We start from the raw sequence: 71,392 nt of genomic DNA, 5'->3' as shown, positions 1-71,392 counted from the left end.
CGAGACAGCAGCCAGATACAAGGAAGCTCTCCGCGCACCAGCGACTGCAGGAAGCAACAGACAACCTGAAATGGATTTCATTCCTGTCCTCTCTCTGTCTCTCTCTTTCTCGCTCTCTCTCTCGCTCTCTCTCTCACTCGCTCTCTCGCTCGCTCTCTCGCTCGCTCTCTCGCTGTCCCCATCCCAGCTCAGGTGACCTCTGCTCCCCACTTGGCACGATTAAACTCATCATGTATTGACATGGTCAAAGATAAATTTAGCAAAATGATCTCAGAGTCAATGCTGGCCCAAGGTTCAAGCTGCCTCTGTGTGCTGATTCCTACATGCTTTACAGTAACTTAGTTTAAAAAATGTAACATATAATCCACTTATACAGCTGGGCTTTACCGTGGCAATGAAGATTAAGTACCTTGCCCAAGGCTACAACAGCAGTGCCCCACTTGGGAACCGAACCAGAAAACTTTGGGTTATGAGCTCTGCTCCTTAACACTATGCCACTTCGCTACCCATTGGGACAGCTGTTGGGACAAACCAGTGTAAACGGTGGACCTGATGTGGCGGAAACAAGCGCGAATGAGCTGATAAGTTAGGAGACCCGCGATCATTGACCAACCTTTCTTCCTCCTTACGGAGGGAGGTAAGGCACCTTGTACACACAGAATGGAAAACAGTGGACACACAGACAGCTGGCTGCCCCACTTCACACCCAGAAACCCCTGCCCATGCAAACGATCCCCCGGGGACAGTGCGTTTTAAACCCAGTGCATGTCCTTTGGGACCTTTTGATAGCATGACACTTTATTTTGGGTCCTGAGGGAAGTCTGAAGTGAATTTCAAGCCCGTGTTGCGGCTCACTGCGCTCTTTATGAAATCCAGGCAAGGACTTTAAACATCGGCTCTATCTTAAGTTTTTTTTTTTTTTGAGGCGAAAGGAAAACAAAGTCAAAGCAGAGCCGAGCCCTTCTGATGGGGTCTTCTGCAAGCCCCCCATGAAACAGAGGGTTAACCTTAACCCCGGGATTCCAAGAGCCTGCACTGTGTCTCCGCACTAACCAAACAACACCCATCTCTCCCGGCTTTCGTTTTCTAAATGGCACGGATTAAAAGGGAAAAAAACTGAACCCCAGGCTCTCTCTCTCTCTCCTTCTGTCTCTGCCTCTCCCTCACTCTCTCTCTCTCTGTCTGTCTCTGTCCCTCCTCTCTCTCTCCCTCTCTCCCTCTGCCTTTGTCTCTCTCTCCCTCTGTCTGTCTCTCTCTCTCTCTGGGTGAACATCTCTGCAGTGACTCAGAGAGGATCTTCCGCATTTCGAATACCCCCCTCCTCTCTCGGTCGGACATGGAGGGACGGTCCTGCCAGCTCGCCTCCCCAGCCAGGCCCGTCTTCTCGTAAATACCGCCTGCGTGGTTGCAGACAGCCTCCATATTAGGGCAGAGCGCGGAGCCAGAGGCCTCTGGCCCAGACCGGGCCCCGTCCCGGGCCGCCCGCTCCCCCGTCCCCACCGCCACACTCCCCGGCCTGCTGTCCTTGGCCGCCCTCCCAAAACCACTTCAGTTGCGAGTCTTTGGAAACCAAACAGTCTGAGGGGGTCTCTCTCTCTCTCTCTCTCTCTCCCCCTTTCTCTCCAGCCGACTCCAGATGTTCGGAACACTGTTGTATCTACGCTCACCAGTAACGGAAACACAACTGTGAGCAGAACTGCAACCCACAAGCCGTGATTAGGCCTAGCTCTGCGGGCTGCAGGACTCTGGTACCCACCGCCATGTCGGCGACTTGAAGCAGCCTCTTATTTCTGTAATTGCCCTCAGAGGCCTGAAAAACTCCCCCTCTTCCCCTCTCTCCAAGATTAGCTCAACAGTGCTTCAGCCCATACGCTCTTGCATGAACCAAGAACGCTTATTCTGTAAGCGTCCACACGGAGGCGCTGTAGCTTCCCGGGTGCCATGCGGAGCGTATTTAATGACAGCGCGGCAAACCGCTCGGTTTCTCCCTCTCCGCAGTGCTGCAACCCTGGGAGCTCGCTTCCTGTGTCCCTGGCTGAACTCCAGCGCCGTCACACCTGCCTTCAGAGGGCCACCGACCGTAGAGGCCTCTTCAGAGATAAGGCAGAGGGGAGAGCGAGAGAGAGAGAGAGATGTGCGTCATGCCTCGTGTGAGCCTGAGTGTGTGTGTTTGTGTGTGTGTGAGAGAAAGAGAGAGAGAGAGAGAGAGAGAGAGAGAGAGAGAGACAGAGTGTGTGTGCGTGCATGTTAGAGAGAGTGTATATGTTAGAGAGAGAGAGGGGGAGAGCAAGAGTGAGCCGTGCGTCACGCCTCACGTGTGTGCGTGTGTGCGTGTGTGTGTGTGTGTGTGTGTGTGAGAGTGGGGGCCAGTGCAAGCAGATCACTTCATCACAGCGGCAGACTGCAGCCCCTCTCTCCTCTCTCCTCTCCCCTCTCCCCTCTCCCCCTGTGTATTACTAACAAAGCCACGGAACACACGGTCCACACAGAAGCCACTCTGATTGGCCGTCACAGGGACAGCCTTTCTGTGCTGGCACGCGACTGCCGGCTTCATTTCCTGTCTTAAAGAGGGCGGCCGGCCGCCGCCTGTCCGCAGGCCATTCACAGAGCACAAGCTCGCCTCGCTGGCCAGAGCACACAGCCCTGGCGCATCAATACAGCAGAAATATCACAGGGACTGAGAGAGCTTCCGCTTGTCATTCTCTCAGAGGCTGAAGGACAGGCGGGAGAGATGGGGGGAAAAAAAGACAGAGAGAGAACGAGAGAGAGCGGGAGGGGTGGGCCATGTTTGGGCAGGCCCCTCCGCATCCACCCTCCACGTACACACACCCCCCTGCCCCCGCCCTCGATCCCTGACCCCACCTTCACCCCAGTGCTGCCTCCACTGCGGGAAATCCTTGGGAAACAGGCTGTAAAATATGAAGTGCCGGGCAGCTGGACAGGAGCCAGGCAGCAGCAGCCACCCAAGGGACATGGGACACAGGAGAGGAAAGGAGCACAACCAGCTGGTGGCCTCCATCTCTGCTGCTGTACGTGACGCCCTGTCTGTCTCTCTAGCTGTATGTGACGCCCTGTCTGTCTGTCTAGCTGTGCGTGACGCCCTGTCTGTCTGTCTAGCTGTATGTGACACCCTGTCTCTCTAGCTGTACGTGACACCCTGTCTCTCTAGCTGTACGTGACGCCCTGTCTCTCTAGCTGTACGTGACGCCCTGTCTCTCTAGCTGTATGTGACGCCCTGTCTGTCTCTCTAGCTGTATGTGACACCCTGTCTGTCTCTCTAGCTGTGCGTGACGCCCTGTCTCTCTAGCTGTATGTGACGCCCTGTCTGTCTGTCTAGCTGTACGTGACGCCCTGTCTGTCTCTCTAGCTGTACGTGACGCCCTGTCTGTGTATCTGTACGTGACGCCCCGTCTGTCTAGCTGTTCGTGACGCCCTGTCTGTCTGTCTAGCTGTTCGTGACGCCCTGTCTGTCTCTCTAGCTGTACGTGACGCCCTGTCTGTCTCTCTAGCTGTACGTGACGCCCTGTCTGTCTAGCTGTACGTGATGCCCCGTCTGTCTAGCTGTTCGTGACAACCTGTCTGTGTATCTGTACGTGACGCCCTGTCTGTCTTTCCCTCACTGTATTGGCCCTGTCTGTCTCTCTCTATGCAAGGCCATCAATGGGCATCTGGAGTTCACAACGCTCATATATTAAGCGTGTGTGTGTGTCTATACCAAAATGAATATTTACATACATATGGTCCAACTGGTTTTTGTGCCAGGAGAAGAATGTGGTCAATGTTTTAGGTACACTTGGGGGTTGGAGGTCTTTTAGTATGATGACAGAAGGTCTACTACGAATTTCATAATTAATGAGTTAACCAACACAACCCAACCTGCAGTCTGTATCAGGCCTGGAAAGATGTGGGAACTTCATCATGTCTACACACAACAAGCCTGCTTCTTTCATACAGCAGGACTGCTTTGATAATTACAAAAGCAACACCAAACGTACCAGTAATGCGTGCTGCATCTTTATGCAACACACTAAGGCTCATATTTACAAAGCTTTTGTTGTACTGTGCTTTTTTTTGTCAGATTTTCAGCCACTAACCGCACATTAGAGGCAGTCTGAGGAGTATTGTGCTACTTTCTCTGCTTGAGTACTGTGTTGGTGCATATGGTACGGTATGCTATGGTACGGTATGACGGTATAGGACAATCAATGTTGATTCAAATTGACTGTAGAGTCAAAAAAGGGGAGATAACACAGGCAGACAAAAATTAAAATATATGGGCATAAATTTAATTGAATAAAAATGTATTTGTTTTTTTATTATTATTTGTTTATGATTTTTAATTCCAAGCCCAACTTTGTGTGCTATAAATCTTTCTTCTAAAGCCTAAAAACCTCAACAGAAGGCTTTTGCATTTTGATGAACCCATGATAAACTTGAGTCACCGTCCTGTGTTAACTTCAAAGGCAAGCACACCAACTGCTATTTTCAACCAGGAACAGAAGCGCATCCACATCTGTTGGTTTGAGACAAGGCCCTCGGTTTGCTGACACACTGCCCTGCCTTAGCGAATGCTTTCTGATGTTGTCAGATCGCTTAAAAACCTCGGGTGGGCAAGCCCTGTGAAGCAAGAAGTGATTTCACGTCCGGTGTCACAGGCCTGGGAGCTGATGCATTTCTGTGGCGCGGGGGTCTGCCAAAGCCACCACGGTCCCAAAGTCACTGTCATTTCCCTACCCTTTCCAGTCACGGCCACAATCACAGGAAGCCCGCAAGCTGCTCTGAACATGGCTAAATTTACTGCCCTCTGGCTGGGACCACGATAGCATCCAGGCACGGAATGCTGGCGCTCAGTGCAATGTGGAGCAGGGCTCAGGGGAGCAGTGTGGCGTAGTGGTAAAGAGCTCAACTTGTAACAGAAAGGTTGCGGGTTCGACTCCCAGCTGGGCCAGCGCTGTTGTACCCTTGGGCAAAGTACAATTGCCTCTGTAAATATCCAGCTATATGAATGGACAACATGTAAAAAATTGCAAACTGTGTAAGTCATGCTGGATAAAAGCAACTGCTAGATGAAAATAATGTAATGCAATGCAACTGTGACGAGCGCGTATTGAGGTGAGCGAAACATTTCACCCCTGTAACGCAGAAACGTTAGCTTGCTTTCTCTGGGAATATTTCCAGTTCTGTTGGTTGGACCATACCCTTCCACAGTCATGTGCTCCGCAGCACTGTTGGTTGCAGGTTCGAAGGAGAATGTGACATCATTAGCATGCGCAAGCTCAGGTGTGATGTCATGTATGCTAGCGTGGGTAAACAGTCCTCATCAGCAGGGGACTGTTCTCTATCCGTTTTCTCAGTTTCTCAGACACCCTTAACCACACTTACAGCTCCACATCTCACATGCTGCCCACTCCCCTTTACACAGTCTGCATGACACTACATTTCATTACATTACTGGCATTTGGTAGACACTCTTATCCAGAGCAGCGTACATAGTTTAGAGTTTTTACGTGTGTCAGATTATCCGGATATCCATTTATACATATATATTGGGCGGCAGTGTAGCATAGTGGTTAAGGAGCAGGACTCGTAACCGAAAGGTTGCCGGTTCGATCCCCGCTGGGACACTGCTGCTGTACCCTTGGGCAAGGTACTTAACCCGCAATTGCCTCAGTAAATACCCAGCTGTATAAATGGATAACATTGTAAAGAACTGTAACCTATGTAAGTCGCTTTGGATAAAAGCATCTGCTAAATGAATAAATGTAAATATAAATACAGCCGGACACTTACTGAGGCAACTGTGGGTCAAGTACCTTTCCCAAGGGTGCAGTAGCACTGCCCCAGCTGGGAATCAAACCAGCAGCCCCTAGGAGCCCTGCTCCCTGCCACTGTGCTACACTGCTCCAGAGCACAGCAGCCCTCGGCAGGAAGTGTGCCCCCTCAGGCCCTTGGCCCCCTGGCCCAGCAGCCCCCATCCTCCCCCCCCACCCCCCAGTCCTCTCCCCCCCCGCTCTCCGCCCGTCCCGCCAGATGGCTCTGCGCTGATCCTCATGGATATTTCAGCAGGTTTGGCGGGGTGCTGCCACCCCCTGTGGCGTTCTCCATGCCTAATGCATGCAGCCATTTAGCTGCACAACTGCCTCACTGTGCAGCCTTCACGCTAACGAGCAGCTCCAACACGCTCCGCGTTCTCCAACGTGTGTGTGTGTGTGTGTGTGTGAGAGAGTGAGTGAGAGAGAGAGAGAGAACGGACTTTTCTGAGATTCTGTGTGTGTGTGTGTGTGTGTGTGTGTGTGTGCGCGTGCGTGTACACTTGCATTTACCTCTATGTGTCTGTGAGTATTTGAATTTCGGTGTGTGTGAGAGAGAGTGTGTGCATGTGTCCGAGATTCTGTGTGTGTGTGTTTTTCTGCCTGTCCTCATGTGAGCCCACAGCCTGACACTGCAGTCAAAGCAGTAAAATAAAAAAAAAATAAAAGAGGGAAACCTACAACTGCAGACACTGCTTTTTCCCCTGCCTACCATACAAACACACCTCGGACCCAAGACCCAGCTGGGCCCAGCCCCCGCCCCCCTGGCCCGCCACCCCGCCCGGTTTCCTGGTGACCCCCCCCACAGCGCCCCCCCCCCCCCCCCCCGGGACTCTCTCACGGCGGGACGGGTTGTCTCCCTGCCGCTCTCGCATGGGAAATCTCCCAGCGCGGTTCACTGGGGCTGGCAGCCCCAACTCGCTGCCAGCTGTGTCAACAGAGAGGGCTTGTGAAAGGACCTTTAGGAGCTCTCCCGGGCAGGAAGTGATGCCGCGTCCACAGGAAGTGATGTAGCGAAGGGGGGGATTGTTTTCAGCACAGCTGTGGCCTTAAAAATAGCAGCCAGCAGCCCAGATGCAGTAACGGTGTACATGCCCCTGCGTTGCCTCTTTCTCCAAAACAAGACCTTTCAAAGATGACTGGGCTGCAAGTTAGAGAGTAACATTTCTGAGGCTAACAGCTCCAATAATAGTCCGCACCTGCGACTCTTCAACATGCACAGTTTTATAACGTATACTTATGTATATTATAATGTAACATATAATGTATGAGGGTGTGTGTATGTGTGGATGAGTCTGCGATGTATCTGTGTCTGTGTCTTTGAGTGTGCGCGAATGTGTGCGTTTTTATAAACCGCAATAGCGTGGAACCAGAGACCCATGAAATCTAATCTGCGGTGATGCCTCCACTGGGAGTCAGGAAGCAGAGAGGACAGACTATCACATTAGTCATTAGCGACAGAATAAGAAATTGAACATCCCTCTGAGACAATAAGCAACAACAGGCCCCCGGTTTAAAGCCTCTGTGTCTCAGCATTTAAAAAGCACCCTGAGGAAGGGAGGATACAGCGTTCCACAATGCTGCCTCAGCGCTGGTTACTGTGTGACCTCACATAATCCCGCGATCCCACCCCTGACCTGACCGCACCCCACTTCACGCAACGCACACAGGTTGCTCTCGACCCTGTCCGCATTGCGGCGGGCAGCGAACCCAACCAAGCCTGAACCAGGCCTCATGAAGGTGTTTAACCCGAACGGATTCAACTCAACAAAACCTCCGGCAGTGGAGATGGAAACTTACAGCATGCGAGCCGCTATGCCAAGCAGATAAATAAGCAGCGCATAATAGCATTAGTAACGCCGCTGCTTAACAACATCTAACAGATAAGATTTACAGAGCAGATAGATTTATAGATCAGCCAGTCATGCAGTGCTGCATAATATTTATTGCGCAGGCACTGTAACCTGTCCAACACCTTAAAGGGGAAGTGGTTCTTTGGGATCCTTTCAGTGCCGACACAGGACCCACGTCACCCTGAGAGACCCTCCCCAAACGGAACACAGTTCCCCCGTTTGAACGGCAGCGCACAGCGAAGGCAGAGGAACAGGTGGCGGACCTGACGAGGAGGTCACGGTGTCACGCCGCGAGTCGGAACACATGCAGCGCTCTCCGTCCTTGCGGTCCCTGACGGGAGCCGAAGGGCACCAGCAAACGAGTCAGGAGGAAATCAGAGGCTTTCGTGTTTGTAGTGCTAACATTGACCAGTTTCAGGGAACAATACCCAGAAGGTTTCCTCCTACCCCCACCAACAACTGGCACAGTCAACAGTGCTGCCCGTAACAGTGGGGTAACGCGACAACATTGCTACAACATTACTACAGCGTTACAACAACGCGGGCGGCAGGAGGGTCACGGCCGGATATTTCTCATCACCAGTCCCTCTATACTCCCACTGATGGGGCACTATGAACAGTAAAGTGTAAAGCAAAAAGAGCAGACTATGAAATCGTATAGACTGTAAAGCATGCAGTGTAAAGTGTAGAATGTAAAGTGTAAATCCTACACTGTACAGTGTAAGCAGTCACGTGTGGCATCTGAAGTGCAGGACGCTGGGGTGTGGAGAGCTGGCCCTGTTAGCTGTCAACTCGTGAAGAGACTCCGGACGCTAATCCTCACCTACTCGATGTTAACAGGTCACTTATCAGCGCGGTCATGAGCGCGCGAAGTCACCGCTGCAGCGGCGGGCTTTACAACTGATCTGGGGCCAGTCTGCATGCATGCGGCTTTCCACGGCTGCAGTCGTTAAGCAGCAATTAAGCGGCCCTCTGCCGTAAATTCAGCCTCTCCGTAAAAATCAGCGCTGCAGTGATTTACTCTCACGTTGGATCCGAGCTCGGTCTTACGGTGAAGTCAGAGTGAGTCGTCTGCGATTATGTGCAGCGGAAAAAAAAAACGGAAGATTTTATATGCAAACAGAGAGATGCACAGGCGTATTCTCTGAGGAAAAACTGTTAAACTGTTCTGCAAATAACTACAATCATAAATCATAATCATAGTCACAATGGTAAAGCCTCCCTGACACAGACTATAGCCTGAGAATATATATATTTGCTTTGCATATACACAACACACGTGCATGCACACACATACACACACGCACGCGCCCGCGCACGCACGCACACACGCACGCAGGGGCACTTGAGGCCCAAGGACACAGACTCTCGTGCATCTGGGAGGGATTTCCTGGTGAAGGATTCACCTTTGTTCTTGTTAGTGTCCTTATTTGTCCTTATTATAGCATGAACACGTCCCGCACACACACATGCTGTTCATGCCTTTGGATTCGAACTAATCAGTCATGTCTATTCAATTATTCCTACATAATTGATATTCGTAAGAATACTCATAAATATATTTATATGCTGAAATATTAACAACCAGAAAGAGAGGGAGACAGAGAGAGAGAGAGAGAGAGAGAGAGAGAAAGACAGAGAGAGAAAGAGAGGGAGACAGAGAGAGAAAGAGAGAGACAGAGAGAGAGAGAGAGAGAGAGAGAGAAAGAGAGGGAGGGAGAGAGAGAGAGAGAGAGAGAGAGAGAGAGAGAGAGAGAGAGAAAGAGAGAGAGAGAGAGAGAGAGAGAGAGAGAAAGAGAGAAAGAGAGAGAGAGAGAGAGAGAGAGAGAGAGAGAGAGAGAGAGAGAGAGAGAGAGAGAGAGAGAGAGAGAGAGAGAGAGGGGGGGGGGAGCGGTGAAAGACGCAGAATCATGCAGGCACAGACCTGCAGCAGGAGGGGTGGCGGTGCCCGCAGAGAGAGGGGCGCAGCTGGTTCCTCCTGCCCGGCGGCCGTCCCCGCTCGCCCCCACCGCCCGCTGCTGCCATCCTGTCCTGTCAAACTCACGCCCAGCGCGTCTGACCCCTGCCCCGGTCAGCGGCGTCCCTGCCAAGCGCGGCCGGGGCTCGCAGCAAACACTTACTAATTCCTCTCCCCTTTCCAGCTGGCTCAATTACCGGCCAATGACTCGGGCGTCCCGAGACCTGCACAGACTGTTTTTTGTTTCAGGAGATGCATTACTAATCCCTGGTAACAGGTTTCCTCTGTTCGGTGGGCGTTGCTTGATCCCGTAAAGCAGCTCCAAACGGTTTCGCCAGCGCTCATGGCTAACCAGGCACCATTTTATGCGGGGCTGCGGAACGCTGTTAACCAGTGACTCATACGCACCAACCAAATGACCTCCACATTGAAGCGCTATGATTGGTCATCTGTGATCGAGTCACAGGTAAGACATGATGGCTCCATCCATTTTGGAGTTTGTGAAGCCTCAAAGCCTCATTTTCCATTTACTGATTTATAAAAAAAAAACTTACCAAGTGAGACAACATGAGACTCTCCCTAATATGAAAGACAGATTGGCAGTTAGTAGAATTCAGTACAGAGTGATAAACTCCAGAGGAAGCTGTCTTAAACTAATATTCTCATCAATGCCGAATGTTATGCAGATAACACAATATATCAATACCGCTTCCCCAAGGGTCTTCTCCCTCAATCAATGCCAAGAACTGCGCCACGGCATACCAAGGAGTACTGCCGACTTGGATACTTTTCAATACTGCAGAATACTCTGCAATGACACAGCTGAAAACTCTGAAGAACAAGGGTCTATTACACAGCTGCTGAAGCTGCAGAATCCTGTACTATGACAGTGCTAACATTACTGGAGAATAAAGTTTCTACGATATAGCTGCCAGTGGTGTAGAATCCTGCACAATAACAGTGCTAACATTACTGGAGAACAAAGCTCTATATAGCTGCCAGTGCTGTTGTGACACAGCTAATTAGCAGCAGTGCCAGAGTGTGTTATTCTGATCTGTCAGGGCAGGGCGTCGGTCTCACTGTGTGCACTGCAGCGGTCACCTCACTGCCTCGGCACACCTCGTAGTTTACGCTTAGAAACGAACCCATTAGCTGCCATCACAGACAAAATTCTCTCTCTCTTGCTTTCTTTCAGCCCATTGTTTTCTCTCGATTCGTTCCCCTTTTTCCTTCGCCCCACACTAGCTTCATTGGTGGGACAAAGTAACCATTTGCGGTTCCACAGCTCTTGGAATCACAGAAAACCCCTTGCACATAAACTAGTGAGGTGATAAGATATTTACAGCGAGCTCTAGGAGAGAACCTTATGAGAATGTAAAGTTATCCTCAAAAACTGTCAAAACTAAAAATAAATGAATAAATACTATTTCTGTCTTCAGCAGTGTCTCTGTCAAGATTTTTTAAATAGTGCAATACTTACACGGACATGCAGACACACATGCATGTGCACACGCAAACGCACACGCATATATGTACAGACACAGAGAAAAGTCACATCCATTGGGCTGGACAGGGTCTATCTGTACAGGACTGTATCTCTCAATCTTTCACCCCCCCCTTCTCTGGACAACCTCGGCTGGCATCATTTCTCTTGCTGAAGGTCACCACTGTCCGCATTATTAGCTTTCACCATAAAGAGCACCGCCTGAATCACAAACAGGCAGGGCAGATTACATAAGCCCCGGCTCAACCAAGCTGCGGGGTGTGGGTGTCTGCATTCTAAAACTTCCCTGGGAATTCATCCGCTCCCAAACTCTTACTGACGGCTGGCCGGTCATTAGGGAAGGGGGGGGGGGCACAGGCCATGGATATGCAGAGAGCCACTCCTGTGTCAGGGGGGGAGAGTCACACACTGAGGAGGAGAGCGGGTGAGGTGCACAAGGCCCGGGCATTCCAGTTGTATCCATATAGTGATATAACCTTAAATGTGTAGGAGGTGACATGAGCATTATATATATTAGTTGGGAGCACCACAGGTTCATTACAGCACCATTATCCCATATAATGAGGCCAAATGAGGACAGCAGAGAAGCGTTAGGAACTGCACAGTGGTAAACACTCTGGAATACAGCACCAAGCAGCGAAGGCCCAGGTTGGAGACTATGGGGGCAGATTCACAACAGGATGCTACATTTATGAAAGGACAAATTAGCCAAGCCGAAACAGGAACTCGAGAGCTGCACAGCTCCACAAACAGCCACGAGGGAAAGGTTTTAGGATTTCCAGTTCCGCCGCTAAAAGGCAACTCTTTCATCTTTCAGTCAACTCCACCGCTGTGATTCTTTCCACAAAGGCGTAAGGGCAGAAGGAAAAAGCTACGTTCAGTTCAGATGTCATTTTTTGGATCACGGGGGTCACAGGCCACCCGTTACAGCAGTGCGAGGAGCAGACTGAAGATAAACTCCACGAAGGGTTGTGAGGGGATTTTGGAACGTTGGAAGGTTGGACAGAAGAAACACCAAAAGTTAAATAACAGCCACTTAACATCCTAAAGTCCTGTTTAATGGCAGTCTAACGGCAGGGCAATTATCGCTAAGTGATTTCTTTTCCGATAAACAACGCATTGCTGAATGCTGCAGTAGTCCCTTGGAACAGAGACGCTCCAAGTGCTTTTATTTTTAGGAGAGTGTTGACAAAAATGTCTCTCAGCTATGTAATCAATGAGAACTTGGAGGGGGAAAAAAAAAACAGGTACAAACAAGTCTTGACAAATCTTTGAATGAACTGTTTAAGTTGACTTGATAAAATCACCCAGTCCGTACTAATAACACAATTCTCTGTAGACAACCGGCAGGACAGTGGTGCCAGGGTGGACAGGCAGCCCGTCGGTCGGTCAGTATGTCCAGTAGGATGCAAGGAGTCCATGGCTACACCCTGAATAAATGTGGCTTGCCTTGGCACAGTCACAAAGACACGCTATCCTTGACTGGCTGTACAGAGAGAAGCCCCAAAGGAACAGCCATACAGCAGGAGCTCACAAAGTCTTGTGTGTGCATTCACTGAGCTGCATACCAGCTTAGCCCCGGTTTTAACAATCGACTTCCGTCAGTCCGTAACACAAAAAAAAAAAAAAAAAAAAAAAAAAAAAACATTCGGAGCCGAGTGAATGATTAGCTTATTTAAGTGAGCAAGAGTCAAGGTCGACAAGACAGTCTGCAAGAACATTAGGACACCGCCTCTCAGCCTGCAAGAACATTAGGGCACCTGCACTCACCCCCCCCCATCCCTCCACCGCCTCCCCAGCACATCCCCCACCCACCCCACCCCCGTCCTGCCAATGTGCTGGATGTAGAGTTCTCCTGGAGGTGCCTGCAGTCTGAATGCAGACCAAAGCCAGGCTGCCAGGTACTTTCCCAGGGGGAAAAAAAGCCGAAGACTGGAGTGTAAACAAACAGCATCGAAAACGCAGGCCACCTCACACAGACAAGGACCTGCAGGGCGAGGGGGGGCGAGGCAGTCCCGAGGGGGGCGTGGCCGGCCGCTAGGATCCACACGCACTGAGCAGAGGCAAATGGTCTCACTAAAAGGTCCTCTAATCAAGACATTTAACTCTGCCCCCCCCCGATCGACTGCAGACTCAGCCCACCCACATTCATTAGCGTTTTACCTTTAGTATATCTGTGTGTATGTGCAGAAAAGCAGTTAAAATGTGTTGATCACCAAGGCAGAAGGGACCGGTTAAAATGTATCTCAGCATAACAAAATGTGAAGAAAAATAGAAAACGATCTTTTAATACAGCTCAACTCCGCAGCAAACATTTGCACATGGTCTTAGACCTGGTGCAGATACCAGGGCACACCTCTATATCTAATCTCAAATTTATATGCATTTCAACTACATGAGCCCAGAAGGCCCACCTCTCTTTCCCAAAACTACAACTTAACATGAAAAAACACTCTTCCACACACCAGGGTGTTCAGGCAGCGTGATTAGCCTCTAGGTTAAACGGTGATTTACGGTCACAGGGGAGGAGGGGCAGTTGGCAGGGTGGGGGACGTCCGGCCTCAGTGCTATATTCAGGGCCACCATGGGAGACTTTTCCAGCAGCCAGGACACGGCTCTCTCCTGACAGCCACTCCCGCCGGGACAGTAAATCCAGGAAATAAACTCCAGGACACACCGCATGCTACCAGTCATGTGACCTGAGAGTGGGGCGGGGGGGGGGGGGTGGGTGATAACCATGAGCAGGCAGTGGGTCAGAGAGAGAGACAGAGAGGCAGCAAGAGGGAAACCCACATCCATCCAGCACAAAGCGAGAGTGAGGACAGGAGGCTTGTGAATCTCACAGCAGGGAGGAAAAAAATCACGGCCACTAAATCACGCCTCTGGCCGCTGCTCGGGAGGGAAACAGGACTTCCACGGTCTCTGGTACGTCTCACCATCGGACAGGCTGCTAAAGGGATACGAGCCAGGAGGGGGGAGAAAAAAAAAAAAAAAAAAAAAACACCCTTCCTGGGCCTCTACACCAAACGGACTGCAGCAGGGTTTATAAACGATTACAAACAGAAGCATTTTATTCCTGCCAGTGCAGATTTCTACACCAGCAGCCCAGCCTCACGCAGAGCCACCACCCCACTTTGTGCCTGTGAGGTGATCACCCTGCCTGGGCTCACCCCTGCCATGCAGCCTGCTGTCTTCTACCCTATTAGGCCAGCTATCTATCCACACTCATGGGGCTGACTCATCCGAACCCAACCCCAGGGCCTTGCCCCAAAAGCACTTCCATAATGTGACTCTGGTGCGGGGCACGCGGGGAGAGGACCCACAGAGGCCCCATCCCGTCCTGAGCGAACGCCGATTACGGGGGCGTGTTAAACTCCCAGAGATGCCGCGGGGGAGCCGCTTCAGTCAGTCCGGCACACGGGCAGCCGGGACGCAGAGCGGAAGGTTAAGTCTCACTGAGCAACCTTGCGCTGCCCTCTGTGTAATATGAGTCATTGTAAGAAAGCACTCTGGGAGGACGAACGCGCCCACACACACACACACACACGCAGCATGAGGCTGGCAGAGCACTGCATCAAGGCCGAGCCTCTCTCCCTTGTTAAAGAGATGCAGGATTGGAGTGGGGGGGGGGGGCTCTCTGCCTGTTAAAGAGACCCTGTAGTGAAGCTGGAGGGGGTGCCTTCCATTTTAAAGCGATCCAGAATTGGAGCTGGGGGGGGAGATCTCTGCCTGTTAAAGAATGCAGGTGTGGGAATAGGGGGAGCTTTTCCCTGTAAAAATGACACAGGAGAAGGGCAGGTGAAGGGGGGGGCTTTTTCTCTAGAAATGATGCAGGAGGCTTCGGGGGGTTCCCTTTTAAAGAGACACAGGGGTGGGGGGGGTTAGCTCAGTGTAGCCACACCATTGCTGGTTCATTACCCACTGGGGCGCTCAGTAAATATCCAGCTATATAAATGGATAACATGAAAATTGTACCCTATGTAAGCTGCTCAGGGTAAGAGCGTCTGTTAAATGACAATGATGTAATGTAATCTAAAGGCTGCTGGGAGAAGGTTAGCCACAAGTCATCACTGCCATTTTAAAACTGGTCACTATTTTTAGAGCAAGTACAAAATCTCACCAAGGCTGCAATACAACATCTGCATTTCTTTTCTTATGTCCAGGGTTTTCTTAGTTGAAGTAAAAAAAAAACAAAAACTTAAACATGAGACATAATAAGCGATCACTTCATCCAGTTGCTTCTAGGTAATCATAAAACAAAAACCTCTCACAACAGGCCTCATGACAGGCTTAAAGACAAGTGGACTATGCTGTCACAGTGATAAACCTCTTGGCAGATTTCAGTTGTTACAAAAGCAGTGTGACAACACCAGCCATTCAGAGAAATGAGAGGTGTGGTCTCACGCAGGACAGCTGGGAGCCCACGTATTAACCAGACAGGGACTTCACACGTGTGTTACCCTCTGTGTAGCCATCATACAAACCCACACACCACAAGAGATGCATTCATCACTAAAGCCAGGCCTACAAAAGCACGATATAAGCTCTGATTTAAGCAGCCATTCAGTGCTCTTTGGACAAAACTTCCCATCAGCCACCGTGCTAAACGCAGTTTGTCTGCGTGTCTCCTGCTGACCTCTGACCCCGGCTCCACCGAACTGCTCCTTGCTGCTGCTGACACTTGTAGACTCACTCCACCCACCAGCGCCACCAGCATCCCCACAGCTTGCTCCGCCTCTGCTCAGAGTCTGTGTATATCAGCGCTTATCTAAGCACTACAAACATGAACGAACTCTAACTACACACTTAATACAAACACAAAGGCTTAAGCACAGCAGGGCTAATGCTTACTCCCTGACCTGCTCCTGGCTGTGCTCTGCCAGCACTGAGCCAGAAGCATTAATATGTGAGAATGTGCTACATTTATATCATCCTTCCTGCTGTGACTCGCGGCGAAGTCCACCCACGAGCTTCCTGGAGGAAACCGCACGCGCCCACTCGCCCTCCCCCCGCCCCGCCACCCCCGTCACATGACCCGGTGCCTTACCTTTCAGCTGCTCCGCCACCACGCTCTGGCCGACCCGCTCGGTGACGCGGCCGTCCTCACGCTGGTAGCGGTCGTCCAGGAAGCCGGCGGTGGCCTCGGAGAGGTGCACCTTGCCGGCCACGCCCAGCTGCTCCATGAGGTTGGCCAGGTTGACGTCGTTGGACCAGACGTCGAACTTGAAGCGGCGCATGCCGAGGATTCCACAGAGCACGGTGCCCGTGTGCACGCCCACGCGCATGTTGACCATCTCACGCTTCTCCTGGCAGAACTGCTCGATGGCCTGGATCATGCCCAGCCCCATCTCCACGCAGCAGTAGGCGTGGTCGGGGCGGGGCTCCGGGCAGCCCGCCACGCAGTAGTAGCAGTCACCCAGCGTGCTGATCTTCTCACAGCACGTCAGCTCACACAGGCGGTCGAAGCGGCCGAACAGGTCGTTCAGCAGCCCCACCAGCGCGTGGGCCGACTTGTTGGCGCTCATCTTGGTGAAGCCCACGATGTCTGCGAACAGGATGCTGACGGGCTCCATGCGCTTCATGTTGAAGGGCCGGAAGATGATCTGGCCTCGCGGGATGGACGTCTTCTTCCGCTTGTTGCCCTTGGGAGAGGAGGAGGAGGAGGCGCCTGCCCCTCCCGGGCCGACACCCCCCCCGGCCCCGCCGCCAACGCCGCCCGACGCCACCGTGGAGTAGCGCTTGACGGAGTTCTCGCTCTCCTCGTCGCCCTGCTTCATCAGCTCGTCCGCCACCCGCCGCGGCATGACCGAGTGGATCATGCGCTCCTTCAGAGCCTTCTCCACCTCCAGGTCCTTGCCGTGCATGATGGCCTGGCCCACCTTCAGGAAGGTGCTGCGGGACCGCACCTCTGACATGATGAACAGGTGGATGCCGATGGCGTGGGCGCACAGGTGCAGCAGGGCCCGGGCCGGCGCCAGCCAGGTGAGTGCCTCCCAGTCCGAGTCTAGGGCCCGCGGGCCGCCCCGGGCCAGGTGGATCCAGCCCAGGGCCTCGAAGGAGGTGGAGTAGAGGAGGCCCAGCAGCACGGAGGCGTAGAGGCGGACGTGCAGCACACTATAGAGCAGGAGCAGCACCTCCATGCACAGGGAGAAAGTGCCCACGGGGGAGATGCAGGGAGCCCAGGAGCTCGCTGGGGAGGCGCGGCGAAGGCTGAGGTTCCCGCTCTCCGCGGCAATGACGTCGTCGAAGCCGTCGTCCTCCACGGGGACCCCCTCCGGGTCCCTGAAGCCGGCGGTCTGTATCTGCGGCGCCAGCGTGAGGGCGAAGGTGGCCACGATGAGCAGCAGCGAGGCCTGGTTGTAGAAGCGGACGTAGAGGCGGGTGAAGGTGAAGAGGAAGAGGAGGAGGCAGAAGAGCAGGAAGGAGGCGGTGGGCGCCAGGAAGGCGGCCGCGTCGCAGCGGGCGGGGTTGGCGGCGAAGTACACACCCCACAGCAGCCCGGCGGCGGACAGGTAGAAGAGCACGTAGCGGAACCGCCGCTGCGCCTGTGGGAAGCACCTCTCCCGGCACGCCTCCTCCAGGATGGGCGAGTCGAACCCAGGGTCCCAGAACTGCGCAGTTGACCTCTCGAACAGCTGGGGCATCCTTCGCTGGCTCCGGAACCCCTTCACCGCCGGCCTCCGCAGCCCGGACTCCCCCGAGCTGCAGCTGGAGGAGATGCTGTACTTGCAGTGCTTGGAGGCCCCCGCGCTGCCGCTGCCGCCCCCGCCGCCCGCGCACAGGCTCCCTGGGCCGTGGTGCTGCGGCTGTTTGTGCGGCTTGACGCCGCTGATGCGCACCGACACCGCGCCGTCGCCGCTGGAGTCGCAGCTCACCTCCGTGTTGCGCAGGAGCTGCTGATGCTGCGGCGAGGCCATGGTCGCTTTGCGTGACCTGACGCGACGCAGACAAACGCCGGCCGTCAGCGCAGAGGTAAGTCCCAACAGTATATTTTTTTTCCCTCCGCGTCTAAAAGAGGCAGAAAGAGACGAGGGACTTCAAAATGAATGAGAGGAAAAGGTCAGGGAAAGAAAAAAAAAAACGAAAAAAAAAGTTTATCCAAAGGGGAAAAAACGTCTGCAACGCAAAACGGTGCACTCATGCTCGAGGACCGTTCCAAAGGCTTGAACAGTTCATTATTCCATCTCGTATGACGTCAATGCTCACATTCCTCTGTCTTCTTCTGTTTTGAAGCACTTAAGTCGTCAAGTGCTCGTGTGTTGCCTGCACCCAGCGTTACTATAATTCAAGTCCAGCTTTCCGCTTTCGATTTTCCCCTACCCCGCCCCCCGGGGACCTAACATGTTTTTTTCACTGGCCTTTCTCGCGTTTAAAGATCTGAAAAGTTAACACGAATTAACAATAACACACAAAAATAATATCAATGTCAGCACCGCCGACCACTCTAACCAAGCTTTAGTTATACTGCCGACCCCGGTGACAGTTTGGGGAGTTAGCTACGTCCCCCCGAAACCCTCTCCCTTCCTCTTCGCGACTCTAACCAACGTTTGTTTTCGAAACTTACTGAAATCAAAATTATACACGGTGTACCTAAGTATCATATTTCCCCGATCCCGAAATTTCAGGCTTATGCTTTTCAGTCTGAGCACTTAGTCCTCTCCGACTACCCCTTATTTATGTGCCAGAGAGAATACAAAAATGGCCAATAAAGTTGGGGTATACACGGAAAGTTTTATATATTCGTCTCAGTTGTGATCTAGCACACATTCTCGCAGAAAATAATTCCCTTAAATTTCCACGAAAAAAATGATTCAGTACTAATGTCGCATCGGATTTAAACTCTGTTTAGACACAAAACAAAACAAAAAAAAAAACTTAACGCATTTTTACTCCCGCTCTGTCTTGGTGGCAACGGCGGAGAGCGAGCTGAAAAGTCTCAGCGGACGACACCTTTAAACCTGGCATCTAATTCAAGTGAAAACAGTAAGGCATCGTTGCGGTATTTTGAAGAAACTGAAATGTGCAGCTGGCGCCCTTCACCCTTACCGCACATACCCGTCCTAATTCAACGAGAGGGCCTATTCGGAAGTGTTTCCATGGACGGAGCCCCGTCCTTTCCTGAGCTCCCTCTCCGGATCTCCACTGCTGGTAACCCCAGTTCCTAAAGAGGCAGGGTTTCCAAACTGAAGAACAAAAAAGTATGATGTAGCACTCAGTCTAGAGTTGCGCCAAATCAAAGGAAAAACGACAGTGATATCGTCATTTTACTCAGTCAAACGCGCACGCTTACCAAAAAAGAGCAATACCAACAGTTGAAATAAAGGTTGCTATTTAAAACAACGATCAAAACGTTACCATAAATAATATGAATATCTCCGATCACGAAAACGTCCCCGTGTTGTTCACTTTTGTCAATATTTGTATCTGTTGTTTTCAGCAAATCCCGTTTAAAAAATAAAATAAGGCTGGGAAATGGTCGGCAAACTTCTACATGGTATCCAAATGAAAATGTAGAAAACAGTTAATGATATGTAGGTGCTCCTTCATGATTCCAGCTTGCATCGAAAGTTTTTTTCCAGGCCACAATTGGACAGCAGACTGTAAACGCGTGAGAAGTCAGAGCTAATTGCCAGCCCTCCCCTCCCCTTCACGTTCCCACCGGACCCGGAGTCTCGTGGAAAAGTGTCTCCTCGGTCCTGCGACTTTAATTCAACCGCACAGAGTGAAAACGAGGGGCGACGGTCTCTGTGTTTATAATTCCCTTAGTCCCGTAACGTTACAGGTCCGGTGACCGCTGTTGGTATTCCCTTGCCGGTTAATACGGCTGCGTTTCTTCCCCTTCCCTTTTGGATTAAGCTTCCTCCTGTTGCCCGGCAGTAGGCTAGCTAAGTCATTCTGTCCGAGGAATACAGGAATGACTAGCCGAGTAGATTCATCTATCCATGCGCAGACGACAACGCCGTCGCTGCCACCATCTTCTCAGTCTCCGAGAATTCACAACCCAACAGTCTGTCTGTGTGTGTGTATCCGTGTGTGTGTGTGTGTTCAGGGAGGGAGAGCTACAGTAATATAATAGAGGGGAGGGGGTGAAGTAGGGATGCGCGCACGCACATCGGAGCTAAAGGGAGGGGTGGCGAGCACGCATTCAAGGGGAGGTGGGGTGTCTCTTTTTTTTTTTTTCTTTAACCGCAATGAGCGCGTCCGAGCGCGCCCCCTCCTTCAGTCTCCCTTCCTCCAGACGCTCATTACTGCCACCCTCTTTTTTTCAACGATAAATCAACAGGGGGTCCCGAATTCCTGGTGACGTGCTCAGCATGCGCGTTCATATTGTGGGAGAGACTGGGGGCACTGCGCAGACACCGACAGCCAGCCCGGCTGGCGTGTGGATGGCTGCGAAATAGGTGCAGCTGTTAACACGCTGGTTCCTTCTTGCTCAAAACTAAAGAAATGCCGGACTTTAAAGTTCGCAGTGCACGCGACCCGGCTTTGCACCGGAGTGCCCTCTTCAAATTTAACCGCTTCTGCTCGTCAGCCCGAAGGTAGTCGTTGGAAGATCTGTCTTTTGAATCCTCTGGAGTTAGCCAGTGAAGCTATATCGTTTCAGTGTCAGAGGCAGCCAGCCGTTTGACGCAATAGACAACGGGAAACGCACGAGCTCCAGTTATTTCCTGCAGAATCCAGCGTCATGGCTAGATTGCTGTGAGCAGACCAAAGAAATACAATGTGACTACTGGACAGGTGGGACTGATTTCGTTTTAGGCAGTTTTAACTGCCTAGATTTCCCCCCCTCGAACCTGCAGTCATTCAAGATAAGTCATTCATAATGGGTAAACAAATGAATTTGAATTCAAACAGAGCAAGTGAAGGGATGAGCACAAGCGTATGGTAGCATACAACATACATAAAAACAACATACATTAAAACACTTTTTTATCTTTAATTGGTTCGTCAGTGGTTACATCCGTATCTCCTCGTGTCTCCCCCCGCCTTCAGATGAGAGTTCAAATATTTACTCTGCGACGTCGCCGGAGCGTTGTCATCTCCGTTGAACACCCCCTGACTGGAGCGCAGCTGGTGAGGACCGATTTGTCAGTCGTTCCGGGAGTGGCATCAGACCGCACGGCAATGTGCAGGCAGGCAGCCACCCCGCCTCCCGCTCCCGCTTCAGCCCGTACCGTTAGCGGAGAGACTGCCGCTGCCTCGAAGTTCCACAGGTGGCTTTGAGTGCCACCCTTGTGCAGAAATACAAGCAGCTGTCTCAGTATCCAGAATAAGACACGTGTTTCGCTAATTAGAATTTTATGGGGTTTTTATGTTGGCTGTAATCATTCTTCTTCTGTTTGAAAAACAAGCAGAAACGTTTTGTTGAAGTCTTGATTTTGAGGTATCTCTCATGGCTATGTATCAGATACGTAACCCCAAAGTTCAGGTAGCTTTCTCTCCGACTATGTGTGAGAGAGGCACACCACCTCTGAAGCATGGCTTTTGCTAATCAACTAAAACAACTGCGAACACAGGTTTTTTAATTACTTGGCTCTATAGCTTAAAGTTGACCTTTGTAACATGCCATATTTCCACCTATGAAGCTTTGCCAGGATAAGGCCAATGCTGGACAGCCTTTCCCTATCAACTCTTGTGAACGGTTTTAGTTTCACATGCAGAATATTGCAGCTTCATACTTGGTAATTTGCCTAAATCATCCTCACGAAACCTACTGCTTGCCTGGAGATATGTGACTTCTCTTCTTCATGGACTTAAACCAAACCCCGCATCACTCAAATTCTGCATTGAATACACTGACTACCTGTGTCTGACAGTTCAGAACAAGACTGTGCTCTTAACTTATAAAAATCTCCAATCCAAACCACTGACATACCAGCCCGAATGTTTGCCCGTAGGACAAAGGCCCTCCATGGAACTCACCTGTAAACAAACAGGAACACCACCACGGAACACACCTGAATCATATGGGGATACATCCACAGAACACACCTGAATCATATGGGGATACATCCACAGAACACACCTGAATCATATGGAGATACATCCACAGAACATACCTGAATCATATGGGGATACATCCACAGAACATACCTGAATCATATGGGGATACATCCACAGAACACACCTGAATCATATGGGGATACATCCACAGAACATACCTGAATCATATGGGGATACATCCACAGAACACACCTGAATCATATGGGGATACATCTTTCTGTTGTGGGACACTTTGGCAAGCCTTTGTCTGGCTTCTTTCAAATGCTTCCTCAAGACCCATCATTTTTGCAGAGGAATCCAATACTATTTATTTACTGTAAAGTGCTTTCTGGTGGTCCTGGGACTGAAGGCACTGTAATGTGTGTTTGTATTGTATTGTATTATGTGTGTCTGCATGTGTGTCATCCCCTCAGTGTGAATGCATGTGAGCCAATGTCTGTGTAATATTAGCCTCCCTGTGTTTTGACGTGTGAAAATTCTGCGTATTTTTGTGTGAGTGTTCATTCTCAGCCTTGTCTATTTGCACCGTTGCACGTCTCTGGCTGTTTTACAAGGTTCCCTCAGTGTTTGCGTCCTTGCAGGACACACACACACACACACGCAAGCATGTGTACACAAACATACACACTCAAACATACAGACACTGACAGAAGCATGTGTACACAAACGTAAACACACACAGGCACACACATAAGCATACAGACACACACACACACACACACACACAAGCATATGTACACAATCACATGCATGCAAACATACAGACACACACACACACAACACATGCAGACATTAGCCATCACCTCTTACAGCGTTACACTCCACACTGCCACTCCTCCACCCCTTTGCATTGTCTGAGTTTCGACTGGCTGGGCCTTGGTGCAATGCAGCCACTGGGCATCCCGTCCTATTAAATCTAACAGCGAGGGAGACCTCAGCCTGCCCCGCCCCCTGGGGCGCTGAGCTCCGGTGGCACCGAGCTTCGAGGCTACTTACAGTGGGGACACTCTCTGCTCCCACAGAACACACTGCCCCCTGCCTTCTCTGTGGGGAAGAGTCGGATCTAAGGTGTGTCGTGAAATCTAAGTGGTCTCTGATGGTGTAAGCGCTCCTTCCTGGCTCAGTGTTTAACAACGTCATGACTCACCAGAGTTTATTTCGGTTATTGAAAGGGGTCACCTTTGCCACACACTCTCCCTCACCTTGGTGATTTGCAATTCTCTCTCACTCTGCTTTCCACACTTGCTCTCTCATTCTCCGTTCTGGCATAGATTTACTGCTGTTTTTCCCACTTTCTTCTTCCTGTATGTGCGTGTGTCTGAGAATGTGCTGTTTGGTTCAGCTGGGGTATGTGTTTGTGTATGACTGTTCGAGTGTTTATGTATGGGTTGTGTGCGTATGTGTGTGTGGGTGTATCTCAATGTGAGTGTGCATCTGCATGTATCTGTATGCATATGCTTGCTTATGTGTGAGTTTTTGTGTGTGTGCGTGTGTGTGTGAGTGTGTGAGAGGGTGTGCGCGTGTGTGTGAGTGGGTGCATGCGTGTGTGTCTGTGTGTGAGTGGGTGTGGGTCTGTGCACGTGTGTGTGTGAGTGGGTGTGCGTGTGTGTGTGTGTGTGTGTGTGAGTGTGCGTGCGTGTGTGTGCGTGTGGGTCTGTGCGTGTGTGTGTGAGTGGGTGCATGCGTGTGTGTCTGTGTGTGAGTGGGTGTGGGTCTGTGCACGTGTGTGTGTGAGTGCGTGTGGGTCTGTGCACGTGTGTGTGTGAGTGGGTGCATGCGTGTGTGTCTGTGTGTGAGTAGGTGTGTGTGGGTGCGTGTGTGTTTGTGTGCGTGTGCGTATGTGTGAGTGTGTGTGTGTGCGTGTGTGTATGTGTGTGTGTGTGTGTACACGTGCATGCAGTCCAACGCTAATCAATGCACCAATGACACATCCTCTACAGCTGGGACAGGAGAGCCAACACAAGCCACGCGGGCGTGATTGCACCCGGACTTCTGGGAGAGAATTCAAGAGCCTCCCACTGCAGCCGCCCACGCCCAAATCACTGTGAACACGCCATGAGGCAGGCCATTTGGGCTGCGCTGAGATCAAAGCGATCTTCACCCCAAGGCTAATTTCTCATGCGTGCCCACAAGAAACATCTTCAAAGAAAACACAGTCATGTTATCACATTCAATCAAAAATCCTTTATTCCTGGTAACCTCACCTTTTTAACGCATTCTAATTCAGTTTATTTTTTAAATGTACACAAAAAAAAAAATCAAGTCCGAAATCAGGTCTGCCAAGTTATATTGGTGAACGTTGCACCCTGAGCAACAGAACAAGACACTGAGTCAGATTATGATGTCATTATGATGTCACATAACCTACCTACTGTACTGCGAAAATAAAGGAAAGGCTAACTCTACAAAAAAAAAGACAAGGTCGGTCGGCTTTCAAACAATTAATGTTAGGACAATGTAAAAATTGCATACTGTATTATATGTGGCTTTACACCTCTAATTTAATAAACTTGTCCACGTACATATGATATTAAACTTATGCCGTAGATTGTAGTGAGCGCTACGGTCAGTTATTAAGCTTTGCATTAAACGTGATGCAGCAAAAAAGAAACTTTATGTCGCACCATTATTCGTTTCATGTCTATATCTGCATGACTTCAAGCTAAGCAACACAATGTCACAGTTGGAGGCTTTTCACAAACGTTTCCCGGGTGGAATCTCGGAGACAGGTCTCCCTCTACTGGACATAATCTGAAATGGCAACGTTCAAGTAAAAATACGACAGCCGGACAGGAACATTACCAGTTTCACCGTTTTTATTCCGTACCGCTCCTCTCTGGCTGTATGAAATCTGATGTTAAAAACACGCTAAACAAAGGCTGCATTCTCAGAGGCACAGGGCCTTCCTGTGTGACACAGCCTCCCTCAGTGACATTGTGTTTGGTGTTATCCTTCTTGTTTGTTTGGTCTCTGTTGTGCTGCGTGAGCTTGTTTATATTTCTTGTACAAAATCCTGATTTTTTTTCCCTCAAGCATGGGCACCTGTCGAGAAGATGCATAATTAATCATAACAGAGAGTGGGGGGGGGGGGGGGGGGGGGGGGGCGTTGTTCATTATTAATGAGGCTTAATCGCTATGCACACATAGAAGCCTCGGGCCTGCATGACAGCAGCCACACTCCAAATGGCAATTACACGCCTGTCAGAGAGGTCAGGGGTCAAACCGCCATCACCCTCTCTCTCCCGCTCTCACCCTCTCTCTCTCCGTGAAGGGCAGGCATTTACACTGACGCCGTGTGTTATTCAACACTTCCTGCGGGGGTTCGAGGGAGGCCTGGAAACGGATGCCGTGTGCTGCGGGGGTCTTGTGACCGGAGCTGCTAAGTTAAGTAACGGGTGGTAAAAAGACGCCGTGGGCCTGAGATCAGAGCAGGCAGCAGAGGCCTCAGTGGGCATCTTTGCCCAACTGTCATTTTTACTGGCAGCGGGAGGCAGTGTGGTATAGCGGTGAGGAGCAGGGCTTGTAACTGGAAGGTTGCTGGTTCGTTTCCCCACCAGAGCACTACTGCTGTACCCTTGGGGGCAAGGTACCTAACCCACAATTGCCTCAGTAAGTATGCAGCCGTACGAATGGGTAAGATTGTAACCTATGTAGACCTGGACAGGAGCAACCGCTAAATAACAATAATGTAATATAGTGTTGATGGCGTTCATAAAACCCAAGGAGTCTCTAAGCTACGTGTGACTTGGTGGATGGTGTAACTCTGCAACCTCTGAGCTGCAGAACGTACATCCACCAATGTTGCAGGCTGTTGAGCACAGGCTGGCAGGTAACTGTCATTAATATTCTAACATTCAATTCACAGCAGCACTGCCACATTTCTGGGTCTTTCTATTAAGTGACGGATCAAGCGGAATCAAGGGAGTGCGGAGGAGGGCTCTGGCCTCCAGCAGGGAGGTAAAGGTCGTGACCCCTGACCCCTGTGCTTGGTGTGGTATGCTGGGACTGAAGACTGGAAGCCAGCTGAGAGGTAACAGCTGCAGACAGAGGCAGGGCCAACGGACTCTCCCTCACAAGAATGTCCTGCAGGAGAAGGCGAGCTTATTTTTGGCCTTGGCAACTTTACAATAAGTTTCCATACGTTTGAAGCTTATCCTGTGGGACGCTATTGTAGGATTTCAAGCAACAAGGAGTAAAAAAAAAAAATAACTGGAACATTTAAGGAAGGAATCACATGCACATTTAAAATCACCTATGACCTGACATGCTGTGGTAGAAGTTTATTTAGAGGGGGCTAAAACTAAGGCCTGTGGCAAATTGTGATGCTTGTGCACATTGTTGTCAGGGATACTGAGGACAGAGTTCGGCTTCTTTTCTGCGGAAAGAATATGACTAAGGAATTTCAGACACTTTAAAAAACAACAAAAATAAATACAATTCTTGAACTCAGAGAATCAAACTGTTGGTAATTTTCCACCATCTATACAGTTAAAAAAATCTTCTAATTTAAATAAAATGTAATACAAACCTGCAAACAAAATTGTCAAACTCCTGTTTCCATTTTTTTTCTCCATTTTATTCACATACAAGGGAGCTGGTACTGACTGTTAAAGTCTCAGAATTTTTCATTTTACACTTTTTTACAATTTTTTTGGTTTAAACTATTTTTTTTCCATATGTAACTTATTTTTTTTCCAAAACCAGCGGACAGTTCTGTGCTGTTGCACAGGGGAGAGAGGAGAGAGTTCTACACGACTAAGCCCACCTGTACAACTCTCACCTCACAAACACCTGTACCTCTCGGCCGTTATTCTCAAACTCCCACCGGCCCCCTCCCCTTCCTCTCCAACCCAAACTAGTATCCCCTCACTCTTCTGAAAAAAAAAAAAAACAAAGAAAAAAACCTCTTCCTCTCTCCTCAACCTCTGCAGACAATGACACGGGACTCAGGGGAGGGGTGGCGGTGGTGGTGGGGGTGTGGAGGAGGTCAGCTTTCAGCCATCCCTCTCTTTCTTGCATCACTCCCCTCCCCTCCCCCCACCTTCCTCCTCCTCCTCCTCCTCCTCCTCCTCTTTCTCCTTCGTTCCTTCTCTCCTTCTCTCTCTCTTCCCTCAGTGCCTTCGGTAGCGGTTCTTGGGCTTCTCCCCGCAGCCCGTGGCCTCGCAGGAGGAGAGGGTGGGATTCTTGCCGGAGGAGATGCTGCTGAGCAGGGTGGGGAGCTCGTGGGTGATGGCCTTCTCGATCTTGTCCAGGAGGCAGCCGCCCATGTAGGAGCACTGGGCGGAGAGCTGCTTGAAGCCGCCGACGGGGTTGATGCCGAAGAAGTCGCGGTAGGCGTCGCGGTTGGGCAGGTCGAACTTGCTGACGTTGGTCTTGGCCAGGATGGACTTGAAGATGTAGAACTTGTCCGGGTCGTCCACGATCTCCTTGAACACCAGCTCGGGGTCGCTGAAGAAGCTCATCTTGTCCTTGAAGGTCTGCACGTAGCGGTCCACCAGCAGCCCGTGGATGCGAACGCGGATGCCGTGTTGGCGGATGAAGGCGATCTTGTTCTCCAGGCGGTTCTCGATCACCTGGTTGAGGTCCTCCAGCAGGGAGATCTCCTCCCGCTTGAAGAGGTCGCGGCTGGTGTCCGGGGCGTACTCGTAGGGCCAGAAGGAGCTGACGTAGACGCGGGGCGGCTCCGTCACGTTGATGAGCGGCGCCAGGCTCCAGAAGAGGGCGCCGTAGACGCGCATCAGGTCCTGCGTGGCCAGGTTGTCGGCCTTGTTCAGGATGATGCGGATCTGGGACTCCCGACCCTTCAGTTGTCTGAAGAGCATCTCCAGCTCCAGGCCCACGTCCAGCTTGGTGGGGTCGAACACCACGAAGATCAGGTCCGCCCGGTCAATGAACCACTGACACACATCGTTGAAGGGGTAGCCTGAAGAGACATAGAAAGAGGAATATGAGGATATTAAACACATTGTTCAGCCATGCTTTCACTATCATATACAAAGTTATATATTGTTATATATTGGTTGGTATTATTATAAATTATAATGCCATGGCAAGTACAATGTACACCCTCCAATGGACAGAAGAAGTGTGGAGAAAATCTCTTGACAACAGAATTATATTTATATATATTATATATTTATATTTATGTTATATTTGTGGTCTTGGAGTCCAATACATGGAGGAGAAGCAATCCAGTTTTTATCATTTCTGCAGGTTACGGCTGAATTCAGTTCTCTGTAAAAGTATCAGCTGGTGGAGGTGAATACCCTCTGAGGAGCGACTCTCCTCAAAGCCTCGCCCCCCTCCCAGCCACCCCCCTCACTCCCACCTCTCTCCTGCTGCTTTCGGTTCTCGATGATGCCGGGTGTGTCCACGAAGGTGACCCTCTCCAGCAGCTTGTGGGGCATCTCGATGCCCACCAGCTTCTCCAGGAAGTTCTGGCCGAACTTCTCCAGGGGCGAGAAGGAGCGGGAGCTGTCCGCCGCCATGACGATGCCCTCGATGGAGCGCACCTTCTCGCCGTGCATGATCACGGTGAACTCGGAGGTGGTGGGCTCCGCACCTGCCGGGGGTGGGGGGGGGGGGGTATAGCAGAGAGGGAGAGAGAGGGAGAGGGGAGACACAGGTGAGAGGGAAGAAGCAGGTTTGTTTGCCTCTGGGGAGCTAGTGAGAAAGGATATGCAGGTAGAGACGGTGAGTCAGGATATTCAGGTACTGTGTAGAGTTGGTGTGTGAGTCGTAAGGTGTGAATTAACCTGTCTACTACTGGTAGGTGAGAGTGTTTGGGTGTGTTTACCTGTGTTTAGCTGGTCAGTGGGGGTATTCAGGTGAGTTTACTGTGTACAGCTGGTAGGTGAGGGTGTTCAGGTGTGTTAATCTGTGTACAGCTGGTAGGTGAGGGTGTTCAGGCGTGTTTACCTGTGTATAGCTCGTAGGTGAGAGTGTTCAGGTGAGTTTACCTGTGTACAGCTGGTAGGGGGTGTCCTGTAGGCCCAGTAGGTAGTTGATCATGGAGGACTTTCCGACACTCCAGGGTCCCAGGAACAGCACCATGGGCTTGGAGGTGATCTCTCCATCTGTAGGGCACAGAAACACCAGAGAGGTTATAGACAGAGAGAGAGAGAGAGACAGAGAGACAGAGAGGGAGAGAGAGACAGAGAGACATACAGAGAGAGAGAGAGAGAGAGAGAGAGAGATAGAGGGGGGGTACTGCTCTAACTCTCTGAAGTCAGTTGCACAGAAAAACTGAAAATCCTCCTCTTTACATCTACACGGGTATTTTTCATCATTCCTTCGATTCCTCCTGAATCACTGAGCATACCAACCACATCACAGTGAAACAGTGAGGAGAAGCCAAGGAAAAAAGCATGGCATTCTGGTGTTTCAGTCATTCTGTGCAAGCCAACACACACACACACACACACACACACCAGGGTGTCCTGTGCCGTACTCTAATGTGTGACTTTGGAAGGTGCTGTCTCCTACTGAAGGATGCGGGGAGTGCTTGAGGGTGGGGGGTGGGGGCATGCAGGGGACAGCGGTTTCCACGCTGCTGCAGGCTGACACCGCCATTGGTCCGTCCAGCACAGAGCACATTCATCTCTACCTCTGTTAAATAACACAAGCACAGACGTTCTACGTAATGCCTAGATATTCAGCTGATGCATTCCTGCCTTCCTCCAGAGCTTGCGGTGCTGCCTGTTTTGTTTTGCTGACCACGGATGTTCTGTTTTACACCACATCCCTTTAACAATGGTCATAATGACATGGCCAACAAACCAGAGCGCTTATGGATTAAAGAAAAGCAGAGACAGAAATCAGAATGTGAAGCAAACAGTGATTAATATCTTGCACAGCCCATATATAGAACATCTGTGGTACAATGACATGTGTCTTTGGGCTCTGAGAATTTTCTTCTTTTAACACTACAGAAAAATATTCTTAGCTCTACCTAAATATGATTAGTGCTGGACAAAGCATTCACTGCCATTGACAGCCAAGCTGTGCATAGGAACAAAGATAACCCTTATGAAAAAAATAATATATGATTATACATGACAAATATGAAATCCAAACTATATTGTACATATACATATGTACAATATGTAGGAAAATGTAATAAAATAAAAAAATAAAAGAACAATAATAATCATTATATATGCATGTATACCTTTTAAATGTAATATACAGTATATTTCTTTTTCAAAAAGGGAGAGGTCTGTAAACACATTTTGACACATTTTTACATCAGTGCAGTACAAGAATCCACAGAAAAGCACAACTGATGACATCACTAGCAGTGCAGGAGCAGGGCGTGGCCTTTAACACTAACAGAGCAGGACGAGGGCGGGGCCTCTAACACAAGCAGTGCAAGAAAAGGGTGTGGCCTTTAATACTAACAGTGCAGGAGCAGGGAGTGGTCTTTAATAATGTGAATGTAGGAGGAGGGGGCAGGGCCTTTAGTAATGTCAGAGCAGGAACAGGGCGGGGCCTTTAGTAATGTCAGAGCAGGAACAGGGCGGGGCCTTTAACATTTACAGCCAGAGACACAAACAGGACAGCAAGCAGCAGCAGAGTTCAAAAATGTCAGAGCAGGAGGAGGGCGGGGCCTTTAATTATGTCAGAGCAGGAGGAAGGTGGGACCTTTAATTATGTCATAGCGGGAGGAGGGTGGGGCCTTTAATTATGTCATAGCGGGAGGAGGGTGGGGCCTTTAATTATGTCAGAGCGGGAGGAAGGTGGGACCTTTAATTATGTCATAGCAGGAGAAAGGCGGGGTCTTTAATTATTTCATAGCAGGAGGAGGGGGGGGGCCTTTAATTATGTCATAGCAGGAGGAAGGCGGGGCCTTTAATTATGTCATAGCAGGAGGAAGGCGGGGCCTTTAATTATGTCAGAGTGGGAGGAGGGCGGGTCCTTTAATAATGTCATAGCAGGAGGAGGGCGGGGACTTTAACTATGTCAGAGCAGGAAGTGGGCGGGGCCTTTAACTATGTCATAGCAGGAGAAAGGCGGGGCCTTTAACTATGTCAGAGCAGGAAGTGGGCGGGGGCTTTAACTATGTCAGAGCGGGAAGTGGGCGGGGCCTTTAACTATGTCAGAGCGGGAAGTGGGCGGGGGCTTTAACTATGTCAGAGCGGGAAGTGGGCTGGGCCTTTAACTATGTCATAGCAGGAGAAAGGCGGGGCCTTTAACTATGTCAGAGCAGGAAGTGGGCGGGGCCTTTAACTATGTCAGAGCGGGAAGTGGGCGGGGGCTTTAACTATGTCAGAGCAGGAAGTGGGCAGGGCCTTTAACTATGTCAGAGCGGGAAGTGGGCGGGGGCTTTAACTATGTCAGAGCGGGAAGTGGGCGGGGGCTTTAACTATGTCAGAGCGGGAAGTGGGCGGGGGCTTTAACTATGTCAGAGCGGGAAGTGGGCGGGGCCTTTAGCATTGACAGCCGGAGACACAGACAGAACAGCAGGACAGGATCCAGCGCAAGCTGCAGGGAGTGCAGTGTGGAGAGCAGGGAGTGTGCGCGTACAGTCAGGAGACAGTGATGCATTGTTGGAGCCAGGTGGGGGTAAGACCTGAAAGAAAGATCAGATTTTCTGGGGGGTGCAGGGGTTGGCATTGGCCTTCAACATTGGGTCTTGGTCCTCCATCATCATCCATCACAGGGTTACGTGTCATGTAGTATGACTAGGCAAATCTGACAAGACGAGAATGTCCTCTAAAGAGTCAAAAACCCAAATTATATCCCTGCCTGCAAACCCAGTATCAGCACCTCCTCATCCCACCTGTACCCTGTTAATCCCCCTCTCTCAAGCCAGTGCTGCACATGAGTACCCCTTTATATGGATCACTCTACTGACACCAGCCAGCAGAAATGATATTAAATTAATATCACTGACACTGCAGTGAGTTATGGACTGTTCAGAGAGTGTGTGTGTGCTAACGAAGACACACAAGCACCAAACATCTTGAGTGGATTTATATACATTTTTTGCCTTTTCAAGAAATTAGCAACACTGCCTAGTATTTGACTCAATCGATAAAGGGCCTATAACAATTAATCAAACAGCTGTGCTTAACGGAAAGAGCTACCATAAATTTAAGGTGTAAAAACTGAAGAGAAACATTTAGCTTTCTAAAAAAACACCCCTCTTAACAAATTATTTACAAAGTGGACTTACAGCAGAGTAACTCTCAAGTGATGTCAATTCCAGAACAGTATTCAAGTAACAGCTCCTACATTCCCAATAACTCAGGGGGATGGTAGGAATGACAACCAGTACAGGCATTGCGTCTGCCCATGACCGGAGTCGGTGAACATTGCTTCAAGTCACATGACTCTGACACTGCTCCCGAATGACCTGTGGGAGTCTAGCTTGGGGGGGGGATGGGGTTGGCAGGTGGGGCGGGGCTGGGGCAAGATTGACAGGAGGTTAAAGCCTCAGACAGCGGCCATGCACGCACGGTAGGTCGCCCCTCCATACCCACCTGTCGCTGATGCCCCCAGGGTTCGTCCAGGGTAGGCTGTTAGATGGAGGGTAGGGAAGGAGGGGGGGGGGGGGGGGCAGGAGAACAACACAGGAAGTCAGGTGCAGTGACAGGAAGTGAAGGGTGGAGAGGAGAGAGAGGGAGAGAGAGATGTGGAGAGATTGAGAGGCTGAGAAAAAACAGGTGGAAGAATGCAGGAGAGAAGTGAGCAGAGAGACTCTGATGGGTGTGAAGGTGAGGGTGTGTGTGCGTGTGGGACGGTGAGAGAGACAGAGGCAAATAATGAAGACAAAGACAGAAACAGAGACAGTGAAATAAAGGGAAAGAGAAAATGACAAGAAATGGAGATAACAGGCAAAGAGAGACACACAGACACAGAAAAAGACAGACAGAGACAGAGAGACAGAGCGATATAGGGAGAAAAAGACCATGAGAGACAGAAAGAGACAAACAGACAGAAATAGAGGGAAAGAGAGTGACAGGGAAAAAGAGAGAGACTGGAAGGAGTAGATAGAGATCATGCAGACGGGGACAAGACAGGACATCCAGTGAAGAACAGAGCCCCTGTATGCTTGGACTGTCAGGCGACTGGGGGAGAGAAGGAAGTGTCTCTCCCCTGATTCGCTAAGGTTTCACATAGCCAGGAAGGGCACCTTATCCAAAAAAATAAAAATAGTAAAATGAACCATTTGCGACTATCTAGACGCACAGTCATTTAAACAGTATCGAAATAGTTGTGCTTTGTGGTTCTGGTTCAGGCTCAGTACCAGGAGAAAATACAGAGGGGTGCAACTGCAATCCATGAGGGTGCACAAAAAGTGATAAATACTATGTAGATATAAAGATGTAAGGACACAATTGGGAGTGCGCTGAGGCCCGTTTGGGGGTTCAACGCACCCCTAAACACCCCCACAGCGCTGGGCCAGTTGCGGTTTCAGCTTTTGCCAGATAAGATACCCCCCAGTGGCAGGAGAAGCCGAGGCAAACTGAGACACGGTCTGCGTGCTGAGAGGAGAGGAAGGAAGACGAGAAGGTGTGGGACGAAAAAGGTGTGAGAGAGAGAGAGAGAGAGAGAGCGAGAGAGAGAGAGAGAGAGAGAGAGAGAGGGAGAGAGAGAGAGGGAGAGATGCGCAGATCTGTGGTGAGGTGAACAAACACATCTTTGACTCCGAGTGTCAAACATGTCAAGGTCTGATGCTGTGGATGGGTGTGGGTGTGGATGAAAAGGTTTTAGTATGATGTCCCCCACCCTGTGAGACACATTTATCGGGTTCACCCCCTCTCTTGTTTCTGTGACCGTGGAGACTTGCTTGTGTGAGCGGGGAGGAAGTGAGGTCAGTCCCTGCCCATTGTCCTCTCTCTCAGCCAGAACCTTACACTGATGTCTCTGCGAGTTCACAAAGTACTCACGGGAAGGAGAAGCTGTTCTGCTTCAATAAGGTCTCACCCAAAGGGAGATGGTTACTGTTGCTATGGTCCTTGATCTTCTTTGCTACCCTATACATTGTAAATAGCAAATCTTTTCTTCCTTTTCTTCTTCTTTTGTGTCAGCAACTTCTGAAAAGCTCTATATCTATTAACTGAAACTGCTTGGTTTGAACATGCCAGTGCAATTGCCAGTGTCTGCATACACACAGTAACACTCACACTATTTCATGAGTGAAGCCAGAAAAATATATGAGTTTATGCATGAAATACACTGGGTGTACACAACCATCGCTATAAGCTGTCTGGCAGTTGGTCTCTGCAGTTGGTCTTTTCCGTGAGTCAGTTGGGTTGTGGGTGAGAGGCAAAGACTGAATGTTGAGGAAACACACTGATTCATTGGCTGACAACACACTGACACGTGTAGTGATTGGCTGACAACACACTAACACATTTAGTGATTGGCTGACAACACACTGACACGTTTAGTGATTGGCTGACAGACACACACACTGACCCGTCAGTTGGCACAGTAAGTGATTATAACTCACAGGACACAAATGCTGTGCACTTCACATATAGCCTCTTTCAGCTGTACATAGTGCATGCACTGCCTCTGTTAAAACTGCTCCACTAAAGCTCAGGGTCTATAATTTGGGTGTTAGCGGTACTTTTATTATCAGTCTGAACTCTTGTGACAAGAGTGTGGACAGTTACCATGCTGAGCCACCAGAGGGCGAGCTCTCTTCTGTGAAAGAGAGTGATCAATTTCTCAGCTGTGCAGAAGGAGGGAATGCTGGTTAAAGTTGCTCCCCCTGCTGCTAATGTACAACACACTGAGAATGTCGCTGTGAGATTTCAACAATGTCCAGCCAATGTTGTAGGAAAAATTTAAACCTTTATGTCCACATTGTATGTTACATGATACATTAGATATGGATCGTTAGTGCAAGTCAACAGAGCCTGTCAATATAGTGTAATCATAATCAACCAACGATATTTCAATTGTAAATCTTATCTTTAATAAAAAAAAAAAAAGTATATATATGTATTCTATTTTATTCATTTCTATTCATCATATATTAGTGTGGAATGCTGGAATATTCTTATTCAAAGTTGTTGTTTACTCCTTACTTTAGTAGGGTCCATTTGTAAATTATTTGAAAAGATGTTGTGCGTCACGCAAAAGATGCTGGTGTCTGCATAGCACAGCAGAGGCTGTTGCGTGTATACTGTCATGGGTGTCAGACTTTGCTGTCTCACCAGCACAAAGCTGTGCACACACAGGCACAGAAAGGCCTACAAACTCCTCAGTCCTCTCAGACAGGCCCCTGTGTTGTTCTTTAATAATCCGCTTTTATCTTCTTCTGCTCCTCTTTCCTTCTTTTTTCTCCCCCCCCCTTGTCTCGTTTCATTTTTTGTCGGATATTTTAGGTTATTGTCAGGCCTTATCGGCAGTGTTTCGGGACAGCTGTGGAGCAGCTGTAAGCATGCCCGTGGCAAAAAGCCACACATTCATAACTTTATAATAAGAACCACATTGCATCGTTCCTCACTAACAATAACCACAGTCACTTTCATGGCCAGGAATTCCACATGTATGCACAATGTGCTTACAGAGTCATATTGTGACCAATATTTCTATGTTGCAGATAATATCATAGATCATTCTAGTGACGTCGGAACTGAGACTTGGCCAGGTTTCTTGGCACGGGAATCTCCAAGGGGGTTTAACTGCATTACACCAATTAATCACTTTAATTGCAATTAAATCACTTTCATGATCAAATCGCCAGATCCACTGTCAAATGCTACTCGGACAAAACCCAGCAAAAAAATGTCATTATTCCACATGGAAGGCGAATCTTGACCTCAGGACCACACAACTCAAGAGTCTAAAAGCCTAAACTGGGCCAAAGATGGACTAATAATCCAGAAAAGAGGGGGGGGAAGGTGAAAGAACTGTAAAGACCAGGAAAGAAAGGCTTGAAGATTGGCAATGACAAAGAGGAAAAGAGGAAAAGAGGTTACAATGCAGTACGGTACCTGTTCCAGGATGTAGGCCGCAATGCCATGCCATTTCCCACTTGTTTTCTCAATGCCTCATCTTACATTTTGAGTTTGAGGGATTGTGGGAAAAGGGAGGACAGCACTGCATGAATTTAGTGTGTCTACAGTCACGTGGAAGAACCACACGTGATTTATTTCTTTGACAAAAGAAGAAGGATTGATGCTCTACATTTCAGTAAAAAGTCAGATTGTGTGCAAAAGGAGTGTACTCCATATCCATCAACAGTGCACGGCTCTTGCGCGCGAATGTTGTCAGTGTGTTTCTCTGAGTCGGTCGGTCTTGGAGGCAGTTTACCTTATTTGTTTTTGTTTGTCTTTTTGCAGCAGTTAATTCGACGAAGACACTATTGAGGGATGAAAGAAACAACTGAAAACAACGTATCGAACAGAGACCGAGAGAAGGAATTACGCAGACACCAGAGGGCGGGGCGAGAGGCGGAGGGGGGCGGGGCTCGTACCTGAGATCTCGTGCTGCCTCAGCTCGTTATACTTGTAGGCCTGTTCCATCGGTTTGATGGAGGAGTGGTAGATCTTACGCAATCTCTGCAGGGCCGCTGGGGTGGGGGGGGGGGGGGTAAAGATGGATTTGGGGGAAGGGAAAGAAGGGGGAAGGGGAGTGGGGGGGTGAGAAAAAATGGGGAACAGGGTATGCACAGGGAGGGCAAATGAAAGAGGGGGGAGAGAGAGGGAGGGAAAGAGAAGCAAGAAAACAGTCAGCATGGAAATGAAATGAATAAACAACCGCAGGATATGAGGGCCTCGCACTCATCTGCTGCACAGATTTCTCACAAACGCTGATGAATGAAGACATCAGAGAGACGCAGGGGCTGTGGGAACAGGCAGACCTTTCGCAGCTCTGGCACTCAGCTCCCCTTGCACGACGCGGGGCCAGCGGTTGTCAGAAATGAGCCATGGGTCTGTCGTCCCCGCGACGAGCCTATCGGCTGGATAAACGAGGGGAGAACTCCCTCGTTGTGGCAAAAGATGCAAGCGTGTGCGCTCTGATCGCGGTCACCGCTCCAAGCGCTGCTCTCCCCGCGACCACAAACTTGGCGCTCAGAGCCATCATTCTGAAATCATTTTTCTCTTGCGCCGCGAGAGACAAAGGGCTGGCTGAACATCCCAACCGCCTGTAATTTCACTTAGGCTTCATTTCTGCTTAGGTGCCAATGCCTATTCATACCTATTGATTATGAGTGTAATTGAAGCCTTCCTCATGCTCTTGGTTTCCTCACTGGCCAAGAGTGATTTTGATGGCTTCTCTTGTTTTGTGTTTCCTCACTGAGAGGCTGTTCAGGAAGTAATCCAGCTTTTCTATCTCCTGAAGCACTTCACCTCACTCCGCATGGGGTTAAACACTGATGCCCCAAGGGCTCTTTTTGCAGTGAAAAAGGGCTTTGCCCTTCAATGCCACCTTTGAGGTACAAGTGTGAAGGCAGTGGTTGAGTAAATGGTTCTGTAACTATCAGGTGGGGCATTGCTATTGTGTCCCTGGGTAAGGTAACTCAAACTAAATTACATCAGTTAATATCCAGCTGAGTAAATTTACAGAAACGCGAACTGTGCGAGACTCCCTGGGTGAGGGCGTGTTTTCAGTGTAGATACCTGGGGAAACGTCTTACCTGCATAGTCACCAGCGGGCTCCTCCGAGTCGAGCCTCAGCGTCTCCTCGATGTGAGATCTGTCTCGCAGGATGGAGGTCAGCACTTCCTCCTCTTCCTCTGCGGGGAGGAAGAACGGGTCAGTCAGTGTGGAGCAGTCAGCGTTACCCTCACAGAGCTGCAGATTCCAGGGGTGATTTGCATATGACTTCCAGTTTAACCCACCGGTGCAGTTTTTACCTCTTGTTGTAACCGGCCCCCGAATAAAACTTTCACCTCTGATACTGTATGTTCACGCGCCTTCATTTACACCTGTAATAATCTCGGCATCAGTACTTCAGAAATTACACTGATCACAGCGGTAATAGCAGTCATGGTCCAGCAATAAAGTCATTTCAGTGGATATAAGTTTCCATACAATCCATGATGATCCCTGATGAAGGGATCACACCTGGCCGTTGGCCGAGGTTGTTGACCCTCTGTGTGGACAGTATAAACAGGGAAAAGAAAAGGGGAAGATGGGGTTGAGTGGGTGCTGTGACCGGCTGACACAGACAGGAAATGGGAAGTGGGATTTTCATGATTGTGGACTGGACCAGTTTGTCTACATTTGGTTTAATTGCGTAAGGATTGTCTGAAAATTCCGCCCCCGAATCTTCATTTGGGACTTAGATTTGATGGATAGCTTTTATTACACTGCTGTCAGAATGAAAATTTGTCGTAACATTGACGCATATGTAACTTGATGGCAACTTGGACACGACGCAGCCTTACCATGGCCAATTACTGAGCAAACCTCAAGTGCCATATGAATCATAAACTGCAGCGCTATAATTTCTCCCAAACACCAGGCACTCTGTTGGCTGATTCACTCCAAAGACTCTTCAAGGAAAAGTGACAAGCAATGACAAGGGGGGAAAACTGCTGACCAAGCATAAAGGTCAAATACTGAAGGTCAACAACATAGACACTGAGCCACATGATCTGTGCAGAAACACAAAATAGCTCCATTCTAGTCTAGCTCGTCAATGTTTACTTGAAAGCAATGTCGTAGCTGTGGTGATCTGCCCTTTGAAATCCATATTGTTACAGCACCTCCTATTCCTGTGCATGTTTATGCGCGGTGTGGCATATACCACATGGGGCCAATATAGCATGCGGATGGATATGATAAGACCTGTTTACTAAAGTATTAATAGCTGCGTCAACAGCCAAATAGCAAGGTCCGTGTAAGCAAAATATGCCACTCCCGTGTTCTGAGCCTCAGAGTTTTAAGATATGCAACGCCACACGCCCCAGAAAGGAGAGCTGGAAGCTCAAGGAATATACAATATATATATATATATATGTATATATATATATATAAGAGCTTGTGTCATTTCATAATACAAAACATTTGATTAGGTATTTTAAACCAGCTGCATATTTTATGATTTAAAACATTGGTAAAGACAAACAAAAAAAAAACGTAAAAAACATAGCCTGAGGGTGCACACAGTTCTGTAGTCAGTGTGACAGAGGGCTGCTTATGACAGATAAAAGCAGGCCCAGAGAATGGAGACTGCCACGCCACAGGCCCCCAGACGACCCTGGCTCCGCTGCTGGATCCTATTAATGTATCGAGAGAAAGGAATGTTCCGGAATCACATCAAACAATCTCCGCTGCCGTTTCTCCCCCAGATCCGCTTTGAACCGGTTCCTGGCATTCCAAAGCTTCCAAAAAAAAAGGGGGCTCTGAGCAAATTAAGCAGATTGTGTGTAAAGAAAAATAAATTTAAAGATGAACTGCAATCTGATCCTTCAGCATGTTTTGCACCTTGTTTTAAGGTGTAATGGAATCTGTTCCCTGTGCCTGAGACAACTCATCCTAGGGATTAATTTACCAAGCAACAAAGTCATGGACAGGACAGCAGAGGACATTCTTTCTTCTCTTCAGTAAAGCAGTGTGAGATACCTGTCCTTTTTAACAACACTAAAGCCACTTTTAGACATGTAGTCATTATCCAGCGCATATAGTGTGCTAAGGTTAAAACTTCCTGCCACTCTGAAGAATTCCCATTGCATGTTATTCGTATTTCCACCAATCAGAAACCTTTCTCACACTGTGTTTTTGCCCTGTGATCATTCTGAATCACCGAAGTGCAATTGTCCTGCCTTCCTCTGAAATGGAATTTTATGATAATATTGTATTGTATAGTGTAGTACTGTAAAATGTAACAGAATCTACCAGAATCCAAGCAGCCTGCAGAAGTCTATAGTTTTGGTACCTTGTCCTTTGTCTGTCCTTTATGTGGCAACAGAATTTAGAACCAGTTTAGAACCAACAATCCATTTCATTGGAAGAGGTGCACAAAATAACATGTGACATGACAAGGAGACACAAGGTAAAAACAAGGGATCCAGATATGGTTTAGTCTGTATTCAGTGTCCCATATGTATTTTACATTACATAAATTACAAAGTTTTTAAAATCTTCTTGGAGCCAAATCCAGAGTAATTCATGGTTGGAGCAGATGTATTTGTGAAGTAAAACAAGTTCTCCAGCTCTTCTGCGCTCCGTCCCACAGTCTACAGATAGGCAGGTGGGGTTACCTGGACAGGACAACGGTCACTTTCAGGACACACACACACAGACACACAATCCAATCCATCCACAATCCATGTCTGTGTGTGTGTCCTGAAAGTGATCGTTGTCCTGTCCAGGGTGCGGTCTACCTTTGCACCCTGGGTCTGGCTCAACAGAATGACGACGCCACTGTAAATAGACAGATGTGTGGACATCTGTGCCATGTTTGTCTGGGCAGCCTTAGTGTGGCCTCCTGTGTGCTCTATAGATTCCCCTTCATCAGAGATTTGTTCAGCTTCGCAGACCTTCAGAGTACACTGTGCTGTTGTTTTAAATCAGCGTTCATTGAAGGATCTGCATGAACATTCCATCAAGGCAAACCGCAGCCAAGAGGCTTTGGGGCTTACCAGTTAGATAGTAAATAGTTTCTGTTAGATACACATCTTTACACAAGAAAGTGAGTGCTGTGGTCTTTTATTAATGTAGTTTTTTCACATATCCTCTGCAGATGTCCCTTCCTGTCTCATATCCTTATTGATGAGTAATGAGAAGTAAGTGTTCACTTGCCCCCCCCCTCAACAATTTACCGTGTCGCTGACCTCACCATATAAAGGAGAGGCCACTCAGTGATTGGTTGGTGCATCAACCAAGCCCCGCCTCCTTGTGGTGTGTCATGTGACATCAAATGTATGGACAACCCTCCAATCTGTTCAGGGTGCTCTAACGCGCTTTTTACAGTGTTAAGTTGCAATGATAGGTCTATTTCCGATTCGGGGGCTGGTTACAAATGACTAATACACTTGTTATTCGCAACATAGTGTGAGATTTGTAGCTCTTTTTATCATTTCAATTCTGTGCCATCCCCACTGAGTGAAATATTGTCTTTCACATCACACGTAATTTTTTTTTTCCCCTCTGGTTGTCAATGTTACAGATTCCTCTGCCACCATGGATTCTGTTGGGGTCAGCTTTTTTTTTTTCGCTCACGGGTTGAAATCTAAAATAAAGAACAAGGGCATTTGCACGGGGGGGGGGGTAACCATGGTTTCATAACAGGCCAGCGGGAGCAGAGGGGGGACTCCCCCGTTTTCGTAACGTTGATGAAAGCGGGGCAGCGCTTGTCCCGGAAAACGCAGAGGAGGTCCAGAAAAGCCAGGCCTCCGTCTAATTATAGCGGGACTTAACAGTCTGCTGGGACTGTCCTTGGGTGCCCAGGCGCTTGCGACGGCGGACAGGAACTGCACGCGTGTGAGCAGGTTGCGTTTCAGGGCAACGCTGCGGACGGGGCTAAGTATAGGGGCAGCTGGGGAGATCTTCCTGATTCACACCTACCGCCTGCTGGGGGGGTGGGGGGGGTGCTGTGGAACCTTTCTGCCGCCTCTCTGTCCACTCCCACCCAACGCGGTGACACTAATAAGCCATTGGCAAATGCTGAGAGCCAACACTATGAGGTGTAGGCAGGCGTGTGGGAGACGCCCGATATAGAGCACGCTGGCGTGCATGGAGATGCTTGTGTGTAGGACACATGAGCACACACATACACACACACTTGCTGATTTGTGCACACACGTGACCACACACATGCACGCACACACACTTGCTCGTTCGTGTGTACATACACTCTCTCACTCATTCATATATACACAAATACATACACACTCAAACATAACTACACACACACACACACACACAAACATATGTTCCTGCATGCATACACACACACACACACACACACACACACACACAAAACTCACGCACATGTGCATACACACATACACACTCATTCAAACACAAACATAAACACATATAGACACAGGCACGCACGCACACACACACGCACACGCACACACACACACAGAGTAACTTTCAGAGGGAAGGCCTAGGTTTCCTGCTCCTTCATTGTTCTAATCACATGATGCTTTTATGAACATGGGGGGGTCAGCAAGTGCAGCTTGCACAGTAAAAATAGCTAGAGCATCAGCTGTACTCTAAACTGAGGATACTAAGTACGCGTAGAACACCTGTTCTATATGCATCTATTACTCTATCACAGCAGAGACATGAACAGATGGAACACTAGGCTATCTACTGAAACAAATCAATCATAAATTCAATAAGGCCACATCTACTGTAGCATACATAAAAACACCAACCTGCCTACGTTACCACTGTCACCGATGTCTCCAGTGGCTGTAGAGCTGAAAATGCTCATCAGTGCTCTGACGCTGTGATTGGTGTCAGTCATTGCTGCTTCGATGGACACAGACCGCACAAGGTACGTGAAAGGTAAGAGTGACCTGAGTGCTGGCTTTAATACCTTCCCGTCATTTGAGGACCTGGCTTTGCGTACCAGCACAGATCGATGTTGTGTCAGAGGTCGAGAATTTAAAACTCTGTTTGCCAGAACAGTCACAGATGTTGGGTGATGTGTGTATATTATACAAAGTGCTCCAAGCAAATCTGTCAGTGCACCTCTTATGCATTTTTTAACTTCAAATTTGGCAACATTCGGGATGTAACTGTCAGTACAGCAAAGTTTCTGCTCTAGCTGTGAAAGCTCGCTGAACTAGCATGACTCAGCCACACGCTTTGGCTTTCTCCTTACGGGCAGGAGGCTAACGCATTGTTCTAACATATGGGACTGTTAAGGCTGTCTGACTCTATGAGAATGTTTTTCCTTTTTTTTTTTTTTACAAGGAAGTACATTATGTTCTGGAACACAGAAACATTCCATGCTCTCCCACATGGTGAGAGGACTGAAACTCCCACGATGCCACGTGCCAAGCCTAAGTCAAACCTGTGAAAGAAAGCAAAGTGTTGTAGAAGGAAAGGAGATGATGTGAGACATGCTCCATATTGTGTCTACATTTGTGTCTGTGCAAACACCTGTTTTTCTTTGCCGTTACAGATTTCTCTCCAAGAAACAGAGAAATTATAACAGTAATAAAAAAGCTGTACACATTACTGTACTTTTATTCATTACTTCATTACTTTTACTTATTATTGTACTTGTTATATAAATAGAATAGATATACACCAATGACATATAAAAGATACATGCTATCTATAGTATGTGGCTAATGTGTTGGTATTTGCAGTGTATGTTGAATATAAAAATGCTCTTCCCCTTGGTTTTTCTCCCTCATCTGCTGAGGGCTTTTTTTGAGAGCCTGCTTCCAGGTTAGTGGCGGTGTCGTGTTCCCCCAGAGAGAGGTTGGAAAGGCCAGGGTGTCATGTCGTGGAGGAGGCTGGAGCCAGAACACGGGCTTCCGTTAACATGCGCGCACTCGTCAGCTTGTTTCACTTTCATCGATAACTGATTCTTATCTGGGAAACCGTGATAACTGACAATAAGAAAGATGTCCATAGAGCACTCTTCCTCATCGTGACACCTTGCAATCAACTGTCTTGTCTGCAAAGGAGAAGACACACTGGGTCACTGCCATGGCTGCAGCCTCCTTAGCAAAATAAATACACTATTGGATATCAGCAGCTAAAGCCACGTCTGTTGCTCCTTTGACCGTACACAGACTAAATGTCTGTCACCAGATTTGTGCGCCAGGCTTAACGAGCTGCTAGGTCGAAGTCAGACCGAAGATTCTGGAAGATACCCGCCGCCTGGCCCCCCACCCCGCTGGCAGAGGGGTAAATGAGACGTCCTTCTAGAAACACCCCCCGCGCCCTCAAGGCTGCCAACGGGGGGGGGGGGGTGGAGGAGCAGATTCCTCTCTCGCCCGCGAGGAATCCGTCTCACCCCTGGCATTAATCGTACCCCCCCACCCCCCCCTTCCACTGCCTGGAGTGTTGGCCGTAAACTCGGGCCTCTGCCAGAGCCTAGCGCTCCTCTGCCACTCCTTGCCCCAAGGCCCAAGGCTCGAACCCGCGTGGGAAGCCTGCAGTCCTGAGGGGCCATGGCCCCTGTGCCTCCTTCCAGCGGGTGCCTGGACCACATCCACAACGGGAAATGCGGTCCGAGCAATCCTCCTGCAAGCACGGGCGCCGGCCAAGAGCCTCTCGCGGAATCCTGCGTCGAATTACTAATAAACTTACGCAGCAGGGGGAGACATTTTTATTGACATGAGTGAGCAGTTTGTTTATTTACAGTAAATTGAGTTCCCAGAATTCCCTGTTCCTCTCTGTGTCACGCTTTACTGTGTGAGGTCTAAATACACTTTAAATACAGAGTAATCAAGCAAGAAAGTCCTACATGATTTGGAGGGTATTTTGCACCCACTCTGTTTGTGGGTGCTAGCACAGTTTATTTGGTCACATGACTGTTAATTTAATTAAAGGGGTGGGCTTCAGTGTAAGGTTGGGGTTACATTTAGTGAGGGGGTGGTCTGGCTGGTGTTTCAGTTATGGTTAGGATATTGCACATGGACTTACATTTGTACATAAGCAACAATATTACGTCCTTCATTATTGACTTTGAATCCAAATACAGAGTTATCTTTGTATCTATTTATTTGAATTTATAGATTTGTATAAATGCTTTCATTACATGTCAGTTACACAGTTGTTACACTGTAATAACTTGAGTAAATTTTCCCTTCTGTAAATAAGGTACACTTACAAAAGTATGAATAGTCTCATCAGAACTCACTCTCACACACAGAGAGAGAGAGAGAGGGAAAGAGAGAGAGAGAGAAAACGAGTTTCAGTTCTTGAGGGAATAAGTTACATTTACATTTATTCATTTGGCAGACGCTTTTATCCAAAGCAACATACAAGTGAGGCAGAGTACAGTACAAGCAAAAAACCACAAGGAGACAACAATATTAGAAGCACAGCATAACCGGGTTTCAATGGTTGGCCAGACAAGGTACAGTAATGCTTTGAAGTTCCAGCCTGGAACCTCGCCATCAAATACACCACAAGAACAAAATGACCTACACTGTCTTGAGCCACCAGAAGAGGTGTGCCCTCTTTTGTTGCGTCCAGATTGCAGACAGCATCCGGAGCAAAGCTAGCAGCGAGCAAGGCCAGCCATCGAGCAGGGCTACACCAGCTAATCTGCCACAGAGAGGCTGTTATCGGTGCTCCTTTGAGTCACAACACAACAGGAAATTCAATTTCAGCCGGTGGCAAGCCAGAGCTATGTCAGAACGTGTCAGACAAGGTACATAACGGCTCTACCAGCTTCTCTTACTGGGGCTACACAGCTCCAGTCCGTGAGGGCTGCAGTGAAGCTCTCTTTCCCATCTGTCTTCAAACTGGCTTCGAAGTGTCACTTACACTGACAGAGCTGCAGAACAAAAGCACATTTGCTGAATCAAGGCAATGATTTAGAGGTCATTATGGCAGCTCAGGCTAAGGTTAAATCGCCCTGCAGAGTAATGAATGGTCTCAGCCAGATGTACGATGCAAAAAAGCACTGAAAACCAAGTGCAATGGAATATGGACTATGCGAATTACAGCACAGCACAGAATATCACTGCAAAGTACATTGCATTTCAGAAACAGCAGAGAACAGTGTCTTATTGTAAATTGCAGTACAGGACAGTATGGTATCTTCTTGCAGAGTATATTGCAGTGTAGGTACATATCTTGCCATGAAATACAGTATAGGACACAACAGTACCAAGGACACTGAATACGGTGACACAACCTGAAACAAGGACTCAGGACACCAAACGGATTCGTTCAAAGAAGACAAAGTTTCTTTTACTGAAGACTCGAGAGAAAAGCAAACAGGCTTGGTGTGAGAGTTCAACAAACAGCAAGAGTGGCAATTCAAGACTGAACAACTATGTGGGCAAAGGGAAGGGCTTAAATGACAGAAAACAGAGGTGAGATCAGTAACTAACGCAGGTGGAGGACGCTAACGAAATGAGACAGGAAGTTAAGAGGCCATCTGGTGGGTCATCTCAGGAAGCAGCAGCCGAACAGTAACCCTGACAAACAGCCTGTGAAAACTCTGTGGGTTCTTAGTGATTGTCTGCTGCTGCTTGTGTGGGGAACTTTGAATATGAATGACAAAAGGGAAGAGATTGTCAGTCACTGTAGCACCTGCTCACCATACTGCATCTGGTTGCACCTCAAAGAGGTTCTGCCTTTACATCAAATATAAACGATGACCAAGGAAAATGCATCATGTCACGGACCACGGCTGTGATCAGATGCAACTTCTGTTGCGGTTGCGTTTTATGCACGCAAATCATCTGTGGTGTAAAAAAAAAAAAATATTGCAGCTGTTGCGCTTGCTATGAATTTAGAGTAAACACCCCCTTTTTTTGCACAGAGAAAGCAGAAGCTTCTCCCCTTTCCCCTAGAAAAATCCCCCCGCCGCACAACATTAATTGTGTTGATCATCTCCGGCTCGCGGTGAAACCGAGCCTTCGCCCCTCAGCGCCGGGGTGTGATGGCCCGGCCAGCGCAACGCAGCCTGCGGGGTGAGACACGCCCGCGCCGCGGAGACGCGCACACAGTTACGCCGCTAAAAATAGGGCCGCGTAATGTCAACGGCAAAACTCCAAAGGTTAGTGGGGGAAATGGGGGGTGGTGAGGGGTGATGGGGGGTGGTGGTGGTGGTGGGGGGTTGCTCTGAGCTGCAGCGTGGAGCGCTGTCCGATATTTACACGAGATGTCAGCACCCCACCGATGTTAACGTGGTTTACGAGAGAAAGGACAGACAGAAAGCAGGCAGTCTCAAACAGGTAAATATAAGTATACAGGTACCAGAGCTGGGTGGTACATAAATAATGGAGAATAAGGTAACATACCTTCTCACTTTGAAATTTCTAAACCCAAGGATATGTAAGTGCGTTAACAATCATGTAAATTATCAACCCAATAAAACACAGGCAATAAGGCAAAAACCCAAACCTGGGGTATTCAGTATTAGTACAGAGAATTAGGTAAAGTGCCTGGCACTACATACATATAAAAGATCCAGTCAGTTTGGCAGTAAGAGCCTCAGGCCGCTAGGGCAGCTCCTCTGTCCTCAGGTCACCCCCTGAAGTGTGCTCTTTTGTAATGCAGTGTGCGTCAAAGGCTAAGCAGATGGGCCTCCATCAGAATCGGGTTAAGTTGGAACGGTTTGGAGGGGTGAGAGTGGGTGGTAATTTAATCAGAGCAGATCTGATTGCAGGCGATGGCAAACGAAGAAGGGAAAAAAAAAAACAGCAACCCATAAATGCTCCAAATAGCATCGGTAAAGTGGAGCATTTCCCTCAGACAAGAGCTTCAGTCCAGCGCAGAGTTAAAACTGCACTGTAAAGAGCTGGATTGGTGAGACTCAAGATTATGCTTTGAGGCAAAGCATCATGAAACACGATCTTGACCACAGTCACGAACATGACCGTGACCACAACCACAACCGCAATTTCAACCACGCCCCCTCAATCCCAGATTCTGTTGACCGTCCGGCCTAAACCCGGATTCCAACCTTGTGTTGGTTAATCCATCTGGCTCTGGCCTCTCCTCTGGGACCCCTCCAGTTGTCATAGGGTTTTGTGGGGTGCATAGCTGTCCTCTCATTTGTGAGGTCGGGATGACAGAAAGACATTCTGATTACAAGCGTCCGAGAGCTTTCGGCCGTTTGCTTTTCGTGCCGAATTGGGGGGGTCAGGAATAAACCGGAGTCTGACAGATGGCAACACGCGCCCCCCGCGGACCTGTCTGTGGGCGACGCCCCACAACATTGACCCAACGGGTAAAGAAAAAGGAGGTGCAGATGCTGCCAAGTGGCATCCTTTTCAGCATCTACACAGCGTATGGGTTTTTACGCTTTTTGTTGTCTGGGTTATGAACTGATACCCTTCTGATGTTTCCAGCCTGACACTGAAGCAAGGGGTGCTAAAGGCTTCCAGCTTCTGATCCACCTCTTAAGTGACAAAATACCACCAATGCAAGTAAAGGTCCTTGCACAGGACTTTAATTGCCTGGAGATATGGGGGGCGTAAAAAGATTTTTCTTGGTTCAGTCATTGATGACATGATCTATAAATTCAGACATCCTTATTATTAATAAGTGTACTGTCATATTAGAAGAAAAAAGGAGAAAAGGCTTGGCACATCCAAACTGCAGGACAGAACAAGGACAGCATTCAGTGTCGATATTTTAAGACATTACATATGACAGGTCCTGTCTACAGGACATCGTCTTACACAGGGTTTACGTCAGAAACATGATGAACTGTAAATTAACCCTCGAGGGTGCCAGGGGAGAGAACTGAACTCCAGACATCTGTCACTGGGACCATGTGTCCCTTGTGGAGCCTGTCGCCTGGCAACTATATTCAGTTTTGGAAAACATTTCTGGTCGCAACAGCACATCCAGAAAGAATGCTGCTGACCGGGGCCGACGTAGTCCCGGGCTTATTGGTAAAACACAGCGTGATTGTCCATTGAAGTTTTGTGTCATCATAAAACAATAGCAGCACCAGACCTCACAGCTCTGGGGGGGTGGGGGGGGGGTGGGCTATTGAATATGTCTGCATTGTGTCTATTGAACTATTTATAGGTGGCTGTTGCTGTTCAATAAATTTCATGCATATTTGCCTGTCTTTCTAAGAAAATTCTACTTACGTTTCCATGACAACTTCATTTAACCAATCAGATTACAGCAGCTATCTGTGCTGTGGCAGTGACTGGCTGAGTGACAGGATCGTTGGAGGTGAACGGTCTGTTAAAGTGCTCAGATCCTCTGCGGGACAAAGACCCTGTTGTGCAAATGTTAAATTGAAATAAATGAGACTCCTGCTTGCAGTGGGGATTGAGTAATAACAATGTCACATGCAAGCCAGAACACAAAAACCAGCTGTGGACTGCTCGGGCCGTCCAGTACAATGCTCTTCCGGTTAAAAAGGTTAAGGGTCCTAGTTTGTGCTTTCCTGTTCTGTCCGGTCTAGTCCTGATATGGTGAGGTTCTCACTGATCCAGCTCAGTGAGTGTGTGTGTGAGTTAGGGTGTGTGTGTGTGTGTGTGTGTGTGTGTGTGTGTGTGTGCTGATGCAGGTAAACCCCTGGGATCAGGTTCCGCTGGCTGTACCTAAAAGGCCAATTCAATTTACGTTAATTGAATTAGGGGAGGGTGGGAGGTCTTTGGGCCTGGGACCAGCGGAGGCTGTGCAGAAGCCTTTAAGAGCGCTTGGCCCGGGGGAAGCTCTGGAGGCAGGGACCCGCGCTGGGATTTCACAAAGACTATCTGATTACAGTGGACTAAAGTGCGGACTTTCCCTTCGTTAAACGCCTGTGGCACACCGAGGCACCAGGGTGGGGGGGTCCTCGGTGACCAACCACCGTTCCCCCCCTACTAAACAAGCGAACACCCCGATAATACGCCGGTAATTAGTTCTCTGTATTTCCAGAGAACCGCGGGTGAGTGTAAAGCCGTCTTTGTTCCAAACGGTAGTGCCAGTTTCCACACTGGGGGCGCTGGCCTGGTGGGGGTAGGGGGGGGTGGAGGGGGTGGCTGTGTGGCGTGGTGATGGGGACACGGATGGCGACAGGTGCCAGGGTTTTGGGAGCTGGTTCCTCCTGGGGACAGAAATAGCCCTACAATGGGGCAGGGGATGGAAAGGGTGGGGGGGAAAGAGAATTCCTCTCCTATTTTAAGGCAAGAGCATCAGCCGGACTGACATCCCCCCGGGCCCCTGCGACTCTGACAGACCTCACACACACACACACACACGCACACACACACACACACACACACACACACACACACACACACACACATATCTGCATCTGCACTCATGCACAATCCTGCGATGAAAACTCTCCAAGCACATATGCATTACTGTCAAGATTACATTACTGTCATTTAGCAGATGCCCTTATCCCAAACGGCAGGTTACAATTTTTAAATGTTATCCATTTATACAGCTGGGTATTTACTGAGGCAAATCTTGGTTAAGTAGGCCTACCGTGCCCAAGGGTACAGCAGCTTTGCCCCAGCAGGGAATCAAACCAGGAAACTTTTGGTTATGAGCCATGTTCCTTACCACTATGTTGCACTGCCATACACAGTCTCACACACACACACACACACACACACACACACACACACACACACAGATATCTGCATTTGAACTCAGGCACATTCCTGCATTAAACACAGCACAGGGCTAAAATTACATTAGAATACAGTCTTTGAGAAGGACCACAGAAAAGGGTCCTCCAGCAGTGACGATACAGTTGGTCCTTGTCATGGAAAAGTGAACTGGGGAGTCAATCCACAGAGAGATGCAAGGAGCTGATCTGAGCTGAGTTATGTAGGGTAGTACAGCACAGAACAGAGAGCTCTGTGATCTTATTCTGCTGGTTCCTGCTGTTCTACCAAAGGTTTGAAGATTCACAAGAACAGCCATGAAGTCATGGACTCATCTTGCTTTAGAAGCGTGTCTTACACCCCTCTGTCTGTCCAGGGAAACATGACCTGCACGTGCCACAGAACGGGACCAAACAGTCCCAGCAGCACATGAGCTCCCCTCTGTGACTCTGCTGCCTCTGGTCAGCGCTGCTGTCTGACTCTAGGACCTCCACCTGACCACCGGGGCGAAATGCCAGGAGGGACGATCCCTCATGTCTAGAGTTCCAAACTAAAGCGATTGCACAGAGGCCAACATGGTGGAATTTCTGTTCCATAGACTGAAAGTTCCATCCCTCTATTGTTGAATCAAACATTCCGCCACTGCAATTCCTGCATTCAGAACTATAAAATGAAGCTGGAAGGAGTGAACTGTCTCCCAAGTGACAAAGTGACTTCAGAGTGACAAGAAAGATCACTCAGAGAAGCCTAGAACTGCAGAATGTTCAGAGAAAACAGCAAAGCAAAATTAATCAAAAAAAAAAAAACAAAAACAAAAACATAGGCGTTGCCAAATCATTGCAACTTTACAAATCCCGAGCGTGCATCCTTTGATTATATTGCATTACATCATTTAGCAGACGCTCTTACCCAGAGCCACTTCCAAATAAGTGCATCACAATGCTAAGAGTAGTTATTGAAAAGATTAATTATCTTTTAGGACTGGTGAAGGCATGAAGGAGGAAAGGGCATCATTGATCAAATCAGCACCAAAAATGGGAAGCGAAGGGAGACAGAAAAGTGACAGATCATCAGAGCTGAGAATTATGCGTCAGCATAATCAGCAGGTAGCTACACCTGGGCCGTAGGATAAAGACCTCGCCCCCAAAGTTTCTGATTAGAGGGAAACTCTCCAAAATGTAACTGCTTTTTTCCACTCTGTTAGGCCAGTGTTTTACACCAAAATATAATGTATTACCTAATTTGGTTATTTTATGTTATCTTTGGGAAAGTTGACTCTTGGAAAATAAAAAAAAAACTCTGAAATGTATTGGTACAATTAAAATACTGTTAAAAATTAACATGCAGCAGTTCTGTTTATTCAGAAATATTAATTTCTGAATAAATTTCAGGTTAATTTCAGGTTAATTTCATGTTAATAGTCAAACAGTAACTGAGGACTGGAATTCTACAATGGATCTGGAGATGGCCTTTCCCCTGGAAATTGAATAATTAATAATATAATTAAAAAATAATAATTAAAAAAAAGCAAATTGAATGAATGCAAAGTTACACAAAACCTGTGTGTTTTATGGGTCACTCAGTAACCCCCATAAGATCACCTCCAGTGTCACCTCCACCAGACAGTAGAGGAATGCTACGTCAGTGTGCTATCTCCACCGTCACTGTCTGAAAGCCATTTACTGGCGACATCTTACACTTTACGATTCAGCGCTCTTCAGAATTCCCACTCTGTGCATGTGTGTGTGTGTGTGTGTGTGGATGCATGGAGGTTACTATGGTGCAGAGAAACGTGTTAATAGAGTGGAAGAGTGTCCTTTCATGGAATGTTAACACACTTCTTCAAAGGGACAAACAGCCCGCACTCGGCAGTAAAAATTCTCCCCGAGTCTTACATAAACTGCTGTTTATTATTGTGAAAGTGTAATTTACCCGCACAGTGGGTACGGGAGAGCAGAGAACGACTCTCCCACTCCCATTAGCTAGTGCCACAGAGAAGCCCAAATTGCTTTCTACGAGCTATTTAAATGTGAATCAGGTGAAGGGACGGCTCCTAGCTGGGAATAAAAGGTCTGCTCCGGCCCTTGGAAAGGGAAGTGGAAAAGAATGGTGCACAGCGAAAGACGAAACCTCTCCACACCTTTGTGCGCCATGGTGTCCATGAAATCCAAGACGCGGCCATGGAGGGTGACAGCCAGGGGAGAGAGCTCTCCCAAAATGTACACCATGCTCTGGGCCTCCTCTCACAGATTTCCTGCTCTGGCTGGGGTGGTGGCCATGCCCTGCTGGGATACCACAAACCACAAACCAGACACCCCCCCGCCCCCCTGACTCTAAACTATCACACTGTAACACGGGGACTGAACCTCGCACGCAGAACGGGGGCCTGCGCTATAGCGGTGAGGCTCCCTCAGGAATGCACGACACACTATGTCTAGTTTGCAAGCCCTGCACAAAGGCACCAGTGCACCTATAGGAACGCACCAGGGATTATCATCCCCGCCCCCCCCCCCCTTAGCTCCCTCCACAGGGAGAAGAAAAGGACACACTAAACGTTTCAATTCAATCACCCCCCCCCCCCCCCCCCCACTGTCCTCGTCTTCCTCCCCTGTCCAATCCGCCAGCAGACCTTAGCTTCACTAAGCCACCCTGCAGCTTCATAGCTGGAACGTTCTGAACAGGCTGAAAACCTGTGTGTGTGGGTTCCTCTGAAATCTAAGCTGGTATGCTGTGTTCTGATACTCTGATTAACGTATACTGCCCCTGTCCTCAGTGATGGAGGCTGGGGGTAAATAGGATCTCTAACCCTGTAACACATTTTATTAAACAATGATTTAATTTTCCTAAAAAAAATCCTTATATTCAACCTTCTTTTTGTGTCAAACCGAGGTCACAAAGTTGTTTTGTGTTTTTACTTTGTGTAGCGAATCAACTAAATTAATCTCTAATCTACATTTACATGCTTTATTTTCACATGGTTCAGACCTGCCAGTGAATGGTAGGAGGAGGTAGAACATGAGGAGAAAGCTGATGTCGATATGATAAACACTCCGTTAGGAGAGCCAACAAAATTCTCATTAAACGTAACACTCCATCAAACATGTCTGTGAAGCTCTGGTGAAACCAGTGATGTGGAAAGATAGATATTAACTGATCTTCATATTATTCATTCTCAAGTGAGTATACAGTGCATGAAAGAGTGTAAAAAACCTGCATAAAACCCAGAAGACATGAGGTTTAACCAACGCCACCATCACAGCCGGCCTGCACAAAAGCAGCCCCTCATTCAGAAATTGGCCTTTTCACAGATTTATACACACAACTTCACAGGAAACAGACAGCAGAGCAGGCCTAAGATGGCATTTTAAATGTATTTGCAATATATTGTTCGGCTGAACAACATTTTTCTCAATATATTATCATATATTTCATTTTTGTATGGGCAAATCTGGAGGATAAACCCTTGCTGTTGCGCGATTCTAAGGAATGTGGTGGCAATAGTAAAGACGCGACCGTACAAAAAATCCAGGAAGTCAGAATGTCAGAAGTACTTTTGCCAAACCGTTGTTACTCCCACGTGCTCCGACCTGAAGTGAACTTGCACCCCAAAAAAAGCAGCCAAAAGCAGTCATGAGCGGTCGCTTTGTGCTGTAGCTGCAGCAGGCCTGGGCATTAGGGGGATCTCTGAATGCTCCCTCGCTCTGCACCGAATATTCCTGTTGGTGGTCTTGTAAACAGCAAGTGCTGAATTGTTGTATTTAACTACAGCTACATTTATTTATTACACTGTTTCTAACTAAACGTTCTAACTTTAATGGATAATGGAGAAGTTCAAGGCATACAGTAGAGTCCTTCCCTCACTTGATAACGCGATTGTACAGTATGTGTTACTTAGACATCTTCGATCTGATTGGTTCTTCGTTCCTTTAAGTGAGACGGACACGTGAGAGAGGACTGACAGCTCCGTTAGGGACAGTGACTGTATGAATGACCTCCCTGTAACATGCTCCTGCACCCTAAACTCTGACAGCATCATTCCAAATGAAGACACGCACCTCCTGAAAAAGGGGGCTCTCGATCTCAGCCCGGCCTTGAGCAACCTCACGACAGCAACGTAAATGTTTGCGTTTGTTGCGGCGGACACTGCCCTGTGCTACACTTTGCAAAAACCCTCTGCGACGGACACAGCCACACCACACACAACCGGACAGATGGACGATTTATCACTGATTAATTGACGGAGGGATTGAAAGGAGAGAAGGTACGGGCAGGCGGCTCCGCAGATACGCTCAGGATTGACAGGCAGACAGATGCACGGCAGGGATAAAGCCTGACAAACAGACCCGTATACCAGGCCGGGATTGGCCCGCGGCCCCTCCTGTTGTGATAATGGATGCCCATATAAGGTCGCTGGCCGGGAATAAATTGCGATTGTGACAGTGCTGCCTGACAGCAGCTGTGCTTGGTGTCCAAAGGGGGGGGGGTGGGGGGGCTGGGATAGCAGAGGGGGAGGCGGGCATAGTGGATGGTGGTGTCGGGTTACGGTGCGCTTTCCAATCTTAGACACCTGATGGCAGGGTTGGATATGGAGGACCAGGCCAGAGCTGAAAGGATCCCAAGGACGGCCAAGGGTAACGCCGACCACCGGCCGAAAAAAACCTCTTCCGCTCTTTTGACAGAGGAGGATACCCAAAGATTTGGGGGTCAGAACTGGTTCTGGACTGGATTCGGTCAACAGTCATTGTTTACTTCGACAACAAATTAAATACAAACCTTACTTTTTTTCACAGTTCAGTGAGTACAGCAGTCACCCATTGTGTGGCATTGTGTTTGTTTTTAAACAGTGCTAAAGTTAGAGGTGGAAGCCACTCACCAACCAAAAATGCCTTTCATGCGTTTATTACATCACAATACCATAAATTCCATCAGTGGTCCGATTGTTCCATCAATTGTTCCAGCAATTCCAAACACAGCTTTAAAGCCCTGAGGCCCAAAAGCATCCACACACCTCAACAGTTTCAAATCCACCATCAGGGAATTTTGCTCATTGCAAACAACTGCAAGAAACCGGCTATTGCGAATCAATATGACTGAGAGAAGTCTCTGAGAACAAGCTGTTTTTTTCCATTGAGACAGACAGACAGACAGACAGACGGATGGACAAGCCAGCTCTGCTGTGATCCCACTCCTCTCTCCCTGAGTGCAGGAAAATTTCCATCAGCTGGTGACACGCTCCAGGGCATCTTACAATTGTCCTCTGAGCCAAACATTCTGATATATTAAAGCCCATGGACAGATTATCTGTGCCTGTGAGCGCGCATGTTGTGTGTGTGTATTCTGCTAGTCATATAAAGGAGTGTATGCACAAGCTTTAAAAATAAAGTAAAACCCAGAAACTGCTGCGCATGCACCTACACTTTAAATAAATGCACGTAGATGTAGAGACATATAAATATTCTGTCCTGAGCTCGGTGGCGGCCGTCTTATTTTAAACAGCAGATTTTAAATAGCGCTGAGCTGTGACAGTCAGGGGACCTGGTGAAGGCTTCCCCTGCAGGACTCAGTGTGACCGTTACCTAAGTCACGGTTTAAAGGACCTCTCCTCCTCCTCCATACTTTCACTGACTGCCCTACCATCTCCTCATCTTCCTCCTAACAGCATCAAAGTAGAGCTCTACACTGCAGCCTTAATAAAGACAACAGGGACAGGCCACCACGGACCTGCCCTTGTTTGGACACAGGTGGTAGTCGTAATAGGAACCAGGACAGCAAAGCGGAAACGAGGAATGCCACCACTTATTCTCTCCAGTCAAAATTCCGCCTATAACACGGCCTATAAACTGGCCCATTTGGCTCAGTTTGGCCCGGCCTGGCTCTGCCGTGTGGGTACAGATCTTTTCACCCTGAGAAACAAGGGGTTCCACTGCCCCTGCCCCCCCCCCCCCACCCCGCCTCGAACAGTCCTCACCCCCCCCCCCCCCACCCTCCATTTCCAGTAACCGCAGGTCAACAGGTGACGACACTCAGACAAAACATGCGTGTCAACAACCCGCGAGAAAACCAAGCCGTTCCACTCACCTGCGGCGGCCAGGACCAGCAGAGAGACAAAGCAGCAGACCGAGACTATGCCCTTCATTTTGGCTGCCAGGAGACCTGTGACAGTCGGAGCGGCTATATATACCAGGGGAAAAAGGTCAAAGGGCACCGGAGCTGGGTGGTGGGAGTGGCTGGTTGTGGGGGGGTGGGCAGGCGGGCGGCTCCGCTCACCACCAGCCCCGAGCTTGTCGGAGCAGCTGTCTGTTTCTTTTAGAAATGGAGTCCAGCTGCTGACGTCAAACACGGAGAGGACCGAGAGCTTCCATTCACTCCTTACTGCGGCCGTTTCCTGCTCCTTCCAGGGCTCAGAAAGAAGGGCATGTTGCACAGAGACGGAGCAGCGTCTGCCTGAGACTTCCCTTTCTGGCAGAGGCAGGATGCCTGCTCTGTAGTCCATAGGATCCTGCTTTTAAAAAGATGTTTGAAGATGTTTGAAGATCTCACAGAATCCTACAGTGTGTGGTCCAAATCCCTTTGTATATTATTGGCGTAGCCATTCAGTCCCTACAGGACTTTTTTTAGGGGTCAGACGATTTCAGACTCTAACATGTTGAAAACATGTTGAAAACAATGCTTAAGGACTTTGCACACATGCAATATTGCATCATTGCTACTTACCAGATGCTCCTATCCAGAGGGGACTTGCATAGGTTACAATTTTTACATGTTATCCATTTATTCAGCTGGATATTTCCTGAGGCAATTCTGGGTTAAGTACCTTACCCAAGGGCACAGCAGCAGTGCCCCAGTGGGGAATTAAACTGGCAACTTTTTGTTTACAAGGCCTGCTCCTTAACACTGTTCTTCACTGCCACAGTATATGAAATACCATGATGTACGTCTTATCTCTGTTAGGAGTGTGGTAATACATGGATTCATATCCCTTTGATTGACCCCATTGATTCAGAAAATGATTTTTTGTGACCTGCCATGATATCCTCAAACTGTATCATCCTCATAGACCAACACATCTCCAGTACATCTGAGAATCTGACTAGGAGTGACAGTAAAATTCACATTATTAAAGCCAGATATAATTTGATCCAAAGCTGAACAGTTGGAAAGCATTGTGAATAATGCCTATAATTTTCCTGTCACACTTTGTGAAACTGTGACCAATCCTCTCTCACACTCAGAAGGGTTTGCTCAGAAGGGCGATCCATTGTGAATGTCTTTAGCAAGCAGGACTTTCCAGACGTTGTGACTGTGGGCCTATTAAAAATGTTTTAAAAATTGTGTCCAATTCAGTGTGTTCGTTTAAATGTGATAAATGACAATAAAGGTGAGGTCGACCAAATTGGAAGGGGGAGAGAGAGGGAGGCAGGGCTGGAGGGGGGGGGGGGGGGGGGGTGGGGGGGGCAAGCTGGGACACACAATTGTGGACAGCATGAGCAGGAGGTCTTTGACTCTCCTCCAATTCAAAATGTAAACAGCTGTGATTGTCCAACAGACCATTTGGAAAAGAGGAGGTGGGAGAGTGTGTGTGTATGTGTGCGGGCTGGCAAGGGATCGGGAGGGGGGAGGGCTGCAGACATAGATATTATTGTGAAAAGATGCTCAAACCGGCTGCATTGTATCTGGATCAGAGCCCTAAAACTGTGAAATTATTCCAACATTTCTAAAGTGCTCCTATTTTATTTTTATGCTCGGCTGTCGCTCGTTTCCAGGACAACACACATCGCGCATTTCATTTGGTGCACGGCATCCACTTCAGTTAGAATTAGATGCAGTGGAGTTCTGTAGCCTCTTTATTACAGATGGAGACAGTGGCGTCTTTGGACCCCTGAGGTTAGGATGGCACCAGGCCACTAAGAAAAGGTTATGCAGGGACCCCATGCAGGATGGATGATCAGGAGGTGGAGAGGATCAGGGTTGCAGACGAGACACATGTCACTGGAATTTGAAGGTGTGATGTGTTTCACGTGTTGGTTGAGAAAACCGGTTTAGAAGGGTTTGGTTGTTTTCATGAGGGACTCTCTGAAAATTCCTTTCCTGAATGTTAATTCAAAACTGAATTTACACAGCAGGACATCTTACGACCATAATTCAGGTTAGATACCTATAATCAAGAGTTCGACAGCAGTGGCCCACCTGAGATTTAAACCAACAGCCTACTGGTTACAAATCGAGGTCCTGAGCTGCTACAGGACACTGCCACTCGGCTGTGAGCTCAGGTGATTTTAAGAGAAGAGGAATAAGGCCTCACATAAGCCCTAACACATTCAGCCTCAGGCTGACACGGGTGTCCGAAGGGCATGCCATACATTAGACAGAATGCATTGAAATCATTTTTGCGGCAGAAGGTCATTGCATGTCCGAATGTAAGCAGGGTCAGCCAGCTGAGATCATGAACATGAGATCAGATGAGCTACACCCTGGTGCAAGATGGCACTGACAGTGAGTGTTGGGTGTGTGGTTGGGCTATAGACTAACGCTTACCTACAGGCTAAACGTACCCACTCTACCCAAGTTGACTGGCATCAGACCTTCTAGTTTATATTGATTTGTAAAAAGTGTAAGACCAACAGGATGAATTAATAGGGGCAGCAATGTAGCAAAGTGATCAGGAGCAGGACTCGTAACCGAAAGGTTGCCAATTCAATCCCCCGCTGGGGCACCGCTGTTGTACCCTTGGGCAAGGTACTTAACCCAGAACTGCCTCAGTTAATAGAAGCTGTATAAATGGATAACGTAAAAATCGTAACCTGTGTAAGTCGCTCTGGATAAGACCGTCTGCTAAATACCAATAATGTGACAATGTAACAATGTAATAGCAAGGTGTGATTGGGTCATCAGCCAGCGGGCCGGAGCAGAGTTCAGTCAGTGTGCAGCGGTGTTCAGGTGGTGACAGGTGTGCCGGGTGAAAGCACATACCATCGCTGTCCCTCTGTCCCGCATCACATCCTCTCCAGTTTCCTCGGGGGGGTCTCTCCGCACTTGTGTAAAATTATCCGCGCTGGGTGACCTTTAACCCCTACAGGAGGGGGCCTGTGTCGCATGGCCAGACATCCGGAGGGGGGGGCCGGTTGAAGAGGGAACCCCATGGTGGCTTAAATTAAAAGGATACCTACCTCTCGGACTGCCTACACTTGTGCCCCCCCCATACGCATAGTAGCTGTAGGAGAGCTGTAGGAGATAATACTGGACCCACGTCCTGGTTCATCCCAGGACAGCAGGCTAAGGGGTCCCCTCAGCTGAAGAAACAAACGGCAGCTCTGGGGTCCGGCTGTCAATCAGGCTCTTACATGTCACACGTTATCACAGAGGCCTGGGTGCTCTCTCATCGGCAGCAGATATACAAAGCGGCCAGAACAAATGGTGCATTTAGCAAAACGGGCAAAGAAACATACATTGCAGGATATTAGTTCAAATGGTTCATTTTCACCTTCCATTGAAACTCCTTCCCTTTGCTCTCCATAGAAAAATGAGCAGAAAACATAGGTAATTTATAACTTAACTTTTATATTATGTAAGAAACATGCATGTCAACATCTTGACATAAGCGATGTTGCGATGTCTTATCTTAAGAGCGCGCAACAGAGGGCAAGGTCGAGAGATAAAGGAGCGGAGAGCCAGATCTGTCACTGGACGGGAGATCGTCATCGCCATGTGTTATAACACGATCGTAACCATCGTTATTTAATCACGGCCAGGGAGTGAGGCCTCTATTAAAAGCAGTGAGCGCATCACAACAGTCCAGTCATTCCAGCACTCCAGAGAGGCGCTCTGGAGCCTGGGACAGAGAGGGAACAAAAGGAAGAGGGGATTGGGGCGAGAGGGAGAGGGAGAGAGACAGATGCCACCTGCCGGAGTCACTGCGGCGTTTTTACACTCCAGCTGGCCAAACGCCGCGCCGGCTTAATATAGCGCCTTGCTGTCCTGCGGCGGGGGCGAACGATTGACGTCAGGCGGCCATTTCGGAGGGAAAGGGGTGGGGGTGGGGGGGGGGGGGGGTCTTCAGGCACGGCCGGCGGGAGCCAATCAGAGGAGGACACTTGTGAGCCTGCCGCAATGTTGCGCACAGAGACCCGTAAGAGAGGGAGTTTTGAACTTAGAGAATGAGAGAGGGATAGGAGGGATAGAGGGGAAAAACAGGGGAAAAAGGGGGTATAAGGGAGAGAGAATGACAGCATTGGGGAAAATAAGGAGAGCAGGAATGGGAGACGGATGAGGATGGCGGGAAAAAAGGAGGCAAGACAGCGTGCGATGGTGAGGGGGGAGGAGGAGGATTAGGAGACTGAGCTGGCAGGAAACTGGGGCGGAGTGCGATAATTTTCACCAACGTGCAGACTCCCAGCCCGAGACCTTCTAGTCAGATCCTGGAAAGCTCTGCGAGGAGGATTTGGGAATGAGCCCCGATGTGAATGGCAGCCCTGCACAGCCAATCCCAGACAACTTTCATTCCACCCAGAAACTGAAAGTGGGCCACGATTCGGTAGAATCCCAACCAACCGTTCTGAAATGTACCTCCATCTAGTGGACAACAGTTGCAACTACAAATGCCTTATGACATGTCAGACTGTTAAACTCCATTGTTACATCATAAATACCTAATCTGTCAGCAAAAAAACAACACTTTGAAACGGAATTTGTAAAAAACAAAGTACAAACTTTATTATTCTTTCTTTACAAAGGCACACGCCTCTTTTTCCCCAAGGTTTTTTTTTTTTTTTTTTTAAAAACAAAATATAGTAGCTTCAACGATCATGAGGACTCAGTGTCCAACAGAAACTAAAAACAGAAGAATGAAGACAACAAGTATAGGAGAAAGAGAGGAGAGAGAGAAAGAAAGAGAGGTGAGGCCAGAGACCGTGACACCTTTAGAGGGTCTGACTCACACAGGTGTAGGGTGGGGGTAGAGGGATACACAGCTGTTCGGTTTTAACTCACAGCGTAAAAGAGCTTCATCGTGGAAGGGTCCTTTTTAAAGAAAAAAAAGGATCGGCCAGTCCACTAATATTACAGTAAGTGCTTCGGCCTCAGCTTTCCCCCCGTCTCAGCCCGGCACATACCAAAACAAATTTGATATGTTTTTTTCCATGTCTCTTACAAAGATATTTGATTAGTAGGAAAAAAATGACAAACAAAAAAAATATATATGAATAGAAGAGACAAACCCCATGGCTTCAGTAGAGGAAATGTTTCCAGCACGGGCAGGGGTGTTTGAACGACCCGACGCCCCACCCAGTCCAGCCCAGATTAGAACACAAGCACACAAGCGTTTCTTTTTTCCTGCCATTTCACAGCAGCTGCGCCTCCAAATGCCCTGAATATAAGTGACGATCGGTGGATCCTCCACCACTTGACCCCAGTGACCTCTGCTGACCTCACAGATGGGAGGTCGCCTGTCCCACGGCCATCACTGTATCAGAACAGCGGGGACGCCGTGAAGGGTACGGAGCACCGAATGCTCAAAACGATCAGTCCTCAGGCGGGCAGATGAAACATAATTAAACTGGCAAGAATTTCTTGACAACTGAAAGTTAAACTAGAAGTGTTTTCGGTTCATTTCAGGGGAGGGGGGGATTGAGGAGCAGTTGGGGCTTTAAAAAAAAAAAAAAAAACAATTTGAAGAAACAAAGAATACCCTGGAATGTTTTAAAATTAATTACACCACCTCCTCTGTCCCCACCTCCGCTAGGGAAACAAGAATGGGGAAATACAAGAAAAAAACCCAGTTCACAGGGACTGTCCCCTCTCAGAGAAAGGCAGAGGTTGATTCAAACGGCACCAACTGTACCCAGATCAGTGTCCTCTGGAGAGTTCCGTGAGTCACAGGACAGGCCACTGGGGTTGGGGGCAGGGAGCTCTGTACCCCCCCCCCCCCCACCTGTGTTAAGTACTGTACACTGGGGCACAGAGAAGAGCTCTACATAGTGCATGGTTTCAATCAGGTCAGCTGAGGAAGTAGCCACCTCCACCAGGCCCATGAAAGCAGAGGGGAAAGCACCCGTTTACCCACGTCAACAAACCGAAACATCCAACGCCACCCCCTCGTTCCGCGGGCCTGAAACACGACCTACAATGAGATGCACGGGCTTGCGCCTGCTTGCCTATTTACAGAAAGGAATATGCATGTATAAAAATGAATTTTAACTTCTAAAAAAATAAGAAAAGGCCATATGGGCACAGCGCATGTTACAGATGCATACAGCACGTGACCGAGTCACACGAACACACGCATTCACTGAGACGTGAGGAATATGGCCTGACAGTGCTCCAGCTCCACACTCTGACAAAGAAAAACAGCCACCCCGCCCCCCCCAAAAAAGAACTAAAAAATAAAAAAATCAGAAAACAAGCCCAGAAATGAAGCGCTAATCTGAGGGCGGAGATTTTGCGGGCAGACAGACAGACAGACGATGCAGAAATATTCCTGGTTCACAAGTGCGTGTGTGTGGGGGGGAGCGCAGGGAGTTTTTGAGTGTGTATGCATAGATGAGCTTAATCTTAGTCCTCCCACACTCCCCCCCCTCCTCCAACACCCCAAGCCCCCGCCCAGCACCGCCTTAGGCCTTGCACATGTCTGTCCTGTTCTTATTCCTCCTGCATGCGCTTCCGCGTATTTCACTCCGAACAGAGCCAGGCCTGCTTGTAGTGTGCACCTATCAGAACCCTTTAACAAACCCCCCAACATGATACAAGGATACGCGTCATAATATAAAACTTAACAACAGTAATAAAAACCTAACAACAGACCGGCCATAACAGAACCACCACGCCTTGCTTTTGGGGCTTAATGGCTTCTGCGTGGAGCCGTGTGTGTCCACACACACACACACGTCTGCCGAGTGAACCGTTTCACAGAAAGACAGGGGAGCATACTGAGATAAACTGAATATGGATATGAATTAGGGGAAAAAAAAATGCTTTACAAAAATTTAATCCGTGCCTGCAGGCTAGCTTATTCAATGCAACACGAAGACGCCACGGTCGCACAAACAAAAATAAAACAACAGAAAAAAACAAATGAAATACATAAAAGACATGTGAATATAAAACAAGTCCAGGGCTCCTTTCTGTGTCAGCTTACTGGGCATCTCCAGGAGCATGGCAGTTTCAGAAGTGTGTAAACAGGGGCCTAGCTAACTACACGGAGGGTTCTCTCTCTCTCACACACAGACAGACACACACACACGAGACAGTAAATATATGCCCCCCCCCCCCACAGTTTACAGGCCACCAGGATATTCCCCCCCCCCCCAATTCTTTTCTTTTATCAAGTGTGCTCTGGGGCCCAAGCTGACTCTCCCTGCTAGACTCTGAGGCATCAGCAACATTTCCTCTAACTCAGAAGCCACGAGTGTGGAACCGATCAGGTTTCAAATGCTCACAGTGTCAAGCCCAACGAAGCCTTTCTGAGACCATAAAAAAAAAACAATGAGCAAAGGAGAGACATTTAAAAAAAAAACAAAAAAAAAAAAAAAAACGGGAGAACTGATGTGGGGGAGGTTGAGAGGGGTGCATTGGGCACATGCCCTCGCCTTTGCGATGTCTGCGGAAGTTGCCTGTGGGCGTGTCTATGTGTGTGGGGGTGTGTGTGTGTGTGGGCTCGCTTCAGAGGTCTGACCCCAGCAGACCCCGTCAGCGTGGCCGGGGAGAGGGTGTGGCGTGCACCGGTGTCAGGTGGATGAGAGACTGCCGAGTGCTTTGTTGGTAGTGTGCTGTGGGCCTGGCTGACTGTCTGTTCGCTTTCCTGTTTTTTTGTTTGTGCGCGTGTGCATGTGTATGGGAGAATTCCTGCCTCTGGATCTGCCTGGGTGTCTGTGTGAGTGTGTCAGTTTTTCTCAGCCTATCAGAGTGCTCTACACGTGCGGAGGCCCCTCCCCTCGGCCTCACACACCACGCCCCCCGTCGCAGGGGCGGGGGGGATCAGGGCAGTGCATTGTCCTCAGGGCCTTCGCTGTCGGAGGCGGTGTCCGAGCCCGCGGCTTCCTGCGGGAGGCGGCCCGGGGTGACGATGACCGCCCTGCGCTGCTCCTCCTCGGATCCGCCCACCTTTTCCTGCGTGCCCTCGATGTGCTGGATGGCCTGGAGGAGGAGAGAAATGCAGTCAGGCAAGAGAAAAGCAGCGCCACCTGGTGTACACATGCACACACACAGGCACACACACGCGCGCACACACAGGAACACGTCCCCGACTCTGTGGCGATTACTCAAATGAAGAACAAAAAAAGACCGAGACAACATGCTGACTACCCAAGTGCTCCAGGCATTTTTATTGATCTGGTGTATTCCTTAAATGTTATGCAAGTATTATCATTAATTCACTATAAATTATTTTTTAAAAAAAACAACCCAATGTGTCCACGCATTGCGGTCAAATTTAGTAGGCTACACATCATTTTCCCCAGAGCGCTGGTGAAGTTGGATAACCTGCACACAGATTCATTTGCACACACAGACATGGCCGCATATTTACAAAAGCACCCATCCACAGGTGCTCCGAAACACACACCCGCACCACTGCGTCTGCTAATGGGTGAGGACCCCTCCCCCTCTCGAACCCTCACCTGCACGATGGTGTCCAGGTTCTGACGTGACGTGGACACCGTGTTGATGACGGATGCCGGGCCCATGGTTACCACGGTGACGTGATGGGGTGGGGGAGGCAGTGTCGGCGCCGGGACGATGACCGTGGCATGGTGGGTGGGGGCTGGGGGCGTGGCAGGGGCCAACACCTGAGGGAGAGAGGGGGAGGAGGAGTCACGCTACATAGCAACAGAGCTACACGTGGCTCCAGAGAATATCAGCTATTCCAGGGTAGCGTGTGTCCGACTTGTCTTTTGTTCCTGCCCCTATCTACTAAGCTAATGGGAGAACGCCATTCATCGTGCCAGCCAAACTCTAAATTTATGGTGCCCTCTGGTGGATCAGACTGGCACTGCATGGGCACTCTCTCAGGTACAGCGAGTTGGAGCAATGCAGTGACCGTGAGCAGTGACTGACCCGAGGCTGGGCTGTATGAGCCGAGTGTGTGGGTGTGTCAGTGCATCCCTTCAGCAGCTTCATATGCCTGTGTGAGTGAGTGTGTGCACTGAAGTTTGAGAGCATCTCACTTGTGTGCATCACCGTGTGCGTGCGAGAGGATGTGCCAGTGTGTGTGAAAGTACGTGTGTGTGTGCATGTGTGTTGTGTGTAAGTACGTGTGTGTGTGTTGTGTGCGTGAGTGCGCTTGTGTGAGAGCGTGTATGTGTGTGTGTTGTGTGTGCGCGCTTGTGTGCGAGCATGTATGTGTGTGTGTGTGTGTGTGTGTGTGTGTGTGTGTGTGTGTGTGCGTGTGTGTGTGAGAGAGAGCGTGTATGTGTGTGTGTGTGTGTGTGCATGTGAGAGAGAGAGCGCTTGTGTGCGAGCGTGTATGTGTGTATGTGTGTGTGTGAGAGAGCGTGTATGTGTGTGTGTGTGTGTGTGTATATGTGTGTGTGTGCGAGCGTGTATGTGTGAGAGAGTGTGTGTGTGAGAGAGAGAGCGTGTATGTGTGTATGTGTGTGTGTGTGTGTGTGTGTGTGTGTGTGTGTGAGAGAGAGCGTGTATGTGTGTGTCTCTCTCACCTGTGGGCTGCGTGGGGCGGGCTCTCTCTCCAGCTGCTCGTGTTGCTGCTGCAGTCGCATCAGCGTCTGCGTCTGCGCATGCTGCTCCTGCACCTGCTGCGCAATCACCTTCAGCTTCTCGGGGTACAAGTGGGCGTCCAGGGAGCGGATCTGACACACGAACAGGGGTCAGCCACACCACCGGCACACTCACAGGCAAAGAGGCACGCATCCTCTTCCTTACACATGCTCTTCTTTCTCTCTCACCTGTTCGTCACCCCCTCCCTCTCTCTCACCTGTTCTTCACCCCATTCTCTCACCTGTTCCCCCCCCCCCCCTTTCTCTCTCACACCTGTTCCCCCTTCTCCCTCCCGCCCTCCCTCTCTTACCTGTTCCTCCAGCATCATGCGGACCGAGCGCTCCTTGTCCAGCTGCTGCCGGAGCTCGATCATCTCCCGCCGGAGGTCCTCCACCTTCTCCTCCTCCAGGATGTCCGGGGAGCCAATACCCTCGTCCTTCTCCTCTGTGCGTCTCCGCTTTGGGGAGGAGCCGCTGAACTCCTGCGAGAGAGAGAGAGAGAGAGAGAGAGAGAGAGAGAGAGAGAGAGAGAGAGAGAGAGAGAGAGAGAGAGAGAGAGAGAGAGAGAGAGAGAGAGAGATTATAGCCATGGTACCCTATCTTAGCCCGATTGCTGTGATCTCCTGCATTCTCCTCAGATCCCAGAGCATGCTGGGAGGTTCAGATCCTGACAGCACATCTGATCCAGCCCACACAGGCAAACTCACACAAAGCTGAATTAGCAGGCCATATGACAGTCCCAAAAGGCCACAGCAGCTGAGTTTACACTCACACACTCAGCTTCACATCCTGGCCAGAGCGGTGACTCCGCCAGCACCCACGCCCTGCTGCCGCCGTCACTCTCGAACGCTCACGGTGATGCCCCCCCTTTCACAGCCCGAGCCCCCACACCTGTCTGGCGGTCCCGCCCCCCCGCCTCACCTGGATGAAGCGCTTGAGCTGTGTGTTCTGCTGAAGTAGCCGGGTCTTCTCCTGCTCCAGGGAGAAGATGTACTCCGCCGTCTGCTGCAGGATGGCCGCCTGGTAGGGGGAGGAATACCAGGAGAACACTGTTAGTTTACCAACTTGCACAATCCACCATCAACGCTAACCGGCAACAATGGACCCTAACGATGCTGCGGAAAGGCAGACGCGCCGTCTCTGCTGTGGCGAGAGGCAGGGTGACGTGCAGGCCGGTCCCACGGCGTTTAGCACAAACATCAGGGGAATCCCTGTCACCCTAGCCACGCCCTCCCCCCCAATCTAATCATCCCCCGCATTCACTGGCCAATCCCTGCCTCTCCAGCTCAGCTGAGCTGCATTTTTTATGATCGATAATCTGACGTCGGCATTCATAACAAAATGACGACGATGTGCTTATTGGCATTTTCCATCTTGAGATTTGATTAAACGCCAACCCACTGCACTGACCACAATGTGCATGCAGCTGAACTTCTGCTTTCATTGTTCACACCCTTCACTTCCTCCCGGACCAGGTCAGAGCGAGTGTAAGTGTCGCTGACCAAATGTGGGCTTCCTGTGAATACACCAGTAATGGCTTCTGTGGAATGGGACACTAGCACTGTGTGGGAACAACAGGAAAACAGGAGCTTCTTCCACCCCTGTGTCATCACTGAAACTTGCAGTTGAAACCTGGCAGTGAAACCTGGTGGTGAATCCTGTTCACTCTCCAGCTTCTGATTTTAGACGTGAAGTCTCAGTTTATTCCAGAGATGCCCTTCGGCAGGAGAGAGGTGACACTCGCGGTGGAAAACCAGTGGTGAGTGTTTTGCTCGAATCGCTCACTCGGCACAAGCATTTTAAGCATTCTGGTCCCAACAACAACAAAAAAATAAACGGCAGCTCAGTGATCCAAGGCAGACTGTCAGCAAACTAACATCTTGTCTGAAACTAGAGAATGTGGGTGTGCTTCAGCGTGCGGGAACCAACACATACGGGAGAACACCCGGGTTGCACCCGTGCAAGCTGCACGTGATGAAGCCCTCGAACTTTGTCTATGCCAGGGACACATTCGTGGAGAAGGAGGAACAGAGTTGCACCCCCTGGGAGGACAGCCAGAATTATGACTACACACACACACACACACACGCGCACACACAAACTTACTTCAGTGCATCCTGGAGCTAGATTCTGTTGTGTGAGCTTGCCTCAACTTTGCACATTGTTAACCTAGTCATTTCTTTGTGTGCCTGTCATCATTTGGCCTTTTCCCCATCAACATGAAGACAAAGTAAGCATGGAAGAAAGACCGGGATAAGGTCAAACATTAAAACGCATAAGCCTGCTGTCGGGAGTTATATGACTCCAAAAAAAAGCAAAAGCATTATCATTTGCAAAAAGAACTGTGTCAAACTGGGCTCTGCGCTGGCTTGGCTGTTAGCCTGAAGCCCAGGACAGCTGTCCTACGGTTAAGGAAATTCATTAGAAATCAAGAAAACCCCACAGAGTTGATAGACTTACATAATTATACTGACTTTTGATGCGATTCACCTGTTTCCTATACAAACACAGTAGGCCTTCAGAGTTTATGGATCACTGGTGCTGATGTGTTTCAGGATGAAGATCAAAGATTTGGCTCTTGCTTGTGAGTGACCTGGCTGGGCACAGGGCACGGGGCGTGGGGCACAGGGCGCAGGGGGGTGCTAGCACCAGTGCTGGGGTAGTCCCTCTCACCTTGGGATGGGTGTATTGGGGTGTGGGATTTTGGGGGTGCTGTGTTTGGGGGGTGCAGTGCCTCACCTTGCTGAGCTTCTCTCCGTCGCTGTGCGGGATGAGCGTTTTGAGGGACTGGAAACCAGCGTTGATGCTCTGCATGCGGCGGCGCTCATTGCTATTGGCGATCTCGCGGCGAATGCGGCGCTCCTGGTCGCGTGCGGTCTCTGGGGTCAGGGGGATGTTCGCCAGGCTGAGAGAGAGAGAGACCAGGAACTCAGGGCCAATCGACAACCGGCACACATGTACAGGAAGCCAGACGCAGGATGTGAGACACAGACTTCCTGTTTCCACCAATCTGGTGATTCCATTCGATTTGCATAAAATGATCGTTTTCTACATGACCCACTGAGCACAGACGTAGTGCCCACCACCCCCAACCCCCCCCCCCCCCCCCCCGACACTCAAGAACCACAGCAGCAAGTCAAGCTGTGAATCAAGATTTACATTCAAATTTAAATTACGATTCTGACCAGTTGGGATTTAAATGCACAACATTCCTGCCTCTGGACAGGCTTTTGAGCCCTATGCCCTGAACCAAGGCCACAATGGAACCCCAACCAATCAAATACTCCACAAATCACCTCCAAGAACACCGAGTGGCACATTCAAGAAGAAAGCAGAACTATGGATCCAAACCACCTGTCTACAGAAATGTATTTATATCTCACCCTCTCAAAGCGAAAGTACAGTTGGCACATAAGAGCAGATCCCTAAAACAACTTCTTTCTTTCACAAACGTCGTCTTTTTTTTTTTTTCACAAGTAACAAGCGGAAAATGCCCCATAAAAAAGGCATGAAAGTGTTGGACAAAAGTGCGGTTTGCCAATAAAACAGGCCGACTGGTATCCAGCAGCCTCTGTAAAGACCGATTACAGAACGCCGGCTTTCCCAAGGGCTCCAATCCATTGTCCCGGCATTCTAATCCGTCCCCCTGCGGGTCAGTCACAAAGCCACAGAACATTGTGCCTGTGAACACACACCACAGATAGGGCAGTCACCCTCCCAGCTTGGAGATTCTGCCTGCCACACACATCTACAGAGAAGACAGCACCCGAGAAACCACAGAGAAGCCTGGCCATACTCAACAAGACAACGGTTCACAATAATGACCTCATGCAAGTGCCTCAAATCCTGGCGGTTAAAAATTAGATCAGACAGGGTAGCAAAATAATGCAAAACCAAAACATTACAATCAGGAAAACGGACTGGAGGAAAAATCAGATGGCATGTAAAAATAAGGACTTTTCACCTTTTTTACATGCCACACTTATCTGGGAGAAAAAAAAACTGTCTCTCTCTCTTCTGCTGATCATTGAGAGAAAAAAGAAAAAGAAAAAAAAAGGAAAAGATGCCCAGGTCTCTCCACACATCAGCAGCATAGATGGCCAGCTACCCGCCGCTGCTGGGCTCTTATCAGTGAATGCTCAGCTGCTCCAGTGCAAACACCAGGAACAATGCGGCAAACCTTCCTCAGAGGGGCGGCGGGTGCCTTGCTTCCTCACATCCCAGAACTATGGCAGGAACTGCGATCATTAAGGATAATGACACCAGGACACGATGTGCACTGCAGCCGGATGATTCACCTTGCCCTGACTGAACCTTGCCTGCACACTGCGGTCGTACAACGCGTTTCACTTTGAGGAGGGTTTCTTTTTTTTTTTTTTGTCTTCAACCAAAATGTACTTTTATTGGTACGCAATCAAATCCAAATTCTCTCTGCCCGAGAAAAGAAAAGGAAAGGAGGGCAGTGTTACACAGTTCAGACTCAGGGCTTTTAACTGAGGTGTATGTGGATACTAAAAGATTCTCTGAGGGTCCCCTTTCTTTACATTTACAATTGGTTCCTTGGCAGATGCTCTGTGGCTTGCACAGGTTACATTTCTTACATGTTACCCATTTGCACAATTGGATATTTAGTAAGGCAATTCTGGGTTAGGTTCCTTGCCCAGCTAGCCTTTATTCTGTTTTATAAAAGGGACCAACTACTGTTGTGAACAAAATGGTTGACCCAATTCATCTGGTCACCTTTGACAAAGCAAATCAGAGGTGCAGCTTTGTTACAGATCCTAATGAGATTAAACGCTGCATTGCATTTAGTCACAGATTTGCGACATCAAACACCCAAAACTCCCAGGCATTTGGTAGAATCAAACGAGCCCACGTGGGCAACTTCACAGAGAGACTCCTTATTGGCAGGGCAAACTGTACATGTTCAGAGCCAAGTGTTCCATCTACCAAGCCAGGTCAGCAGTTGGTCTTCCACGGGCCCCAGAAACTTTCTCAGGTCACATGGGGTCACAGATCCCATATTCTCCTCTCCAGAAGGAGAGGTCAAGCTTACGCACCAGCTGATGTAAACTCTCTGAGGAGGTCCACCAGTTTCGGGAAGACCGGAACTGATCCGAGACACTGGAAGATGCATGCCAAGTTGCCAACTACTTGCAAGGTGAGGAAACCCATATTACATTGTCAAATTAGTTTGATGGTGTTGCCTCAGAAATCAGCCAAAACGACATCAAACTAATTTAGCCATTTAAACTACGGGCGTATTTGTAATAAAGATGGGGTTACTGTGACAGTACAAAAAACGTGTGTACTCTGGAACAGTACAAAAATGCAAACTTATTTTCAAGCAAGAGTATGTTGTACTATGAACGTGTAATTACTAAGCTCGTGTTGCGTCTTCTAAGTGATTATGGCGGTACGT

General features: G+C 49.0%; 3 protein-coding genes across 4 annotated transcripts in view; all 3 read right to left on the bottom strand.

Annotated features, from left to right (window-relative positions):
• LOC118794091 (adenylate cyclase type 9-like) overlaps positions 1–18,158 on the bottom strand; it is a 37,396-nt gene extending 19,238 nt beyond the window's left edge. The window contains exon 1 of the mRNA XM_036552240.1: positions 16,172–18,158. Within this exon, the coding sequence (XP_036408133.1) occupies positions 16,172–18,041 (1,870 nt within the window). The 5' untranslated portion in view covers positions 18,042–18,158. The remainder of the gene's footprint in view (positions 1–16,171) is intronic.
• A 9,019-nt stretch (positions 18,159–27,177) lies between these two features.
• On the bottom strand, positions 27,178–56,409 carry srl (sarcalumenin). 2 transcript variants are annotated; one of them, XM_036552241.1, is made up of 7 exons: positions 56,345–56,409; positions 37,730–37,828; positions 36,566–36,661; positions 32,613–32,648; positions 29,088–29,204; positions 28,457–28,690; positions 27,178–28,051 (listed from the first exon to the last, which is right to left on the bottom strand). In XM_036552241.1, the coding sequence occupies exons 1-7, from the start codon at positions 56,400–56,402 to the stop codon at positions 27,240–27,242; spliced, it is 1,452 nt and encodes a 483-aa protein (XP_036408134.1). In that variant the 5' UTR covers positions 56,403–56,409; the 3' UTR covers positions 27,178–27,239. The 2 variants fall into 2 exon arrangements, with proteins under 2 accessions (XP_036408134.1, XP_036408135.1); XM_036552242.1 differs by lacking the exon at positions 32,613–32,648.
• Positions 56,410–63,797: 7,388 nt separating this feature from the next.
• The window catches only part of tfap4 (transcription factor AP-4 (activating enhancer binding protein 4)), a 9,438-nt gene continuing 1,843 nt past the window's right edge, over positions 63,798–71,392 (bottom strand). The window contains exons 2-7 of the mRNA XM_036553204.1: positions 68,710–68,875; positions 66,892–66,990; positions 66,282–66,452; positions 65,914–66,063; positions 64,876–65,043; positions 63,798–64,393 (exon numbers count right to left, since the gene is read on the bottom strand). Of these exons, the coding sequence (XP_036409097.1) occupies positions 64,235–64,393; positions 64,876–65,043; positions 65,914–66,063; positions 66,282–66,452; positions 66,892–66,990; positions 68,710–68,875 (913 nt within the window). The 3' untranslated portion in view covers positions 63,798–64,234. The remainder of the gene's footprint in view (positions 64,394–64,875; positions 65,044–65,913; positions 66,064–66,281; positions 66,453–66,891; positions 66,991–68,709; positions 68,876–71,392) is intronic.

Source organism: Megalops cyprinoides, chromosome 19 (genome assembly GCF_013368585.1).
Source record: "Megalops cyprinoides isolate fMegCyp1 chromosome 19, fMegCyp1.pri, whole genome shotgun sequence".
NCBI lineage: Eukaryota > Metazoa > Chordata > Actinopteri > Elopiformes > Megalopidae > Megalops > Megalops cyprinoides.
Note: the sequence above shows the minus strand (reverse complement) of the source record. Positions and strands in the feature narration are given on the sequence as shown.

Coding starts and splice junctions, on each gene's coding strand:
- srl (XM_036552241.1), bottom strand. CDS start 56,402: ATGAAGGGCATAGTCTCGGTCTGCTGCTTTGTCTCTCTGCTGGTCCTG. Junction 37,829..56,344: donor GCTGGTCCTGGCCGCCGCAG/GTGAGTGGAACG, acceptor TCCTCCCCGCAG/AGGAAGAGGAGGAAGTGCTG. Junction 36,662..37,729: donor GCCCGCTGGTGACTATGCAG/GTAAGACGTTTC, acceptor CCCCCACCCCAG/CGGCCCTGCAGAGATTGCGT.